Source organism: Pseudopodoces humilis, chromosome 2 (genome assembly GCF_049639895.1).
Source record: "Pseudopodoces humilis isolate 2021_Gansu_Grassland_sample_001 chromosome 2, ASM4963989v1, whole genome shotgun sequence".
NCBI lineage: Eukaryota > Metazoa > Chordata > Aves > Passeriformes > Paridae > Pseudopodoces > Pseudopodoces humilis.
In genome coordinates this window covers 81,249,501-81,320,844 of record NC_142201.1, presented here as the reverse complement: position 1 = coordinate 81,320,844, position 71,344 = coordinate 81,249,501, and the positions used below count along the sequence as shown (strand labels likewise).

The 71,344-nt window shown below is 41.7% G+C and overlaps 2 protein-coding genes across 10 annotated transcripts; one reads left to right on the top strand and one right to left on the bottom strand.

Moving 5' to 3' along the window:
* The first annotated feature begins 43,364 nt into the window (after positions 1-43,364).
* Positions 43,365-54,040, top strand: CCDC90B (coiled-coil domain containing 90B). 3 transcript variants are annotated; one of them, XM_005516167.3, is made up of 9 exons: positions 43,365-43,490; positions 45,352-45,471; positions 48,056-48,159; positions 49,414-49,515; positions 50,150-50,191; positions 50,271-50,342; positions 50,424-50,477; positions 51,404-51,518; positions 52,655-54,040. In XM_005516167.3, exons 1-9 carry the CDS (start codon positions 43,397-43,399, stop codon positions 52,708-52,710), a joined length of 759 nt encoding a protein of 252 aa, XP_005516224.1. In that variant the 5' UTR covers positions 43,365-43,396; the 3' UTR covers positions 52,711-54,040. The 3 variants fall into 3 exon arrangements, with proteins under 3 accessions (XP_005516224.1, XP_014106387.1, XP_014106381.1); XM_014250906.2 differs by lacking the exon at positions 43,365-43,490 and adding an exon at positions 43,546-43,719; XM_014250912.2 differs by lacking the exons at positions 43,365-43,490; positions 48,056-48,159 and adding an exon at positions 43,545-43,719.
* ANKRD42 (ankyrin repeat domain 42) lies at positions 45,692-70,596 on the bottom strand. Of its 7 annotated transcripts, none has more exons than XM_014250853.2 (16): positions 70,469-70,596; positions 70,071-70,153; positions 69,873-69,970; positions 68,846-68,999; positions 68,293-68,456; positions 66,660-66,767; positions 66,212-66,331; positions 65,483-65,618; positions 62,401-62,601; positions 61,944-62,069; positions 60,179-60,284; positions 59,398-59,573; positions 58,867-58,993; positions 56,149-56,293; positions 54,871-54,994; positions 45,692-46,209 (listed from the first exon to the last, which is right to left on the bottom strand). In XM_014250853.2, exons 4-15 carry the CDS (start codon positions 68,862-68,864, stop codon positions 54,908-54,910), a joined length of 1,515 nt encoding a protein of 504 aa, XP_014106328.2. In that variant the 5' UTR covers positions 68,865-68,999; positions 69,873-69,970; positions 70,071-70,153; positions 70,469-70,596; the 3' UTR covers positions 45,692-46,209; positions 54,871-54,907. The 7 variants fall into 7 exon arrangements, 5 of the variants coding, with proteins under 5 accessions (XP_014106328.2, XP_005516788.3, XP_014106320.2 ...); XM_005516731.3 differs by lacking the exon at positions 45,692-46,209 and adding an exon at positions 51,529-52,586; XM_014250845.2 differs by lacking the exon at positions 45,692-46,209 and adding an exon at positions 51,529-52,512.
* Positions 70,597-71,344: the final 748 nt, after the last annotated feature.

Sequence of the window (71,344 nt, the reverse complement as noted above, 5' to 3'; positions counted from 1 at the left end):
CTAAAGTAAGACATCAAGTTAGCAAAGGAAAATTGGTCCTGTGGTTTCATATGAGGATAAAGAATGCTGTTCCTAGTTAACGCTTGCCACTAGCCAGACTCATGCCTCATTCAGGTAGGATTAAAGGCTTGTGCCATGCATTCAAAGACACTATTCCCCATCTCCCCATCATACTCTTTCCTCCTTTTGCACCCTTATCATGCTGCTTGTCACCTCTCATGTCCAGGGAACTGTGTGCAGGAGATGGGCACTAAACTGGTCCCATCATGCTACATTTCCTCAAAACCCTTGGGCCACGAAGTGCCGCAGCCAAGGAGGAAGGACAGAGCAGGCAGTGCTTCTCAGCTCTCCTCACTGCAGGGCAGGACATCACCTCTCACCCACCTCAGCTACACTCACAGCTCTTCCTCTGCAGCCCTGTCCTGGACTGGGATGCTCCAGAGGGCAGCAGGAACTACTGGAGCACAGCACATGCCTGCCAGCCTGCTCCTGCCCACTCAGTGTTACTCTCTCTATGTGAGTCCCAGCAAACTAGACAAAACTTCCCTCAGGAGGTTGTTAGAAAAGCCCTGATTTATGCAGGCCTATCAAACAGGCACTTGGATACCATGGTAATTAGCACTGTGAGAGAAAAAAAAACCCCAAAAACAACAGTTTTTCTTTTTTATCTGATTGGTGAATTCTCTAGGGAATGTGGTTTTCTGCATATGCACATACCATATGGACAGGCAAGGACAGAGGCATGGTCCTTCTGAAACCCTCATGCTCACCTGAATTACGAGCAGTATGGAAATTCAAAATAATTTCAGCCAGTCTCACTTCCACCTTTATTAAGTGTCACAAACACATTTCTTGAGTGACAAGCAGGTTTTCTGCACCAGTTGCATTCAGTTGCCCAGATCTGCAAGAGCAAATACTCTAAGAGTAAATACTCTAATTTGTTAAGCCTTCTATCACTGTCCTTTCCCTTATCCTTTACAATTACATTATCCTCATCACCAACTCATTACCCCCTCTCCCCATTATCACTTCATCTACCTATCCTGCTATATCAGCAGCTTGGAATCACCTCCAGATCTTCTTGTCTATCCTCCATGCCTCTGCTTCTTAAATCCCTCCCAAGGAAGCAGCTTGGCCAACTTCTACCTATTAAACTTATGCTGTTTTCATCCAAACTACAACAGCTGGTATCAACAGAGCTTTCTTCACTGCCTTACTTGGCTCCAGGACCAGCTTTTCCTCTCCTAAGAGTGCTCATGGAGAAAGTAAAAGCTGCTTCAGTGGCCTGACTTTGCCTCTGCACAAAGCCTCTTTCCTGCCCATTTCCTCACATCTTTTCAATAAGGGAGACTGGCTTCTTTATGTTTGGACTGCTTGGACTGTATTGGGTGGGCACAGAGAGCAGATTACAACAGTGTTAGCTGCAAACCATCAGTACAGTGTCTTTCCATCTAGACAAAATATACTTCAAATGTATCCATGCAAAGGCCCTGGATTCTAAAGGATGAAAACCTATGGGCTGGAACTGGATATATGAGAAGGGCTAGCTGAAGAGGCTCTTCAGGGAAGTGGTCACAGCACTAAACCTGCCATAGTCCAAGGAGTTCAGTGCTCTCAGGCACATGGTGTACTTCTTGGAGTTGTTCTGGGCAGGACCAGGAGCTGGACTTTGATGATCCTTGTGGGTTCTTTCCAACTCAAGATATTCTAAAATTCTGTGAACACACCTGACTTTCTGCAATGCTCCGGCTGTTTCCACAACAGAGGGGACAGGAAGCATTAGCATCTTAGGGAGCTGAATGAAGAACCCGTTCCTGACTGACAAACATGAAACTCTAGGGCTAACTAGCACATGAAATAGTCAAGTGATAAATAATCAAAGAAAAACTATGAAGTTTTATGAAGAAAACATTGTTTTGCCTAACATCAAAAGACAAAAACCCTTGCAAGAGTGTTAAAATAGTAAACCTAAAAGCAAATCTTTATTGGAAGTTCCTAGGTGTCCTGGTGGTCTTGGGCATACCTGGCATCAGATTTCTACAATTTTTATAAGTTAAAAAATTACCATATCTAATAAATATTGTCCAACTAGAAGAGTAGTTGGTTATGTAATTTTCCCTGGGTTCTGCCCCACTGGAGTTGTTCCAGGGGCTTCTTTGTACCATTTCTTGTTGTATCTCCTCAGATTTTGGTTGGAAAGCAAAATGTCCTTGTCTGGCTTCTCTTCTTGAAAAGAAGACTAAACAGTATTTCAGGAATGTGTTAGAAGGTTAGCTTATTGTTCTAAAATCTAAGAAAAGGATAGGAAAAATACTAGGAGCTACTTAACTATGCAATAGTAGTCTACAGAGATACAAATATATGAAAAATATATAAAAAGCAAATATTTTTAGGCATCAAATGGGTGCATTTTTTTTTTGAATCTTAGGGATAACTGCTTTGGAAAAGAAGAATGAGCAGGTGAATTTCACCAGATGGGACTGTGAGATGTGAGAAAGGAAAATGAAGATGGAGATTAACAGATATTTTCATGACGACAATATTCTCACTCTTTTTTTTCTGGGACCTACACATCTCAGCCATTGTCCCACCTCTTAATCTCCCCAGGCAACTCTAAATCTTGATCCCTGTTCTAGGCCAAGCTTAGAAACTTCCCACAGCTGATGAACTGTCTTGTAGCTGTTAGCCTCTTCTCCCTGCCATACAATAATGTAACAATAAGTGTTAAATAGAGTCATAGAATCATAGAATTATTGAGTTTGGAAAAGACCACTGGGATCATTGAATCCAACCACTAACACAGCTCTGACAGGCCCACCAATAAACTATGTTTCTAAGCACCACATTTTTTAATAAAAACCAAGACATCTTGCAGGATAGACAAATGCTTTTTCTTTCAACAGATTGTGATTTCTTCATGCCCATTTTCTACATGTAAGTATTCTTACAAGGCATGACTTCAATTTTCACAGAGTTGATAAGTAGTTTCTCAAATCCTATATTATGCACAGTCCATGCACAAATTATTCTGGTAATAGCAAAGGGATTATATAAAAAATGTAGAAGACTGAGGTAACAAGTAGCTCCTATTTAAAAATTGGAACCTCTCTTTGGCTTTAGTGCAAACATTTCCCCTCAAGTGTGCATACAATTGAATCATTAACCTCTCTGAGGAAGTGTTTTTTTTACAGTGAAATAGTGCTCAGAAACACAAAACAAGACAATGATTTTGAGATGCATGTCTGTATCTCTCCAGCCATTGCCTACAAATATTTACTTGTTGGTGACAGAACCAGAACAGTTCCCAAGGTCTTGTCCAGATGTGTTTTTCTGTTAGAAGAGGTCAGTCATGAACAAATATTGGAGGCATTGAGTATCTCCTGCTGCCACTCCAAAACCAGCTTGCTTAGAGATCAAGTCCTCTAAAATCCTGTTCTTTGGGTTTATGCCCCCCATGGGAAGTGCAATGGTTTACATTTAAAAGCCATTTTTAAACAATTTAGTGTTTCTATTTTTTGCTAAGTAGTAGGCTATATGGTTTTAATTTGTGTTAGTAAAAATTTGACTGAAATCAGTGTGAGCTGTTATACTGTACAAAGAGCTCATTACTATTAAAAACATGCCTTTATTAGGTTTATGGATGTTTCTGATATAAACCAGATCTCAGAACCTCTAAAGGGCTCTAAGATGCACAAAGGAAAGATGATGCTTGTCTTTATTTTTACTTTTTACTGCACTAAGCTATCCAAAACCACATTGACCTATCTCACATAGTGCTAATTATTCAGTTTTTGGGCATCTCTCAATACACGTGGGAAGCAGAGAACAATTTTCTTCCCAACTTACCTACAAGAAATCTACTAATCCATGAACTGCTCTTCTCCTTTTACCCAATAACTCTCGCTTCATTTCTACAATGCACCTGGCTTAGGCCTAAAGGTGACACAAAGACTCTGACAAAACCATACATCCAGGACACCCATACATCCCATCTCCGCCCTGAGACTGAGGACAGACCAGAGCATCTCCTACTTCCTCCATCCACCAGGGTTTTCTTCCAATGCAAAGAGATATGGCATCCCTGGGTCTTAGCTGTACTTTCAGTTTGAAGACCACACAAGGACCCTGAAGCAGGGAAGAGCTCTTAGGCACTGACAGCTTAACTGTAAGTTAGAAACACTTGTGAAAAAAACCTATTTTTGGCCAACAGCTTCCCCCCATTTTGTTCAATGTGCTTCATTAAGTCAGACGCAGTTTCAAGAGGCCTGAGTGCAAACACAGTCCGAGCTGCGGGAAGTTTTCCTGGGGCTGCCAAAGAGGTTATGTGAAAAATCATCACAGCAGAAATGCATTGAGTGCAGCAGAGAGCAGGAAAGACAAATGTGTACTTGAAGTGGAGAGAAAACTCTCTTAAAACCTTAAAAACAGATTTTAAACTGCACACCATGGCATTTGCTCTCCTTTGTTAGCAAAACTCAAAACCAGCTCTAGTACTGGTGTTTCAGGAAGCCTGGAAAAGTGACTTGGTGGTATAGGCACTCAGCAATCTGGTCTCCTTTCCTTTTGCTAGGACTGGAGATCTTCCCAAAGAAAATCACACTGGATTTTTTGTGAAGAAAATTGTTATACATGAAAGGAGGTATGACCAACCTAATTTTATAAACCTACAAAGCCACATATATTACTTATATATGCATTGTATGTTAAGGAGACCTCTTGCTGGCAGAAATAAACTTGTTATAATGTGAAGTACTGAAGCTCTCATCTGGAGATGCAATCAGGAGAGAAAATGAAGAGGGGGAATCTGTAGGCAGATTTTTGACAAAAACTGCTGGTTATATCCAGGCGAGGATAGGAGACGAGTGCCAAGATTCCTGCAAGTTTTTTCAAACTTGGTGCCTACATTATGGCTTCCATATCCATCATTTGGCACCTCTTTGGAAGTGCAGAGCACCCTGGCCACTCTCCTCAGGATGTGCAGGGATGCAGCATGTTGACACTGCAGAGTCTGTGCTGGAAACCTCACCAGCCCCACACATGCCTCTGCTATCGTCTAACACAGATGTGTTTTGTTTAGAAGTGGGGGCAGATGGCATGAATTCATTTATTTCTACTGCATAAACACAAAACGAAAACTAAAACAGGAGGTGCAAGAAGAGGCTGTACTCTGCATCCTGATCCCAATATCCTCACAAATACAGCTCAGACCTGCAGGATGCTACCAGATGGAGACTATGGTAATTTTAAAGAAAAAAAAATACAAATACCAGTTTGCAAGGTGGGGGCTGTACACTTAAGTTTGCATTTGGCAGAGCAACAGACCTTATCTATCTGAAATACACCACATAGAGTGGCACTCCACAAAAATAAGCCTTTGCTTCTACCGCCCCCACTGCCCACTCTTTTACTGGAGCTCAGAGCTTGTGTAGGGTTTTGGGCGGTGGAGCCAACCCCTTCCTGAAGCATCCAGAAGAGAAGAGCAATTTTTCTGCCAGAAAGAGGAAATTCAAGGATGTTGACAGGAACACAGGTGCAGAAGTGGACTCCCATCTTCTTATGCAAAAAAACAAAGATCGGTCAGTTGCTGGTGGGTGGGACACTTTCAAGCCACATTTTAAAGCAAGTGCTTGATTTCACCCTGGTCCTGTGCAGGACTTACAATTCTGAGCCACAGTCTCACCCAGCTAGCCCACTGTTTTTTCTTGTTTGTTGCACCCCAATGCTGACCAGCCCTGGAACTATTCAACCACTCCTAACATCTTTGTCCATCTAAAATAGAAAGCAAAGCTCTCCTGTTACCAGCTCTTCCTGACTGAGTTTTCACATGGATTATATCTAAACTCTAAACCCCACAAGAACCAAACAAGGCTGTACTGTCAATCTTACTCATTGTGCCCAGTGTGACAGTCATGTGGCTGGGTCTATCTAACAGGCTGTTCTGCAGTTTTCAATGTATTCAGCATTGAATTCATCCAGACCTCTGACTGCGCCTGGAGATAACAGGAATGACAAAAGGTGTTGCCTGCATGTTTTCCCACAGACAGCTTCTGCAGCTTTCTGAGAAGAGAAATTGCTGCCTTCAAATAGGAAATTGCCCAAGATCTGACCTTGGGTGTCTAGCAGTGTGATTGTACAGAGTTACATTATGAGCTGAAGCGTAAAGATGCCCAATTCAATGATTTTTCTGGTTAGGTGATAAATGCTGAGGTGTCTTCATTCATATGTAATGCTTCCTAGTAAGACAGAGAGGGGGGTTGATATGGCAACAGTGAAAAGCTTTTCTCTATCAGAGAATCCACAAAGCTCACAGCCACTTCTTCCTTCCTCCCCTACATTAGGAAACTTCTATGAGGTAGTAAGGGCATTACACCAATGTTGTGGAAGAGAGATACTTTGAGCTGCAGGGGCATGCAGAAACCAAACTGCCTGAAGAGGGGAGGTTTGCAAAGCTGGGATTGGCAGAAATGATCTGCCTAATAACACCAAAGTTGTGGGTTCAATCCTTGCATGGGCCATTCACTTAAGAGTTGGACTTCATTATATTTGTGTGTCCCTTCCAGCTTAGAATATTCTGTGATTCTGTGATTTATGGAGCACCTCAGAGAATGAGATGGGAAATATGTTATCAGACTGAAACAAAAGCAATCTCACTGTGGGATGTCTCACTTTCTTCACTGGGTTCCCCCATTTCATCTTGTACCCGAGCACTCCAGCAGGTCACTGTTGTGTGCATGGGTCTTCTCCAAAAGCCCTCTGGGCAGGTAATGGGGTCTTACCAAAAAGAGGTGATTTTGTTAAACAAGATCATAAGAACAGTTCTATTTACAATGTGTGTAGAAGAGGTGTTATAATCCCTCACATCAACTGGAAGAGCAAAGAGTTCATTGAGATTTTTCTTTTCTCAAAGTATGACGTTGTTCTTGTATGTGGTTACCAAGGAGAACATTAGCTGCTAAGCTGTGAGTTTATGAGACTATGAGATGATAATGAAGCTGTACTGATTTCAGCACTTCAAAATGCATTTCCTGTTGCTGCTGCTGATCTTTGCTGCTGCTTTCTCATGGGTGTCTTCACCAAATGCTACACTTTTAGACATCTTGTGCCAAAAAACCTTATTTTCTTCCTTTATGTTGGTTTCTTCCATCATATTTCTGTACTCTAAATTAAACTTTCACATTTTAAAAGCAATAAAAAATCTCAAAAAGGGGTAGCTGTCTCTTCCATATCCATCAATTTTCATCTCTGACCTGCTTGCCCTTGCCTCCACTGCTCATACTCACCCTTATTTTCCCCCTCAACTGGAAGAAAAAACTCATTTTATTGCTATCAGTGTCACTCTCCAGGCAGGGCAGAAGAGCTATGTGTGTCCATATTTTCTGCGTTCATCTAAGTGCAGCCAAGTAGCACTTTGTCTTTTGGGTAAGGACTCAGACAGCAAACTGACTCCTTCAGTTAATGGTTTAAAGCTCATAGCAGAGGAGATACCACAAAGCATCTCCTCCTATACTGAATCAGAATCTCTCTGTACTAGAAGAAACTTTTTTAAGAGTCAAAAGTGCTTTTGCCAGTTTTTGAAAAATAGATGTATTTTTCTGCCATTTTTGTCCAGTTGTATTATCTTCTTGTAACCCCTTTTTGGCTCTGCATGAAAACAAATATAGACATGGACAGTTCTAAAGTAGTGTTTCTGTATTAATGCTTTCACCTAGCCATTTTCCACCCCAGAGGAAAATGTTTCTAAGCAAAGATTATTACAGCATGAGACACAAGCTGTGATCTCTGGAATGAAATGTTACATTTTATTAATCTCAAATATAAAGCCTCTCTGTTCTGGCAAAGAAATTGTATTGTTCTAACAAAGATTTTTTTTTAATAATTATTGTCAGAAAGGCAGTAGCTGTGGAAGGTGAAATACCCTCTGAGTAAAAGCCTACTGGTGTTAACAATTCGGAAATTAGATGCTGTGAGCACCTGCCCACTGCTATAAATTTTTTGCTTTTGAATGAGTCCGAATCTTCTTCTGTGTAAAAGGATAATGTGACTTGATTTTATAGTCTCATTACAAGAGAAAACGAGGATCTAATAAAAAACTGCATGTAACTGCAGCTGAATGCCATGGCAATAGCCATGAGGCGAGAACCTGGAAGGTGCTGTCAGGCGGTTATGGGTTACCTTCAGTCTTCTATAAGAAAAGGCCATGTGGTTTGTAGATATGACCCTGTAATGGGATGAAATTAAGCTCTTCCTGATGGAGGGTGGTGGCTGACAGAAAACTGTTCATACAGAAGGGAGGGGAGAGAACAAGGACTCCCACCAGATGTGGGGGACAGGCATGGGGACAGGAACCAGCAGGCCAAGGGGAAAAGAAACATTGAATCACAGAGTTTGGGTTAAAAATTACCTTTAAGTTAATTTAGTTTCAATCCCCCTCCCATGGACAGGAACACCTTGCACTAGACCAGGTTGCTCAGAGCCCCATCCAACCTAGCCTTGAACAATTCCAGGGGTGTGCTCTCTGGGCAAGCTGTGCCACTGGCTCATGACCCTCCTAATCAAGAATTTCTTCCTGCTATCCAATCCAATGTCTTTAAAGTCTCTCAGCTTAAGGCCATTATTCCTTGTCCTATCACTACATGTCCTTGTGAAAAGTCCCTCTCCAGCTCTCTTGTAGCACATTTGGGTACTGGAAGGTGCCCTAAGGTCTCTCTGAAGCCTTCTCTTCTCCAGGCTGAACAGCATCAGGTCTCTCAGCCTGTCTTCATAGCAAAGGTGTTCCAGCCCTCAGATCATAACAACGGCCCTCCTCTGGACTTACTCCAACTCATTGCAAGTCTATGTCTGTCTTGTTCTGAAGGCTCCAGAGGTGGATGCAGTGTTCCAAGTGGGGTCTCATGAGAGCAGAGCAGCAGAATCCCCCCCCTTGCCCTGCTGCCCATGCTGCTTAAGATGCAGCCCAGGGCACAGCTGGCTTTTTGGGCTGCAAGTGGACATTGCAAGGACACAATGAGTTTCCCATAATTTAAAATCCCCAAGTCTTTCACACCCTGCTGAATGGACAGAGAGGGAGTGCTGAGAACAGGCAAAGTGCAGTGCTAACAAACATCAGGGGCTTCACAAGCCAATGAGAGCTGCTGGCTTATTACATTGCCAAGTTTCCAGTTTCACTTGAAAGTACATCATTACTGCAGTTGCTTTCCCTAGTGTCTTGCAGTAGTTAAAAAAAAAAATTCAACAAACATTCAACTTAGGAAAAAAAAAGAGGAGAAAAATATGTAAGTTCCTTTACATTCCTCACCTGAAACACTCTGTTCTTGTCCAGTTCTGCTGTTGCAGAGAATGCAGTGGAAAGCAGAGGAATTTGGGATAAGCAATGCAAATATTTAATAGCACGTAGGAAGAGCTGAGAAGACTGGGATGGTTGGGTTAGGGAGAAGACTGTGTATATACAATATGATGTAGTTGAAATGATGACTCAGACTTCAGCAGGTAAATTTATCTCCAGATTGTCATAAACTGGTACAAGGGAATATCTGATGACATTTGTGGAGCACATCTGAGGAATGGGCTGTTAGTGGCACAAAGCAAAATTAGCTAAAGCTAAAAATCCCAGTAGAAACAGCTCATCAGGATTTTTAGTATGCCATCAGCCACAATACTCACACTTCTATTAAATTACAAATAGGCTAGATGTTGGAAATTATTTAAATAGAATTAAAAGTTAAAATAAATAATATAATTAAAATAGAAGATAAAAAATCTTACCAATTAGGATACAAGTGTCTCTCAGGATGAAAAGATCAGGTAGAAATCAGGGTCTTGAGCAATTATTTTCATGTTTTCTTATAATAGATTTCAGTGATAAACTTAAGAACTTTTCTTCCAGAAGAAAGCAATTACAGTGTGCAGGGCTAGTACTAATTATCTAAACAGACCATCAAACCTGGCTGTGGAAGACAATTCTGGGTAGTCAGCTGTGGTGCCATTTGGTTTGCCATTGCAAATGCAGCTATTGGTATATCAAAGTGCAAGCAGCAATGCTCATTAAAGCAAAAGCTATCAAGATACTGATGTCTAAGGAGCCGCTGCTCATCACTCAGCCATAGGCTGATGGATGTCTCTCAGCCCCTTAAAAAGATATGAAGTTAAAAGTAGCTGTTTCAATCCCTCTAAAAGTGTTTTCTTACATAAAAGCCAGTTTGTGTTAATGGAATTTATTTCATATTCACAATGGCCTGAGAATACAGATTTTGAGAGAATGCAGCTTATCAGATGAGCAAAATCTTCACAAGTCAGGCACCCAGTGTTTTGTGACTGTTCAAGCACACTGTGCAGATCCAGACCTGACTCTGGGTTTTGGACATCACAAAGTCCCTTGAAGGCTCACTCTACTTTTTGACACTACTTCCAACCCAAAATGAAGCAGAACTCAATTCCAATTTGCAGTAACACTCCTCTCTTTCTGCCTTTGGAGATGTTCAGATCCAGGTCTGTTTGGGAGAAAACATAAGAAAGAATTTATCTAGAGCTGCTTATTAGAGGAACTGGAGCAAAACTGGCAGGATCCTTCTACTGTCGCTAGGCTTTGACAAGCTGGTAGGAAGCAAGTGTAGCTGTGATCAAATGACAAAACACAGAAGCTCCTTTATTCTTTTTAATTGCTGAATTTCATTCTGGCTGCCTGAAAGGTACCCAAAAAACAGTTTCCCTCTGAAGCATGATGCTTCACCAGCCCATGCAGCTCTGTGCCAGCTGCTGCAGGTAGAAAAGTCCCATCCTACCAGCCTTGGATCCTTTGCTACAGGGCTTCCAGGAATGAAGGATGCACGAATGTTTGGAGGTCAACCACCTTGGCCATAAACCCCAAACCTGGTCTTTCTGAGATAGAGCAATCAAAGGGTAAGAAAACTACTAACCTGTTTTGTGCTTAAATGAATTTATTGTTCAGCATCAGTTGCAAAATGCAACAAATTTATGAGTTACATAAATTTCTCTATTTCTTCAAAGTCAGTCACTGGCTGTGCAAAAAGGTAGCTCAGAATGCATTATTTTTTCAAATAATACTTATAATTGGATTGCTCCAAATATTAATTACTCACTAAAAGGTTCCCTCCCTTGCATGAGAGCACATTTTCCTTTTGCACACTGCCAATAAATAAGCCTCAGGAAAATATATGAATCTTCAAGGGAGTGAAAGAAAATGTAAAAGAAGCTCTAGCCAGCTAGTTTGGATCCAGACTTGAAACAGCCTGAAATACAAGCATGTTTAAAATCAGGATTTTGTGCTCAGCCACTAAAGGCAGTATTCCTTTATTTTAAAGAGAATAGAAGCAATTTGAACTAGGAAAAAAGCCTTCTTGAAAACTATTTTTTAAATTACCCTTAAGGAAGAGTGAATTCGTGCTGTGCAATTTGCAACCTAAGTGCATTTGGAGCAATTCACTGATAAAACAGCATGATGAAAGGTTGCAGAGAGTGATTGACTTCACACTAGCCTGCAAGGGCAGCAGCAGCTCAGGTAACTTTAAACATACGATTCTAGAAAAATAAATATAAGAGGGAATTAATTTGTAGAGACACCGTTGTTTCTCCAGTTGCACACAGACACACATAGCTGAGAAATACTGGAAACAAAGAGTCAGGAGGAAATAACTCCACTAGGGAGTGTTCCAAAAATCTTGCCCAAGCCATCTTGCCACAGGCAAGGTCAGAGTAGTCAATGAAGAGATGGCAGGAGACCAACAAAAAAAAAAAAAAGGCTGGTGCACGTGGCTTCACATAACCCAGCTCACTACATCGCTACCATGGTTGGGCTCCAGCCACACAGCAGCACATGGGACAGAACAGCCTCACATCTGGAGAGGCAATACTGTTTACAAATGGTGTCAAAAATGGCACAAGATTTACTGACCATGTCGCCTGGGTAAGAAACTGGTGGAGTCCACTTGTGGAAGACTTCTACAAACACAGCCATTACTACTTCCAACAGGGAGGGAGTGCTGCTGCTCTCTGGCTGCTGCAGCTGGGATAACACCAAAACAGGAGGAGACCAGCTCATGACACTCAAAACCAGAAAGCCACTTATCTAAACAGAAATTTCAATGGGGAGTGACTCCACCTATTTGGGGATTTGTTTAGTCCTATACCACTTGCCAGGTAAGTTCCTTTTAAGTGTTAATCATTCCATGATCTGCAGAGGTGTCCCAGCACATTAACTCAGATCTAAAAAGCTGAGACATAGGATTGTCATCTAAGTTGAGGCTACAACTTGTCTGCTATTGTATAAGAAAATCAGGATTTGACATGTTTAACTTTGTTGCCTTACTCACAAGGTCACTGTTTTTTCCACTGTTTCTTCTGACTCAGTGAATTTCTGGAGCAAATTGATTTTTTCTAAAGTGCAGCCTTGCAGTAAGTAGGTTGTTTTGATTTTGTTTATTTGAGACTTCTTTTCCTATTTGGGGGGTTGCATCAATTCAAGCTGTATCCTGGTGAGATTTAAAACCCCACATGCTATGCAGAACAGGATATTTGGTTTTCCCCTCAATGCCTTCTTGAGACAACCCCAGGTCATTTTTTAACTCAGAGTCATTGCAGTTCTAAGCACAGTCTGCCCGACTGCTCATTCATGTCCCCAAGACACCCTTTCATTTGTGGCAATACACCAAGTATGGGCTGTTATGGGAAAACCAGCTAGTGAGCTGAACTTCCACTGCTGAAGTTTTGTGGCCCCACAAATATCTACCAGTATGATCCAGGGGTAAGGCTGAGGGAAGGAGCTCTTCCAGCTTGCATGGCAGCTCAGAAATCTGTAGTAGCAAAAGACCCTGAGAGGTTGAAAACTCTTCCTATGCTTTGCAAGAATACTATCACACACCATACTTTTTATGCCATGCCTAAATGTAACACTACCATCCCATCAAGCAGTTGGACCCCACTGAACAGAAATTATTAATCCACCAAGCAATATGTTGCTGAGTTACCACATTATTAAGTCCAAAGTGTTTGTCAAATTTCAGTCTTGGCAGAGAGATGATCAAATTTCAATTCCTTGTAGCTTCAGCCCAACATAGAAAGTATGAGGGCAACAGACAACCCTGTGCATCAAGTAGAGCTCTGCAGTCTGCCACAGACATGGAAAAAAAGTCCTCCACATCCAAAAAGATAAAAGAAGTTCTTTGCAGACAGTCCCAAAATTGTCATACAACTTAGAGGAACCTTTCTACTTGACTCATTTCAAGAATTAGAAAGAAAGAATCTGATTCCACCCTGAAGGATTTGTTCAAAAGACAAAGAATGTCAAAATCAAACTGATTTACTGGATAAGAGATTAATGGGCAAAGACCACAGATAACAGATAGAGGAGTTCATTGATCAGACAAGGGGAAAGAATACACTGCTGAAGAAATCCTTTCTTGTGCTGAGGACAGGAAGACAGACCTTAGAGCTATTGTTGTTTCCTTTAAGTACAAATCTTTAGTGTCAAGATACGTGAGCAGGGTATTTTTTAGCCATGGGCCTTTCCAGAGAACTGAAAGCAGTCGTTAGGACAACGGCTTTCAGGCTCCTCCTTGAGTTTATCTAATGCAACAGAAGATAGAACAAATAGAGCCATGGAAATTTAAGCAGGAGAGTAACTATATAGAATACCTTATGTGTGCATCAGCAATTTTTCTCTTACAAATTCCTACTTTCAAACTCTTTCCGTGACTATTTAGTATTTTTAAGACCTATGGCTTTGCAGATTTGTGTGTTCTGATTCCCCTTTATGTATATAAACATGTTTATATGCATAAACAAATTCTGTGACAGAATAGTAACAAATGTATCATATTCCTAGAAACAGCTTCCAAACATATATATGAATGAAAATGTGATTATCGGAGTAGTCAGCCTGGATTTAGGAAGAGGAAATCATGCTTTCCAAATCTGACAGCCTTATTTGATGAAATTGCTATCTTGGTGTTTGGGGTGAAGAAGCTGACATTGTTTAATCTTGACTTTAGTTAGATTTTCAACAATGGCCCTCATGACATCTTCACAAGTAAACCAGTGAAGTACAGGCTGGATAAATGGGCAGTGAGGTGGGCTGAAAATTAGCTGAACTGGGCTCAGATGGCTCTGACAAGCACCACAAAGTCCAGCTGGAGAGCAGGCACTAGTGGTGTACCTCAGGGATGGGCATAGGGGATAATGCTACTTAACATGCTCATCAATGACATGGGTGATGGGTCAGGCTGCACCCTCAGCAATTTGCAGATAAAGTGGGAGGAGCTTCTGCTAACACCTGCAGTTGTACTGCCATTCATAGAGGGATCTTGACAGGCTGGTGAAATGGGACAACAGAAACCTCAAAAAGTTTAACAAAAAGAAAGTCCTGTCCCTGTTGTGGGATAGTCCCAGGCACCAGTACATCTTGTGGGATACCTTTCTGGAAAGCACAACAGCCCTGAAAGATGGCTAAATATTATGCCCATAGTAAGGCTAGAAAAGCTGAAGCCGAGCAACAAAAAGAACAGCAAAAAGGGACCTGGAGACTCCAAAACAGGATGAGTACTGCTTTAACACACAGGCAATTTCCCTCCATTTGTTGGATACCAAACAGAATTCTATGACAATGATTACTTAAAAATTCTAAAACAGACTTGTAGGAATGAGAGGGTGACATGACCTGAATTTGTGCTGAATCTATCAGTCTCTCAAAGAGCCTTAATTCAGTATTGCCTCTCTTGCCATTAATTGGACTTGTGCTATCGACTCTGTTCTGACCAGGCCACTTCAATTAGGAAAGAAATCTTTTCTTCTTTCCTTTCCCGCAGACAAAGACCGGGATATATCAGAAAGGGTATTTCACAAGGACATGAAAAGCATTCAGATTAACAATTTTATTTCTGTTAATGAGAATAACTGCTTTGGAACTGGATCAGTGTAATATGCAAAATAAATCTGAAAGCATTTGGGTTTGCTTGTTATGGTATTGAGTTTCTTAGGGGATTGCAATTATGGCTTAGATTAGAGGAACACTAACAGAGCTGAATATGCCCAAACGGTTAATTTCTTTTTGCTATAAAAATTGATATTTCTTGAACTATCAATAATCCATTGTAACCCACGCATTGCTAATATTATTTGCAGCTCAGAGGGAGCTGAAGTAAATCTTTGAGGAGTTTGCTGGGTGGAAGTCTTTCTTAAACCTGAAAAATAAGCACAGAAAACTTTCAGAAAGATAAAATATACACAAATTCAAACACTTGACTGTTACCTGTGGAGAGATGGATATAATGAAGTGGTTTTGAAAATTTCCCAGAAGTTGGTATGTGTGCTGGTATAAACCCAGAATTAATGGGGCATCTTTTATTTGCTGCATATTTGAGAGAACAGCATGACCAAGAGGCAGCATACTAGCCTTCACAGATGGCTTTAATAACTTCCCTGTTGTGGTCCTCTGAGCTTTGTTTATTATGATTCTGCACACTTTCCTATTTTCATTGCTCTCTGAGTTCCGGGAAAATCCACATTCCTCTATGAAAAAGCACAATAGTTAGGCACTAGAGCCAGGGGCAATGCTAGGTTAGCACTTCCATTCTTATCTTTGCCAGAATATGGAATTTACTGGTTTGCATAACTCTTTCCCCTGAAGCCCTTGCAGTCTGATGCTGAACTGAATCACAGAGGGCTCAGCAGGCACAGAAGGAAGGCTCACTGAAGGCTCAGCCCTCAGACCACAGGACTCAAGAGGTCCTTCAAGACATGAGTGAAGCACATACTTAAGAATGGAGGTGATGGAAGAAGCAGTATCTAACCAAGCAAGTCAGAAGTCCTTCCTCTACAAAGGAAGGCATGACCAAGTCAGACTTGGCTGCTAAGGATTACAAACAGAGGCACTGGTTTTCTATGGATCTTCAGATCATCCAACATTTTGGTTCATGGTCTGATTAGGATTCGTTTGATAATAAAATGTTGTAGCTGTTTGCAGTGTAAGAATTAGTATGAGCATGTCACTCCATCTAATGTTATTGTATTCCTATGTCTTTATATTCTGGATGCAACTGAAGTGTGAAAAGGCCTTAAGAGTCCTTTAGTGACTTACCCATGTTGGTTTTGCAGAGAAATACAATGAGGAATTTCATGCAACTCTTTTGAGTGCAGCTTTTTCTCAATAATGTTATATGGTCAATTAATTTCTAAAGCAGCTACTAATAGAGCTTGCCTGTAAGCTAGATATTAGTCGTAGGGGAATAAATAGTGACAGATTTTTTTCAATTAACCCAAGAGCATCACAGCAATTAGTGTATCAGTATTTGCTGTTGTATTATGCATCCTCTGATGTCTGAATCACTCTGCTGTTTTTCAGTTTGGATGTCTGTAAAAGATCTCTAAGCCCTCACTGCTCTAGATAATAAACAGAACGTTAGCTTGGAAGGAAAAATTTTATTTCATTCAAAGTCCCATGTCGGTTCTGTTTTGTTGTTAGGCTGCTCTTTCAAATATATAGCTCACTCAAGGACATTATTATCTGCTGGAATTTCTGAGTAAGAAGAATTTTTCACTATAAAAGGGTGTCTTGGTTCTAGAAGACAGGTGTCTGCTAGGGAGAACAGGAGCCTCCCTTGGGATGAAAGAATGTAGACCCCCTCCCTCCGAATTATTATAAATTTGAAATCAAGGGGCTTTCAGGCAGAGATCTGGGGATAGGAATAACAGTTCTTTACTAGTATAACCAGGCAAACAAACAAACAATAACTACAGCCATAACAAGAACACAGAACCAGGGACCCCGGGACAGCTCTCTCAGCTGAGATGGGATGGAGGAGAGGTTTTGTTTTTCACAAACCCCTCGGGCAGTCAGTCCTGGTGCTTCTGCAGGGCTCCAAGGAACAGTCGGCTGGAAACAGCAGGGATGAGCTGAGATCCTGGGCCGGTGGATGAGGTGTATCAGCAGCTCCGCGGCGGTGGCTGCCACACGTCCCGGCAGGGCAGGGGGTGCGAGGCCACCAGCCAAGAGGGGAGAAGGAGAAGAAGCAACTGCTCTGGGTGATGGCGAAAATCCCTTCTCTCCACCGCAGCAGCTCCGCGCCCCAGCACACGAACGTCCTTCCCCGAAGCCGAAGAAAAGCCAGCTAAACACTGTCCCCACCCTCCTTTTCTGCCCCCTTCCCCTCCCGCCCTGGGCCCGGCTACTCTTTGTCCGTTGTCAATCACCCCTAAGTACCGGTAGTTAGGTTGCCCCAGCACATAATGGGTAAAAATTCCCCGGGCAGGCCAGAACGACAAAACAAACAAAAACAAAAAAAAAAAAAAAAGACACCTAACCCTCAACAAAGGGTTATTACAGTCAGTGCAGGAAAGTATATCAATTAACATTACTTTCAACTGATCCAAGAATGAGGGTGTTGTTAAGAAAGCTACTGAGAAATTTAACCAATCCTCAATACTATTCCCACCAGTATTACTGCAAAATAACTTGCTTAATTAGAGGCCTATCTGTTCAGGAGAAATAAAAAGAGCTGAATTCTGATCTTGAACACACAGGTTTATATTGACATAATTCTTCCAATTCCATTCTTGTTACCCCTTACTTAGTGTATACCAGCACCAAGCAAATTACGACAAGAATGTCATCTGCCATGTCTCATATTGTTTTGTGAATACCTCTGAATTACAGAGAAGATGGAGAAAATATATCTATCAACAGCATTTAACCTCAGTTGCAAGCACTACAATGAATACAGTACATATTATAGGGAATGCATGGTAGAGAGGTTAATTATAAGCCATTATAGCCATTAGTATAGTAGTATTATGCAAACTTCTGTTCTCAAAGTGTTTTAAACTTTTTTGCCTCCCTTTATGAAAAGTTGATGACCACAATTTCAGACCACATAACAAGAAAATAAAAAGAAACGTAGCAATAAATCTCAGTTCCAAAGGTCTTGCTGAAAATTGCCAGAACACATCCAAGGATCTTAACCTAGCCTTAAACATCCATAGTATCAATATCTGTATCTGAAATACTCACCATTGACTCTCTTCCTACTCTACAGGGAGAAACATTCACTTGTAAGTTGTGACACATCTGGCATATTTTCAGTATCTATTTTGGCATGATCTGAAATGCCCATTACTCTCCCATTGACTAGTAAAATAGATGAAATGATGAGATCATATTGTGTAGGTGTTTCCATTTGGTCAGACAAGGCTCACCTTTTAAAAGTATTTTTGAAAGGGGTCTGTGGGAAAATAAAGGTACTAAACTTGTTTGAATCTAAGCACTGAGCAACTCATTAGCATGAGGATCAGTATAAATTGTCCTTCACCCAGGAGTATCCATCAAAACGTTTCTCTGTACAAATAAAATAAGTTTTGAACAGTCTGTTCCAGCAACCCACCATTTGATTTCTCCAGGCATACGTATCTCACTTCTCACCTCTAAAATACAGCTGGCAAAATGCTAATAGGAGATGCAAGGGAGGTTTGCTTCCTCCTCCTCAATTCCGCTCAGGAATTGTCCAAGAATAGTTCAAGGCCATGGAATTACAAATCCTAAAAAATTCAGAAATATAACTAAGTGGCATATATATTCAGGTACTTCCCCTGCATACGAAAAACACTCTCTCATGATTTTGATGGTCACCATATAGAACTCTTGAGTAGCCTCAAATATCCAGCCCAACCACCTCTTCCACTGATCCGGAAATAACGGATGTAGGGAAAAGTCCTGCATCAGTGACAACATAAGGTTTAATATCTTCCGTTTCTACTCAACTAGGAGAATGAGATTTCACCTCTCCAACAAGGAACTTGCTAAAAATTTGACCGAAAAGTCAAAACTTTCTAAAATTTTGAGACTAAGAAAGGAGATGGAATTCTATTTTAAGTCTTTTTTCATGGGTTTCCAAAATGTGGTAGTTATAAATTATCTCTCCCTGAAGGACTTGCACAGCTAGACCAAGAGCAATTAAAGGTAATTGTATCACCAGCAAACAAATTCTTACAAGTATTAGAAATTTTCCGTAGGCTTTCCCTGTTCCAATATATGGCACAATGTGGCATGTTCAGAGTAATCCTAGAGTTTCATCTCTTTTCCCTTCTCTCCAGATAAGAGCTGTAGATAAGAAAGGACAAGGGAAAACTTGGCACAGGGCCACCAATCTACAACCTGGACCTTGCAGTGTTGTTGAAGAGCATCCAGCAGACCCAAAGAATGATAAATTCAACAAACCCAGAGCAGTCCCACTCTTGCTAACAATGTTCACCTCTTGCTGGGAATGGTACTCCCTTATCTTAAATAGGTACCTATGTTTTAGTCCGATAAGATTTAAAGAATGCACCTTATTCTATTAATCAAAAGTTTAAAATTGAATAAAATTGTGGTAATTGGAACAGTTATACAGGAAAAGTCCTGCTTGACCTACATGGAAGGTTCTTATATGTTTTTCTTTTGCTGTCATTTGGATCTCCCTTATCCTGGGGTACTGTGGAGCTAGACACCAAGATTTCCAACTGTTTGCCTTGGCAGAGGTCTTGAACTTCCAATATTTTTTTCTTACTAAAGTATTCTATTGTTTTTCCTCAAAAAATACAACATGGGAGTAAGTATTATGGGAGATTAGTTCTTTACCTCACCTAGAGTTTTTGGTTTGGTTTGTTGGGTGTTTTTGCACTTCATGAGGATAAAGTGGTATAAATTTGCATTTCAATGAATGTATCTGTATATACCTACCCAAAGCTGGGAATAAAATGCTTCTGTTCAGTCCCAGTTCCTACCTTCATCTCCCTCTAGAGCATAATTAACCTAAGGGTGGGAGGGAAGATTGAGAATAATATGGAGCTGATTCACCTTCTACACTCACTAGTAAAAATAGAGATTATTACTGCATGCATCAGTGGAATTGAAGAAGAAATTAGTCTGAGATCACTTGTAAACAGATGCAGTCAGATATGACTGTTGCATGAATGAGAATACATAAATTAAGCTTTGCCAAAGGTTACCAGTAATTTATAGTTTTGGCTTTTAGGAAGCTCCAAGCATGACGCTATTTACTTGCATTGTTTATTGAACAAGTATATTTATCAGGGAAGTCACAGCATCTAAATGCTACCTTGTCTCTTGAGGTTATCTTGCTTGATGAACCAGTCTGTGATGTCATAGGCCAAACACTGCCTTTGAAGTTGGAAAACATCAATTGATTGATGCTTGTCTGAAGAGCTGTCACAGTGAACATGGAAGAAAGAATAATTGTTGTAACACGCCTAATACTGAAAATTGATGTGTCTCTTTTTCATCATTTCCAAACCAGTCAACTGAAAGTTGCTTGATGACAAAGTATTTAAATATGGATGTTTTTCAACACATGTGTGGAAATAACTAATGACTTTGACATAAAGAACATTGTTAGTAATTAAAAGAACTAAAAGAGGTGCAAAATAAATATATTGGATCCCTTTGATCCCCAGCAGTCAATGGGAAATTCCACCATTCTGCCCTGTGTGAGGTGTTGTTCAATAGAGTACCTCAAAATTTTCCTTGGTTATGAAGCCATACCAGGAGCTGGACAGAAGACCTAGCTAGTGGAAGCAGTAGTTTCAATTGAAAAGATGGCCTTCTTCCCTCACACCTATAAATGCCTCAGCCTTGTGCTGAGCATATCTTGTGCTTTCTTAAAGACAGGGAGAAAGAAATTATGATCATGTGTTAACCCCACCAAGTCATCATGATCAGCACTGTTCACCTTCGAGCAATGACACTCATTGCATTTCAGCAAGATGTGAAGCCTGCCTCTGAACATCTCCTCTGATCTCTAGTTCTTGTATTCAGACACCTCCTTCCTGTCCCTCATTTGCCATATTCCCAACTTGATGGTCTCCAAGCCATAAGGTTGGCTGCCTCATTATTTGTTTTGACTTCACTGAGTTGTGAACTCCACTGATAGAGTTGAGTTTGCACTGAACTCTCTCCATCCTTATTTTCTGACTCCTGTAACACCAAATTTAAATACTTTCTCCTTATCTGCAGGATTATCTTAGGATAAACTGGTACTCTACTGCAGTGATCTCATCTCCTATCTGGAACCAAGGGTTTACATTTCAGACACAGCTGAAAAGAGCCATGAGTGAAGTCACTCAACTTGCAGCTATCTGTTGCAGGAGTAAGATGAAGGAGAGCATCAGCAAGCTATTGTGGGACAGCACAAGGAAAAACATGAGGGACATGCTGGCAAAGTACATACTATTGTCAAAGTAAATGAAACTCCTTCACACAAGTGAGAGGAAGGAGATGTGGCAGTAGGCCAACTGTGTGGAAGTCCTTCGTCAATGCAGTCAAATTAAACCCTGTAAGTAAGGTTTTCTAGAGCATAATATTTTGTCTAAAGAGACTGCATAACCATCATCCCACAGCGTTTCTGCAGCATTTGCCAGCACTGGCTGGAGGTTACAGGTCAGGAACCTTCACTGCTCCTGTCACAGCTGCTGCCATATTACAGAACACATCAGCAGCAAATGGAAGACAAAAATCATGTGCTGCTTTATGTAAAGCTTGTTGCCTTTTGCTAGATGAGGGTGTGCCTTTGATGTGCTCATCTTTGTCTTCTCTAACAACAGATGAAACATGCTGATGGAAACACTGTCATAAATCTTACTGCAGCTGTTGAGGAATGAGATCTGATGTCATGTTGAGCTGAATTTTTACAGCCACATAAATAACAGGAGGAAAACTTATCTCAGGGCAATGAGTTGAATTCATCCCTGACAAACGTAGTGGCAACTCAATTAGTTAATCAGTTTTTGACGTATTTAGATAATGTCAGGTAGATAGACACAATTTTTACTATACTCAGTAGCAGTGAGCTGGGTGCTCGAGAACCCTATTTGTCATGAGTCAACAAATGTAGACTGATGGAGAGACAAAATCTGTGGACAGTGGAAGAGCTATAGACACTATGTCTCTGGATTTCTGTAAGGCCTTTGACAACATTCTTCCTCTCTACATTGGAGGGATGTGGATTTGAGGGGAGGACGGTTCAGTGGGTGTGGGTAATGGTCAACAGCTTAGAGTCCCAATGGACATCAGTGATGAGTGGTGTCCCTCAAGGGTCTGTACTGGGACCAGTCCAATATTTTCATCATTGACATTAATAGGGTGATCAAGTGTACCCTTAGCAAGTCTGTAGTCAACACCAAGCTGGGTGGTGAGGCTGACATGCCTGAGAGAAATCATTCAGAGGGACCTGGACAAGTTCAAGACGTGGGCCCATGGGATCTTCATAAGGTTCAACACAGCAAATTGCAAGGTCTAGCATTCACTGGGCTGTGCTGAAATCAGCAGACTGTGATACCATTGTCAAATGGTATCTGAAGCACAGGCTGGCTATCAGCATTCATGACATCAGGTGCACTGTGGCTTGTGCAATGATTAATAGGAATTAGGAGCAGGAGAAATAACGGCTATGCAATGTTATCTGCAAGAGAGCTGGGGAAGCAGATGCAGTGCATTGAACGGCTCTGCAACCCAAATCTTTGCACTTAGACCTTCTTTCTCATTTACCATTGCTTTGCTTTCCCAGCAAAATATTTTTCCATACCTGAAAGCATGAATAACCACAAACCCTGGACAAGAGATAGCTGATTCAGTTCATGTGCTATGTGACACAAGTTTCTAGTGCTGTCATTCTGAGTCTGCTCTACAGGAGGAAGCTCAGGTAAACCACACAAAATCCAAGATCCTGAAAATAAAATTTGAGGTTTCCATGTTGTCCTGGGCTTTGGCACTGAGACAGCTCTTAGTTTTAATAAATTGGCAAGCCTACAAGTCAGGTGGTATTGACTTATTTGCACCATGTATGGACAAGGAGTGCATGTGTGAGGGAAATGGGCAGAAATGGAGGCAGGGAGGCTATGAAGAGTTCAAGGGAAAACAAGTGCCTCTACTCACCTGCAATGTCATCAACCTGGCATCAGCAAAGTTGCTTAGACAGGAGGCATGTCCTGGCCTCTTAAGAAGAATTGAAATGTTGTCTTATCTTTCCTACTTTATTATTTAAAAAGCCAAAAATGCTAATTTCTTCCACCCTGGGGGTGTCTGCAAGCCTTCTCTCAGCTGGTTTCTCAGTGCACAAAAGGATGCAAAATAACAGCTCAGAGAGCAGCTGGGAGGAGCTTCTTTCTCAATGGTTTTTGACTGTTCCAAAAATAGCAGCCACAAGCTGTGTATTCTCCTGGGAGGCATTTCTGCCAGTGCACTGTTCACCTGCACACCACTCACTGTAGTAACACAGGGCACTCAGGAATCTTAAAGTTTATTACTGAAATAAAGCTTTCCTGCAGTTTCCCTAGCACTCTGTGGTGCACACAAGGTGTGTGTGCAAGGTCAGCTCCCACTGCCAGCAACCTCCACTTCTTCCTCCTGTGCAAGAGGCAGGAAGGGCAGAGCCCTGACACCATCTCTGGGAGACTTTGTCTTACATTGGCCTCTTCCTTTTAACCAGACCAGCTGGTTTAACCACAAAAAGCTGATTTTAAGCCTGACCAAGAAGCCTTAGCCCATCTGAAGAGAAAGTAACAGAAAATGTGAAATCAGAGAGCTATTTATCTGTAGCATTTTGATAGTCAATTTTGATCACAGATGACACATTCCTACTGACAGGGATATTTCCCACCATAGTTAAGACTCAGAGGACTCTGTCATAACCTTTAAATTACATGCAGTTTCTTATACTGGAACACAATTATCCCATTAAAGGCATTCAATGAAAGAATAAACCAACTACATGCCATACACATCTGTTTAAACTCATCCATCAGTCACATCCAGGAGGCACAATGAGCTCTTTGCCAACTAATTAGAGACCAAATATCACTCTGGAATTACTCATCTATGGATTTTAAATACTGAATGAACTCTGAAAAAATAGTTAACAACCAGCACCTAAAACCAGTAAAGTCCACTGATAAATCATACCCTATTAATTTCTTGCTCAGCATTATTATAGTGCCAGGGATAAGTAGTTGAAAAATGGAAATAATTAGTAGAAGAACTTTATGATAAAATATATTTTACCAGAAACCCATTTTAGAATTTCTTAACCATAGGTCCATCCAGGGAACAGACCTTGCTAAGTACGCTCTTTGAAAACTTTGGTTTTTATGGGATTCTAATGTGACTTTAAAGCTCATTAAAGCAGCTCCTTCTGTGCTGCCAGCAACAAAAGCCTTGATGTTAAGTGTCCCATGGAGTCCACAGTTCAGATAAGTGCTGTTGTTTTTCACTAAACTCTTAAGCTACCAGCTCATGGAATAAAACAGAAGCTTGCACCCAGCAGTAACCTGGAATCCAGATTTCAAGATAAGTGCTTGCAACAAAGACGTGGCCCTTTTTGAGCAAAAATGCTTTAGAAATTAAGAAGCAGAAAATAAACAGCTGTGTTGCATGCTGCCCAGAGTGCAACACAGAATATGTGCTGGGCATTTCTCAAAATCACTTCTTCCCTCTTTTATTTATCAAGAATTCAGGGGAGAAATATTCAGGTAGTTAAAGTTGCTTGTCTGTTTGCAGTGCAGAGATGACTGCATGTTTAAAAGGCATTATTAAATTTGAAATATAATTCCTCTCTTTAAAAAGCCCAAGTCTTGGAATCTCTGTACTTGATCAATGACTCCACATCAAATCTGCACAATTTGCAAGTAAAATCGATTTAGTCTTATTCCTAACTGACAGCATATTCAGCAGAGGATTGGGAAGTCAAGTTGGTTGGGTTTTATTGACTCGCAAAGCATCCACTAGTAAAAACAATTTTGTGATACAAAAGCTAAAATACATTTCAACGCATTCTCCTGTAGCATATGAATTTTCCATAGATATTAACAGAATTAAACTTCAGGAGCTGCTTTACCAATTTAAAATACATCAATGTAGGTAAGCAGATCAGCCAAGTCAGTAAGGGTGTGGGTTAGGGTTTCTCTATAACTGCACTAAAATGAATAATTGAGACTTTAATTATTGTATAAATTGTTATACAAATAATGATTTTGCATTTTAGTTAAAACATTGTGAATGCCTGAAAAATACATTCAGCTAACATTTAAGGAGAGAATTTTCACAGGTCAAGCTGTAAATCCCTAGAGCTCTCATTCTCAGTGAAAATTAGATATCTGCACTGATTTATCCTGTAATTCTGTAAAACATATCATCTTGCCTTTACTATTAGATCTGGCAGCCAGTACTACTCTTTTAACCTTTGTAGGTGCAAAGGACTGCTTGAATCAGCAAGAACCTTTAATAGGAGCAAAAGCTTCCATTGCACATGCTGCAAAATGGAAAAGGTGTCCTTGTTCCAAAAGTGGGAGTTATTTTCACTTTCACCTCAGGCAAACAGCGGTGGAAGCACCTCTGTGATGTGCAGACAACTTGGCTACCCTGGCAGGGTTACTCAAGGCTGTGTGAGCTCTGGTGTGGTCCCAGTGTGCCCATCTTTAGGTGTTCAGCAGTGGAGAAGACCACATAGACTGTGGGCAATACAATGACACCACCTACACATATTTGCACAGCTCTGGGCTTGCTTTCAACTGTGGCCAGCTGGCCATGTTCCAAGAGCTATTCTCATGCAGTTTTTTGATAATTTCATAGAGGAGAAATCACTTTGGATTTTATCTTAGAAAGAGAGCACATAGGAGACAACACATTCGTCATATTTACAAGATACCCAGCTAAGGCCTGGCCACTGGCGTGAAAAATCCCTTTAGAAGCATTTCCCCTAAAAAGTAAGTGGACCTCTTCAGGAAATTAATAGCTGGGGAAAGCTGTAATGATCTATAGGCTCTGCACAGCAGTGAGAAGATATTTTAGTTTGAAAAATAGTTTTGGAGTGTCCATTCCCATCCATCATACCAGACTCCCTTAATCTATAAGTGACTCTAAAGACCGTAATGCATAATATGATCCTGGACATCTGACTCCAGTCCATGCAAACGTGTCAAAACAACCCTCATATCCTCTGACTGCATGCTATGCTACCAGGCAACCCCCAGGAGCTGGATTTGGGAGCTCCCTATCACCAGAGCCATCCCAAGGAAAACCCATTTGTGTAACACAGTCTTTAACAGGCATCTGGAACACAGTGCAATGGTAGGGATGTTTTCCCTTCACAGGATTGCTCTTGACAACCCTCAAAATGTTCAGAGCAGAAAAAGCCATAACTTTTTCCATCAACTATTGGACAGTAAACCTGCTCTTGCTCCCTGGTTCACCTTTCACATTCATGTTGCTAGAGGCATTTATATGTCTTCCAAGCAAAAAGACATTCCAGTTGGATGTCATAAATACAAATGCCAATGTTCCTGTAGTGAGCAATATGAACAATGACTATCCCCACTGCAAGGTAAAAGTGAGAAACAGTTTACAACCAGCCTTAATTCCCAACAGGACAGTTCTTGTTATGGCTGTATTGGAGAGATGCAGCTCACCTGGTCTGTTTGGATTGTGAAGTTCCCCAGCTGCATGGAATTCTGTATATTCCCCCTCTCATTACATTGGCATCTGTTTCTACTCAAGCCAGATATAAAAATTAAGCAAAGGACCACACAGAACCCTGAGAAGCCTGATCAGATCAGCACATGCTCTCACAGAGAGCCTAACAGGCCAAAAGCCAACTCACAAAGTACAGGTGTAAGTGCTTAAAACACAGATAGAAAGAGAGACCTATCAGTGTATCACATTTTATATAGCAGCCTCGTGTTATTGTATTGGGTGAGAGATTCCAAAATGTCTGCCTTGATTAGACTGTGAAAATCACTTTCTCATAAGGTGTTTTTGGAATCACTTTGCTGACCTGAACACAGATCTCCTGCATCCTCATTAACCCTTTACCTATGCTAAAAGCAATCATCCCTATCTCTTCTATAACAAGACTTGTTCTTTTCCCACTACTGATTATCACATCACGTGCACAAAACTTCAGCAGAACAGAAATAAATGTGAAGACCTTGAACATAAGGGCAGAATGAGAAAACATATATTTTTCTTAATTGAATAATAGGACCATTAACATTAAAACAGCATTACTGTAGACATTAATACATTAAGGTTTAAGATGTCTCTGTAATAAATCACAAGGGTATTTTAGATTAAGATGTGCTAATAGCCAGTAAATCTTACAACTGTGCTTGCTCTTGTGACTAGTACTATGGATTGTAAAAAAGGATGAATGTAAGTGCACTAAAAGCTATTGAAATATATATATATTGCAATACAGGTACAATGTCAGAGAACAGACTACACCATACAATGAAGTATGTAACTATTGCCTGTAATCTGTAAACTTGTATGGGAAAGGTATGGTTCAGCGATAAAAACATTATTCTTAAAAGCTTATAAAGAACATAAGAATCTTACTCTTTAAAAAAAAAAGAATCACAAACTCCAAATCCTACCCCTTGAAGGATGAGCTTGGAGCCTGGCCAAGTGGCAATTCATGCACTGGTGTGGGAAGGAGGGCAGAAGTATGGAGGAGGGGGAGTTGCCAGAGACCTGGGAGGGCATGGTTGCCTAGAGAAGGACTAGAAGGCAGTGGGGTTGGCTTCTGTGGAAGGGGGAAATGCTGAGTTCTTTCTGTCACTGTCTACAACATGTCTCCTTCAAGTACTTCACCTCTCTTGTGATAGGTGGGTAAGCTTCAGGCCTGACTGGAGGAATGTGCTGCTCTCTCCAAAAAAAAAAAAAAAAAACCAGATACACCAGGGAGGAAGGTTTGGATTGGATTTTAGGAAAAAATTCTTTATTGAAAGAGTGGTCAGGCATTGGAACAGGCTGCTTAGGGAAAGTGGTGTCATCACCGTCCCTGCAAATGTTCAAAAGGCATGTGGATGTGGCATTTGAGGACATGATTTCGTGGTGAACGGAAAGTTAATGGTTGGACTCAACTATCTTAGAGGACTTTTCCAACCATAATGATTCTGATTGTTGCTGATTTTGGACTTTATTTTAATTTTTTTTTTTTTTTCCCTCCCATCCCATCTTCCTCCACCCCAGTTTCAAACTGAGAATATAATATCAACCATCTAGTGAAGCAAATTTGTTTCACATTTATAAATTTTACCAGGAGTCAAGGAATAATTTGAATAGAAATACAATGGTTATTTACAAATAAATGCACTATCTGCCATTATACCTATCTCTGTATTTGTATAGGTATTTCAATTATGCAGCAATTATAATTTGAATCTCTTGGGTGTGTATATCAACTCATCAATTTAGTAGTCTTTAGCATAGATGCTTCCAGTTTATGAGCAATATATACAGTTGCAAGAGAATAGTTAGATGCACAATTAAAAGTTATGGATGGTAGATGAACCATAGTTTCTCTTGCATTGAAATTCCCCACATAAACTGTATTAGCAACATCTGCAAGTAGGGGAATGTATAGGAATATATTATATTATATATGCATAGGAATATACCCTTCTCTTCTTTATTTGCATTTAATCTGCATTCCTAAGGCTGATTTAAATCACACTTAGAGCTTCATAATGTGGACAGGAAGAAATCTAGTTTCTATATTGAATGATAACACATTATTTTACCTTCTTCCCTGCAAGGAGGAAGAAACATTCTTGTCAATGGTTACAAAGGCTGCTGAGCTGCTCCTGCTGAAAACCACTGGGTGAGCTAATGAGGAAATCAGCTGATCTAAAGAGGTGCTCCTTGAAAGCCCTCGATGCAATCAGTACATAGGCCTAAGCTGTGCTTCCCTCTGCATTATCCAGCTGTGCTGATGGCCACAAACTGCACCTATATTCAATATGTAGAAAGTACGAGTGTGTTGTCACTTTGCCTCCGCAGGCTCAAAGGAGGCAGAAGAGGGAGCCTCCTGACTCAATCTTCACCTTCATTCTGAGAGCAAACCTTGAAAATGGCATAATTTTTTTTTTTTGTAATCCTACAATTGTGGACCAGATGAGCACCCAGTTAATTTACTGAAGGCTGAAAATGCCTATAAATCACAGCACCCAGTAGCTCCAAAGAAGCTAAACTTTTGGAGGGAGTGCAGGGATGCAGGGAGCACAGCTGTGCAGCAGAAGCCAGGCTGTTGTGCTGAGATGTGAGGATAGCCTGGCTATCCTTTCTGAGCCAGATACACTGCTCCTGTGCTCAAGCCTTTAAGCAGATTAATTGTACATTAAAAGGTATGGTTTACTATGTCCAGCTCTATTCAGAAATAATTCTGTTCTAAGCCACCAAATATCCAAAATACCTGAGCCTGCCTCTCCCTTTTGAATTCTAAGAATTTTCATGTGGTTATTTATCTTGATAAAAGTAGGTCTGAGCTCATGGGAATTGGGAAGAGCTCTTGATTGGTAACGTTTTTTTCCAACGGAAAGAAGTTGACCTTCTCTTCAAGAAGCATGGTATTTTCTCCTCTCATATGCAGTAACACCTGGATTGGAATTCTTTGTGAATGGATATTACTGATTCTTACCAAGTTTGCACTCATTTGTCACAGAGTGATGGCATTGGCAAAAAGATGCAACATGTTCCCTACTGCAAAATGCTGGTCTTTCCCATTTTAGGAACAGAAAACTGTTATGCCATTATTTACCTCATCAAGTGTGACTGGGTTCTATTCGTTCTAGACACTGCTCATTTCACAGCCAGTTTGGAGCAGCAGCTGCCTGAGTTCAGACACCCCAAGAATGAGATGATTAGTAGGCACCAGGATATCTTCACAGAAGAGCAATTACATGCTTATGTTAGGCTGTTAAAATTAGCTAGACTCGTGGATTTTAAAGTGAGAACTCCCTGCCTTTATTTGGTTGAACAGCTCAATATAATTCTGTATCAAAGAGCACAGGAACTGTGCTTATCACACTGGTTTACATTCAATGAAAGCTTTTTTAAATTTTGCATCCTTTTTTTCCCATCCATAGATTTATTGTTACTTACTTACTCAAGTGCTTACTGATCAGTTTTCACCTGAATAACACATTTTTAGTAAATGCTCCTTGATTTTGTCCCCAAAAGAAACCCCTTTGCAGCTCAAGGAACAAAAGGGAGAAGTAGAAACAGAAAAGCAAAGCAGAAACAGAGAAACACAAAATTTCTTTCTTTATTTCTTCATCTGCCTTCTCTTTCCACCACATCAGGGAAAAAATCAAAATTAAGGAGGACTGCTGTTCTGAGGGACTTAGGCTGGAGGAAGGCAACAACAGGAACCTCCTGAAATTCAACAAAGTCTTAGCCATTGGAAGGAAGAGCCCTTGTCAACCACACAGGCAGAGAACTGGCAGACCCCTCCACTGCAGTCACCTGGCTTGTGGTAGGGGTTCATGCACCACCACATGTGCTGAATGTGCAGCAAAGCACAAGCCATATCTCTCCACACCCGGGAGAGCCCCTCCATTCACATCAGCTCACTTTAAACACACAGGCAAAAACCTGACAACCCTGGGACAGACTTGCTCTTCATGACTACCCACACCACGAGGAAAGCACCAGGTTGCCAGAGCTCTTTCATCATTTATAGGCCTGTCTCCTCAGGCCTACAGAATTTCCTCATTTCCACTTCATGGAAATTTTCTTTTTTGTCATGTGAGGTGGAAGGGTTGTTTAGCAGTCCCTGCTCTGACACTGGAACCTGTCCCTGTGCAGCTTGTAGCTCCACAACAGACTTTCTTGAGCAGAGTGGCATGACATGTTCTGATCAGACAGTTTGTCACAAATTACGAATCCAGATGCTCTCAGCAACTAAAAGTGTCAAATCCTGTTTCCACCTTTTTATTTTAATGGAACACTTGGATTTTTCTTTTTTTTTTTACAGAAACAAAGTTCCTTAGCCCATTCCTAAATGTATTTTCTCAAGTGTTAAAAAAAAAAATATTTAACTGATCCAATTCATATGAAAGCTGTTTGGTTTTACTTGTTGGAGTCAGAGGCACAAAGTGTGTGCCCTTATCTCTGATACCTGGCTCTGACATCCAAAAAAGCACTGAATTTCATATAACACCATGGAGACAACTGTTAAAGTTAAATAGAAAAACTGGGAATGTGAGTGTATAAGTCAGAGAGTTTTCTTAAATCACTAGGTGAGAAAGTTAAAGTTTAAGCTCTTTTAAAAAATAAAAAACAAGATGGAGGATTTAGGGTGTTGTCACTTCTTCCTTCTTCATCTTCTTCTAGGGATTTTTGGGTAATAATAAGTAATTGGATAGAAAATTATGCAGTGCAGCACACAGGTGTTGGGTCATTGGGTCACTATGAAAAATAACTTACTTGGTATTTGTTAATTGAGTAAATAGACATATAAAAGACCTTGAAGAAGTTCTTTGTAAGTCATTTTGCACCTTTCTATCTTAGTGTATATAGCTTCTTGTACTTTGTATATCTGTAATATAGGTAAGAGAAAAACAAACAGCCAAGTCTGAACAAGAGAAAACTGCCTCTCTCGTCAATATCAGTCCAAGGGGGAAAAGAACCCAGCTACTAGTGTCTCATCCCAACATTTACTGTTAGGTTGTTGTTTGTCTTTTTACTCTACATTAAACCCAAATAAATTAATTTTAGTGATTTTTCATTTAAGCCATGAATACGAAAAAACAGTTGTTTCCACAATTCTACCCTTCCAGACAATGAGAACAGTTTCCTTCTATAGCAGGAATTGACCACCAAATTTTCACACTCCAATTAACTTCCACCAGAGTTAAATGAAAATTGATTTTTCTCTCACTCCACTGCCTTGCCATGTTACCTTTGTGGATTTGCTTGGCAGCATAAAGAAGCTGTTGAAATTTATTCACTATCAGTGACTTAGGAAATTGTTTTATGATACAACACTAACAGTTCTCCAAGCCAGTTAGCTACCTGGACTTTATATCTGCCAAACCAGAACACTCATAATTGCTCTTTGGTTGATATAAATTCAAATAACATTAGGTCTGTTTCTCAAGCAGACCGGACTCTCCTGATGTACTCTTAGAGACCAGAAGGTACCAGAAACTCCTTGGCTGGGAAAAACTTCCAAATTCTTTTCAGACAGATTCATGGGAAAACAGAAGTTTTTAACCAGTTTTTCCCATGTTACATCTACTCTTCTAACCTATTATCTATGCCTAACAGAGAAGCAAATGAAGAAATGTTTGACTCTACAACAGCAGCAGGAAGTTCATCACATCCTTTTGAATTGCTCGCTGTCTCCCAGAGCTGCCTCCTTGCTGCTGCTGATCCCAATCAGAACTGACCTGTGTGGCTGATCTGCCCAGGGGCCAGGCAGTGGCCATCATGTCCAGCCTCACAAACACATTCCTAGAAACAACCATGTCCACATGCCTGTCCTAGTGTCCCCAGTGTGAAAAGGCTTCCTGAAGAAGGCAGATGATGATTTCAACCTACAAAAGGAGAGACCCTTCATTTTCTCACAAAAAGAGAAAGTGGAGAAGAAGGAAGCTATAGCTGTTTTTACTCTATGCCCCTTTGCATCACCAACCCAATTTCAAGGAAACAAAAAATCATGGCTTTAAGCTAATAAAAACTGTAGTAGCTTCAACTCATACACCTGCCAGTGAATAAAGTGATTCTCAGCCCTGGTGAATGAAATCCCACTTATTCAAAAGGGAAATAGGATCTCTGGTTAAGATACTGGTACAGGTTTTAGGAGTTCAAGCCACCTAACCATCCCATCTGCGCTTTACTGATCACCTCAGCCCATGCTCTTGAATCCAAACTGCTTTCAATATGAAATTCACTCTCAGGTACCAGTTTTGATGACATTCAGAAAAAAAAATAAAAGGCTTAGCCTGCTCTACTTATGCATGAATGCCCATGGTCATCCTCCCTCAACATTTAGGTGCCCCTAAGTGCCCCAGGCTTTATGTGGGATGCAGGCTGCCAACCCATCCATATGCAAAGCACTCAGCGTGGTAAGTAAGTGAGGATATGTTCTGTATTTTATCTTGCTCTCCAGGCATTTCTGAGGACAAAAGGAAGTCTGCAAGCCTAGTCTTTAGCTCCTCTATGGATAAAGTTAGCAGACGGGAGGGAAATATCCCATGTACTGCCAGCTGGGTACAATTCTGGTTTAGGACTCACAATCCTAGACACAGATTAACCTGTTCCTGAGTAAGTATTTTGTCAGCCATAGGAACTTCTGTAATGCAAATAGTAACAAAACACTGTCTCTCAGGAATATGAGAACAGCCAGTTTTAAAGTCTTTAAAAGATTTTTTTTTCAGCTGAATCATCCACACACATCATCCTTTTCTGGTTTTCAAGGAAGCAACGCACAAATAACTAAGGGTATTCCAAAGCCATTTAAAATAAGTAAAGAATATTTTCCTAAGTTGAAAGCAGGTTTTTAGAATAGCCTGAAATATTGAGGAATCTAAGACCTCTTCCTTTGCAAATGTGATTCACATGAACATTTGGACTGTGCTTTGCTCCAACCTCTCTCAATCATTATCATTTTGTTCAGAGTCAACAACAGGAAAGGCCCACCTTTCCTCCAGGGGAGTGATTTATAAAAGTAAACTTGCAAAAGTTTTTGTTCTTTTTAATTGTTTTCTTCATGCTAAATTACATGAGCCTGCAAAGAAGATAGAAATCATTAAAACTCTTGGATGGAGAAGAGGCATTAGATTTAATCCCCTCTCTTATCAAATTTCTGCACTGTATATTTCTTAAGTGATTTGGTGTCAGGTGATAAGCTTTACTTGTCAGGTTGAGTCTCATCATCAGGAAATTTATTGTGGAAGCTTCATTTTCCAATCCTTAACTTAATCTTATTACTCTTTAATTTAATCCTATTACAACCAGGATTGTTACTGCTAGCCATGTCTACATATCAGCACTGAGACAAAGAGTTACTTTAGAATGTGTAAACTCAAATAATTTTATTACAACTCTCAGAGCAGCACAGTTTCTAGATTGGGTCTGTTCCAGGGGGTGATTCATCTCATGCATGGAGAGGTTCGCACACTAATGCTAGTTTACCTATGCCTGTTAATTGGTATTCATCAATTAGGACTGTTTAAGTAATTTTTCTGAGCCTACAGAAGGGACCAGACCTGGCACAGAACATCTACAATCATAACAAAATAAAGCAAAACTGCTTCTTTGCACTCCTTTTGAACATTTCAGAAATTCCCCATGGGCTTGCTTTAGCTCTGAAGTATGATCTTGGGTTAATAGTTTTGATTAAGGCAAAGGAAGAAAAGGAAAGAGAAATCAGAACAGAAATAACATCTCAGATCAAAACAATCCTTTTCACAGCTTTATTTCACTGTTCTGTGTAATTCCCAGTTGCTACTGAAACAGAAGTTGGCTGCTTTTTCACAGCAAAGCTTAAACACATATATTGTGTATATAGACAGATAAATATATATTACACACAGGCTATTAAACCTGCAAATCCAAGCACATGCAAGTACCACAATGCCAGATTTAAGGTTATCCTGCTCATGCTGTTCTTGTGTTACGAGTCAGCTCCAAACAACAAGATCACATGGTATTTTTCTAAAGGCCTGTGATCATTCAGTGCTTAGGTCTGTATCTCTATGGTTCACAGAAGTGTGGGTTAACCACTCCATTTGCAGAACTGCAATGAACTGGTAGATTCTTCTAAATTCCTTATTATAAAATCTGAAGGAGAAAGCAAAGGATTTGACCCAAGTAAATGTCCTTCCAAAATTCCTATGTTGTTTTAATATGTGGGAGTACCAGAGCTGCCTTCTCAGAAAGTTCTAAACCATTCTGCCTTACATTTTCAAATTCAGCCATGAACAGATTTTCCAACTCAGAATACTTCAGCCCAAATGATTAAACTGTAGTAAGGAAAAAGGTATTATGCCATGAAGTGACTAGACTCTGGCACATGACAAAGAATGCCTCTGTGCTACTCTCATCTTTGCCACAGAACAACTACAGACCTCTGGGCAGAGTTGTGTCCTTGTTTCTTCAATTGTTCTCTCTGTGAATGGTACAAGCAGGCAGCGTTTCCATTCCACTCCTGACAAAAGACCTCATCTATTTCACAGAGCCATGCCAAAAATTCTGGTTTTATGCAAAGGAGGCTGAACTTCACCTCAAGCCTGCCCCAAATCAGTTTTCTCTTGTCTTCTCAGTCTTTCTCATCCCCTTAATACAATCTTTTTCACTTTTGATCTTGAGCATCACATTCCCTTTGTACACTAGAACTGCTGACCTACAAAACATTTATTCAGAAGCAATCCTCTTGGCACATCAAACCTGAGAGGTTTATCATTAAAACACAAAATTATTTCAGTTGAAAGAGACCTTTAAAGATCACCTAGTCCAAATCCTCTGCCATTGGCAGGAACACCTTTCATTAGACCAGGTTGCCCAAAGCCCCATCCAGACTCAAATCCATTATTTCCAATGGTGAACACCTTGAACATCTTACATAAGTCTTAATTAGATTTGTCTAATGGGATAGGAGTGATTTCAATTTTGCACATTACCTGTAGATACTGACAATAATTTCATTTTGGGGAAAAGAGGTATCTCAAGAGAGTCTGAAACTCTGATGCAGCTCTGACCTTGAACTGGTGGCTGAGAGGTCATTTCTTCATGGCTGGATGTGTTCCTCATGTCCTTGGCCATACATAAGTGGTGTTGACAGGAATTTGTTGTGCAGCTCTCTCAGAATGACTTCTTCATTTATCCTGTAAATAGAGACAGTAGTTACTAGGTGCTTCATAGCTTCAAGCTCTTCCACAACTCCAAAACATGTAATATTTTTCATTTTAGAAAGAGTATAGATTGCAAACCAGGAAGGGCAGATGACTATACATTTGAATTTCTAATACCCAAACTTTCATTTGGCCTGGACAGGGAAGCTGAAGTAGCCAAAACCTGATTACTAAAAAGACTTGTAACTTGCTATAAATCTTATCCTTTGTTAGGCAAACCTATTGCCCTTAATGTGAGAAACAGCGTAACAACCTCATCAGGAAAATTAATTCCATATTCTGCATATCTGTTACCTAAAGTCAATAAAACTATTGAAAAGGAACATTATAGCCTTAAACTGGATTGATTGCTGAGGACTCAGCATAACATTGGAGTGAGGAATTTCTGCTTCCTTAGTAGAATAAAATCTAAATCTGTAGCATTTGTTTATTCATCCCCATTTACAATCCCCGTAGCAAACCAAGCTGGAGGTCAGCAGTGCCTTTGTTCACCTGGTTTGTGAGCTCGTGGCCAGGAACAAAAGAACTTTCATTCATGTATGGTACCAACAGAGGGGACAAATCTCTTGTTGGGGAAAACAATCAGAACTTGAATGACATCAGCAGAGATTTGATTTCAACTGAATATCAACTAGCATAGAGCGTTTTGGAGGTTGCTGACAAATGAGTCTGATATTTTTGCAGTAAAACCACTCCTAAATTATAGCCATGCTGACGGGAACTGAATTTACCTAAATGTGTATGAGTGCATGTGTGTATGTGTATGGTAAACTCAGAAACTCTGTCATAGCTGAGAAACTTTCTCAGCTATCTACTGAGCAAAGTGTCTCCTGGGGACTGAAGGTCAGGAATGGCTCTCCTACTCTGGCAGTTTAGACACTTCCTGGGTGAGATGGCAGAGCTCCTCAGTGTAAACTGCAGTGCCTGGAACAGGGGAGAAAAATGACCTCATCTAACTCCGTTATGCAACGGCCCATATGACTCTGCAGTCATTTCTGATGGTCTGTGGCATTTAGCAGTTGGCTGTAGCGTGTCTAACCATTACCGAATTGCTGAGAAGACAAATGTCCTTACAGGCAAATGTAGCTAACAGCACGATGGGTTGCAGGGCAGATGGATGAAATAAGCATCTAGAAATGAGCAGCTGCTACAGTGACACGTCTCCCTTGACACAACCTCGCCAAGCCAGGATGACGGTACCCTCTACGTGTGAAGGAGCTCTAAGTGGAGATGTTGCCATGTCTCCACTTGTCTTGAAGCAAACAGTGTACCTTTCTGAAGCTCATCTGTTAAATTTTTTAAGATCCCAGCTGGATTTACATTAACCTGCAAAGAAATATATTTGCTCTGTTTCCTGGCTCAGAAACACTTGATCACTTTGCGAAAAACTCTTAGTTCTTGTATAACGTATTCAAGCAAGAAAACATTGTGGAAACAATGGTCTGCAAGCTGTTCCCATGATACAGAGCACTGGGGTTGGGTGGGTGCTGTTCATGCCTACATTGCAATGCATCAACGTCTGTGTGGTCTCAAAACACTAAAACCCCACTGTGCAATCTAAGGCAAAGCATTTTGGACTCCATCAGAATTTCTGAGCAATATCAGGAGATGTGAAAAACTGTTTCCCTGGGAGCTGTCAGCCATTTCCATAATGACTTGTAAATAAAATCACAGTGACTTTTATGAACTTGTTTATGAAGTTGTGCCAGCTTCTCCATTACAATTGTGTCCTTCAGGATCTTTGCTAGACAAGTGTACGGCGCCTGTCTGGAATGGAGTTACCTTTTTTTCCTAGCAGCCTGTGTGGAGCTATGCTTTGAAGCTGTGGCTGAAATAGTGTTGGTAACACAACAGTGCTTTGGTTGTTCCTGCACAGAGCTTACAAAGCATCTGTGGTTTTCTCTCTTTCCTCCTCTGCCCACCTCACCCAGCAAGTTGGCTGGGGGTTGGCAAAGGGTTGAAAGGGACAGTTGATTCTAGCTGACAGAAGGGATATTCCATATCATATAACATCATGCTTAGCAGAAAAAGCTCAGGGGGAGGAAGAATGGAGCATGTTAAGAAGAAATTCTTCACTGTGAGAGTGGTAAGGTACTGGAACAGGTTGCCTCATCCCTGGCAGAGCTCAAGCCCAGGTTCAATGGGGCTCTGAGCAACCTCGTCTAGTGGAAGGTGTCTGCCCATGGCAGAGGGTTGGAACTAGATGGTCTTTAAGGTCCCTCCCAACCCAAGCTAGTCTGTGGCTCTGTGATTCTGTGAAGCTATGTTTGTGGTTATAGCATTTGTCTTCTCAACTAAAGATGAGGTCCTCCTTACCAAAGAAGTAGCAAAACATTTTCCCGGCAATGGGAAGTAGTGATAAAGTCATTTTTTCCCTCTACTTTGCCTGTGCACAAAGCTTTTGCTCTCCCCATTAAACTATCACTAGATCTAACCACAAATCTCCTCACCTTCTTTCTGTTTTGTCCCCATCCCATGAGGGAAGGGAGTCAGAAAGCAGCTGGGTAGGTGTCTGTTAGCCAGGGTCAACCCACAAGAGTCTGTTCCAAGCACAGCATGGGGACTGAGAGAAGGGGTTTGATTTGAGCATTCTGTCAGCAGTTAAGAGTTGTTAAGTGGCAGGTCGTGTGCTGGTCGTGCAGCTTGGGTTCTTTACTGTATATTACATTCTGAGGCTGTTTCTGCTGTTTGCTGTGGTGCTTACTGCTTTACTTCACTGTGCCTGGACACCTTTTGGAAAAGGCAATGGCTGTGTGCCAGGGCTGGCGTGTGGCCCTAGCACTGATGTTCCTCTTGTGCTGTGTGAGCTCCCTTGCGAGAAGCATTAGGGATTACACCTCCCTCTGCTCCTCTGGGACAGATCCTCTGCTCTTCTGGGATGGGTGTGTCCAGCACTTCAGCAGGGGCTCCCAAGTTCCCTGTATGTCATCATGCATGCTGTTTGATCATGTTCTCTAGCATTGTTGGATTGCTGTTGGGCTTGTGGAACCTGGCTTGGTCCTGGCACAAGAGCAAACAACTTGTCGGTGGGGTGACAAAGAAATGTGCACCAAGGTGGTCAGTCAGTGCTGGCAGGTTTGTGGGAGGATTTGGGAAGGTGCCTAGAACAGTTCTCACCTTCGGTAGCCTGAGATTTTACGCTTGAACAGGCACATAAACCTGTTGAGCTGGCTCACCACTTGAAGGAAGGTGCCTTGCCTAACCCAATGAGACCCAACTTTTGGCAATGTTTTTGGGCTTGGCCTGTGCCTACTGAGCTTCAGCCCAGCACCATCAGAGGAGGCAGGATGAGGGAGTGATAAAGTCACTAAAGAGGTGGAAATCACTCGGGCCATAAACCTCAAGTTTTAAAGGAGCTGCGAGATCTGTGGAAAAATTACAGCCACAATCCAGGCAAGCAGATTGCTGCCTAGTTGCTCCAATGTCAGGATACTGGGGTCTGCCGTCAGGAGTTAGCCAGCAAGCCAGGCAGCTGGGATGCCTAAGTAGTGACACCGGGACTGACAAAGGGAACCCTTTGGACATAATTCCTGTTGACAATGAAGGACAGTTACTCTCTCAAGGATGACTTGGTACAATGCCTGGGTCAGTGAACCACCACTGTAAAAGGCATCCAATGTTTGAGGGAACATAGAAGTGGTGGGGCTGCACCCAGTCCATGTGCAGAAGGTGTACATAACTCATCAATGTTGTATGCCAACACCATGGGGCTGATGCACTGGACAGACCCCAAACCACTAACTGCAGAGTGACTGTTTCAGTGGCTCCCGGGACTCAAAGAGAACTTCACCTCCTCCCCCTGACCAAAGGTCTAGGTCTCCGCTGCCAGAGATGTCCTGCAGAGCTGTCTCTGTCCTGTCAGAGGGAAAGGGGAATCCAGGGCATGCCGTGCCAGCCTGTGGTTCCTCCTACACAATCAGGACAATGAAGAAGGGGAACAATGCGCCCACCTCAAATCTAGAAGCCCACATGCATGGACTGCAAGGAAAACCACTGCTACGAAGTACCCATCCAAGAATGCTGGTTTGATGGCCTGGCATGCGATCCACAGACGTAGAAGGCTTTGTTGGACACTGCTGCACAGTGTACCCTAAAATCATCAGATTACAAGTGAGGAGAATCCACCTGGATTTCTGGAGTGACCTAGACTGGGGATGTCAGGGTCAGTTATCTGTAGCTTAGTGAGCTCATGAAACATCACGATATCTAGGGAAAGATGCAATATGTGGGTGGGCTAATGCTTGATTGGTGCACTTGACCACCAAAGTGTCACACAGGTGGTAGATGGCAGTTCTATGAAGGGCCAGGACAGGGTAATTCAGAAAGATGGGCAAGAGGAGCATCAGGCAATAAGCACCAAAGTCTTTTTTCTCTAACTAATTTCCACACTAGAATTGTATTGACTTGGTCTGCATGCAGAATCTACATAGTGAGATTTCACAATGGTGAGATGCTGATGCAGGGCTTGGGCTTCACAGTACCACAGGATTATTACAAAGAACAAGCAGTAGCCTCTGCTGACACAAGTCAGCTTGGTTCCATGGACTGCAGCCACCTCACTGACTTAGACAAGACTTAATCAAATATATCTGTGATAACTCTTCTATTATTCCTTCCCACTGGGGTCTCAGTGCTATTCAAGACACTGACAAGGATGAAAATCAACATCATATCAACCACAGCTTCAAAGTCTGTCTGTCTACAGCCCATACTCCATCTAAATCTAATTTGGTAAGATTTATCTGAGCCTGATGTAAGTAAATTAGTGATGCAGAGCACTGACCTATCCTACCCCAGGCTCCCATGCCCCACCCTGCATGTTTATTTGGAAGGTAATCTAATTTGCTGCAAATGTGCTTATCTAGAAGAAAAACAAATTGTGATAGGTACCTTAGGAGGAAGAAAGCTTTCCAGGATGCATGCCTCAGTGAATTCTTTTGTATGAGGAATACAGAATCTATTGTACTGTTGTTGTTGTTGATCTGCACTGGAATTATTCACCTGCTCCCCACTCTTTGTCTCCATGTGTTTGTGAAGCACAGTTAAGCTCCTAAGATCCAGCCAGTTCAAAACTAGGTAGAAGCTGCTAGGTAACAAACTCCTGCCTGCAAGGTAGCTTAGGCAAATGAGAGAGAAATCCTGAGAGATGTTTGCTAGCATGATGTTGAAGCACAAAGAGCCCACTGAGTAGCCACAAGTGGCATAGCCCAGCTTTGTAATGCAGAGGAGTCAGAGCACAATACATTGACCTGAGTAAGAGACACTGTGGGGGTCTCATGTTCCTAAATATATACAATCCCAACCAGTGCTGAAAAAATTAGAGGACAAAATCATGACTAATAGCAACTATTTTCTAGATGCAAGCTGGCTTCTGTCCCACTCCAGGCCGTCCAGTCTTGCTCACCTTTGCCTCCCAAGCTGTATCTTGCACTTTGGCTTTGTCTCACCAGTGTGGTAAGAGAAGGATCAGAGCCAGTTCTGCTTCCCAGCAATGCCCCCCTCTTACCCCATGAGGTGAAGCAGAACAGAGTTGGGAAGGAGGTGTGATGCTGGATGCTGAGGAAGGGATGATAGATGGATGGTCCCAACACCAGGTAGAGGATGCGCCTTGTTATTTTCCCTCCTTCCAACCATCTCACTGGTTTCAACACTTTTCTCTTGGCAGTCCACATTCACTCACCTTCCCTATTTTCATCTGTTTCAGAGAAGATCCTTCTACCCTAGAGAATCCTTGCAGAGTATGGCAGCATGAAAGTAATCCCTGCTGCAGACCTTCACCCAGACAAATGGACTGATAATATAGAGATGTGTGAGTTGTGTGAGTGCAAAAGCTGTAGAATAGCCAGCTGAGAGCACATGGCTACACATATCATAGTGGAGGACAGCATAGAGGCTGTCCTCCACCAAACGTGTACAAATGAGAATAAGAGCAGAAGAGGGAATTAATCAGGACAGTCCCGTCGCCAATCCATCCGTCTGTAGGCTGCTGCCCTCCTATGGCAAGCTGGGACAGCAGTCCTGATGCCCGAGAAGCTCTCTGAATTGCTGAAACGTAACGAGCTCAGCTGCTGGTTCCAGCTGACAGAAATCACAGCTTCCAAACACCCAGATTGCCATCTCGCTGTTTGTCTGAAGTAGAAAATCAGCACCCTGGGGCACTCAGCCTCTTTACGCCGCCAGGGAAGTTTTTTTGGATGGAAAGAACTGTGTGCTGCTCAAGGAGCACATTTGCCATCCTGAGCCTGCATGTGACACTGTTAGCGTGGAACAAAAACATCCCTGCAGAGAGGGCGCCGATCTGCGGCTCTTCTCCCTTAGTGACAGCTCTTTGTTGCTATTGTTGGGGTTTGTTTTTAAGGTCTGTATCTCGGCAACACAGAAGCTGTTGATTCGTGGGCCCATGAGAACCTCATGAAGTTCAACAAGTGCAAGGGGCTACATCTGGTAGGGCAATCCCATATATGAGCACAGACTAGAAGAGGAACTTACTAAGAGCAGCTCTGAGGAGAAAGACTTGGGGGCTCTCATTTCTGAAAAACTGAACACAATCTGGCAGTGTTGTGTTCATGCCCAGAGACCCAAATGTGTCCTGAGCTACAGCAAAAGCAGTGTGAGTAGCAGGGTGAGGGAAGGGATTCTGCCATTCTGCTCTGCCCTTGTGAGACCCCACCTGCAGTGCTGTGTCCAGCTCTGGGGAACTCAACACAAGAAGGATGTGTTCCTGTTAGAGCAAGTCCAGGGGAGGCCACAAAGATGATCAAAGGACTGGAGCACTTCTACAAAGGCTGAGGGAGTCAGGCACGTTCAGCCAGGAAGAAGCCTAAAGGGAAACCCCACTGCGGTCTTCCAGCACCTTGGGGGGGCTTATGAAAAGAGAGAGACTTTTTAAACGAGCCAATAGTGATAGGACACGAGGCAAGGATTTTGAACTGGAAGAGGGCGGGTTTAGATTAGATATTAGGAAGAAATTCTTTACCATCATGGGGCCCAGTCATCGGCACAGGCTGCCCAGAGAAGGTATCTCTGAGGTGTTAGATGCAAACATCGTATCCCTTTACTGCCCAGTTACTTTCCTGGTGAACTAATAAATTCATCCATCATGAAAATTAGACTTGCATGTATTTCTAAAATAAAATTATTTTTAAAAATGTACCTTTATGTTCACACAAGCCACTGAAAATGAGAGATTTGGATTAGATATAAGAAATTCTTTAAGGGTGGTGAGGCAGTGGTACAGGTTTCCCAGAGAAGCTGTGAATGCCCCATCCCTGGAAGTGTCAAGGCCAGCCTAGATGGGATTTTGAGCAACCTGGTGAAGTGAAAGGGTCCCTGCCCACACGTAAAGACTTAAAGACCACAGCTGCCCGTCCCAAACAGTGTGAAGGCCACAGAAGAACTTTGCCATGAGATAAGTACAGAAGGGGGCTTTGAACAAGCTGGTCTAGCGGAAGGTGTCTCTGCCCATGTCAGGGGTTTGGAACGACTTGATCTTCAAGGAGGTTTCCCCGCGCGTCACAGAGCGGAGCAGCTCCCATTGTGCGGGCGGACATGGCGGCGAGAGCACTGGGCTCCTCCCATCCGCACGGGGGCGCTGTGCCGCCGCCTCTGGCCGAGCCCTGCTGTGCGGTAGCAGACTACAGTACCCAGTATGCCCCGCGGAACGGCCGGAAGCGGCAGTGAGCGGGCGGAAGCGGAGGGCTGGGGCAGTATGAGGGGCACCGGGAGCAGCGTTGCCATCCGCGCCTGGGCCGGCCCGCTCCTGCTCCCGATCCCGGCCCGGCTGCCCCCGGCTCCTCGCAGAGGTGAGAGGCGCCGCAGCGCCGTGCTCGGTCCCCCGGCCGGCTGGCAGTCCCCTCGCGCGGACGGGCAGGCGGCTGCCGGGGTCGGGTGAGCCCTGGCCGGGTCTGTGAGCGGCGCTGGGGCTGCGCAGGGCGCTGGCCGGACTCGGTGTGAGGGAGCGGCCGCGGGGCTCGTCCCTGAGGCGCTGTGTGAGGGAGCGCTGAGGGCCTTCCCTCGGGGCTGGAACAAGGGGTGAGTTCCACGGGCGGGAGCAGCCGGGTGAGCGGCGTATGGGGCTGTCAGGTGGTGTTCGGGACGGGAGGAGTTACCAGGGGGTGCAGGAGGGCGTCACCAAAAGGTATCTCAGGTAGGGGTTTGTGGAGTGGTTTTCTCCGCTCCGGGCTGGGAGAGGAGTATCCTGTCGAGACTGCAGGAGTGGAGCAGTGGGGCCAAGAGCAGCGTGGCGAGCAACCACACCTGTAATATCACCTTTCTTAGGACAGCGTCTATGCAATGCAGCTGTTCAACCCAGTGAAGAAAATCCACCAATGTGTTTAGAAGACAAGAGCTGTGCGTTTAAATGCTGGGACAGCTCCGTAAAAATGATGTTTTGAGTTGGTTTTAATTATCTGTAGCATTCGGTGCATCTTAACTCTACTAGAGTCATTAATAATGCAGTGCTGTAGCTGGTTAAGTTCTAGCCAGATCTTTATAGTATTTGTAAGATAGCACATAACTTGATTTATCTACTAGTAGTACAAGATTCCCTTTTTTTTTTTAATTATATAAAGCTTTTGAGTAAAGATCTGGATAAGACACAGAACAATCTGGTTAAGGCAGAGAGAGAGCCAGCAGTGCATATAGTTTCAAATAAACAGATTAAGAAGTAACAGGGCTGCTTAGATAACAAATAATTAATCAGAACAGAATCTGTAATATGCAGAACTGCACAAACATTTTTGGTGAAGAGAAGGTGAAGAGAAACATATGCTTGAAGTAAAAGTAGGAGAAGCAGTGAAACCTGTTTGTGGGAAGGCATGTCGTAAATAGAGTGGATCTTTAACTAATACCCGAGGTTAGCTAATCCCTCTTTAGAGATTAGGTATACCTAATCACTGAGGTATTAGAAACAAACATTGTATCCCTTTACTGCCCAGTTACTTTCCTGGTGAACCAATAAATTCATTCATCATGAAAATTAGACTTGCATATATTTTTTTTTTTTTAAATGTACCTTTATGTTCACACAAGCCACTGAAAAGGAGAGATTTGGATTAGATATAAGGAAGAAATTCTTTACTGCAAGAGTGGTGAGGCAGTGGTACAGGTTGCCCAGAGAAGCTGTAGATTCCCCATCCCTGGAAGTGTTCAAGGCCAGGCTGGAAGGGGCTCTGAGCAACCTGGTCTGGTGGAAGGTGTCCCTGCCCATGGCAGGGTGTTGGAGCTGGTTGATCTTTGAGGTCCCTTCCAAACCAGACCATTCTGTGATAAAATAAAAAGCTGTTGGAATTAAGGCTCAGCAACTTAAATAAAATAGCAATGAAGGCTTAGTTGCATAAAGTCATTCTATGTTTTACAAGTACAAAAATTATTTAAATTATGTTTCCCGAGTATTTATAAAGCAATTGGCTGTGGGGGTTTATTTGTGGTGTGTCAGGATGCTTGTCTGTGGCACAGTTACATGAATGCACTTCAGACAGACCTGTAAGTCCTGTTTAGTGTAAATTTCCTGTGGAAGAGGGATTGATGGTTTCTGGTGTGTGCTGTAACCCAGCTTTTTGTTGCAATATCCATGCAGCTTTTATGTGATGGAAGAAATTAAAATTAATGTATTGCATGATAAGCCAATCAAGGTAAGATTAAGGCATGTTTCATTATTTCCAGGTTTTGCTGCCACATTTGTGAGGAAGTCATACGATGTCAGAAGAGTTGATATCACTTCCCTGGAGCAGAGGAAGGTGACTTTTGATACCCATGCTTTAGTGCAGGATCTGGAAGCCCATGGTAAGTGATATGAGATAAATTATTCGAAGGAAAACTTCTAATATTAAGTAGTGTAACTTTGAGTGCTGTCAGTTTCTCCAGAGTACCAGTTCTTGGTGGTGCAAAATGTTTTGGCAGCGTCTTGAGGAGGCTGGTGAAGGAGACATTAGGTTTACCTTATTTGTAGCTGTAGGCAGGTTTATGTGTATCTTCCAGATGAAGGAACATAACACAGGTAATGTCCTGTGAAGTAACAGTAACAGTTGAAGACTTTCATAGCAAAAATGAAGCTCTTCAAGAAATTGCTTCGACTTGCCTACTAAGAGGAACTGAAGGGTTTTTTCCTAGTAAGAAATATTTTCAGCAGCATGGTGCTGTGATACATTCTCAATGCCCACACTTCTGTTGTGGGTGAGACTGGCTGAAGTCAGATAAAGGGTCCATCCAGCCCTGGGTTCTGTCTCCTGGCAGCAGCTGTGAGTCAGAGCCTGCAGAGTGTTATAACACAGCAGGTGTATGTCGCACATCCCCTTGTGTTTTCCAAGTTTCCAGTTTCTGTCACCTTGGAGGTATTTTAAGTCAGTTGAGAGTTTTAGTAGCATTCAATGGAAAGCTTTTCACAAGTTTATGCAGTCCCTGAGCCACTATAAACTGATTACTATCCAAAATATCCTTTCTTATGGAACCTCAGACATCCATGTGCTTTGTTTATGCAGAATCTGGCATCTGTGAGGTGAATTTGATGCCCATTTAGCTCATCTGTGGGAAGAAGGAATGAACATTTAATCTTTCATGTCATTCATGATTATGCAAACTTCTGTCATATTACTCCATCATTTTCCAAACAGAAGTTTCCTAGCTTGTTTCATTTTTTCCTGAAGCAGTAGATTTTCCATATTTTTGATTATTCATGATGCCCGTCTGTTAATATTTTGTGCTTCTATCACATACCGTTTCATGTTTCCAGGGAACAGTGCTGGCATTACTTGACAACTGAATGTCCTGTGGATTTGCAGAGTAAAGTAATGTTGTGTCTGTTTTGTTCTCTGTTCTTTTTCCTAGTCATTTAAAGGGTTTGGTTTGCTTGATTGATCCCTTCTGAGCTTTGAGCTGATGTCTTTATCAGGACTAGCAGCTATCTTTTAAAATCCCAAGTGACAAAAGAAACTTTGTACAGTCAGAGGTTAGGATTGTTTCCACTATTTGGGTCTAATAATAATAATACGTGTTAGCAGTTAAAAGACTTACAGTAGTCTCCTATGTTTATTCTTTTCATGCTTGTCAGACTTGACAGCCCGTACTTCCCTACATCTCTCTAGAACTGTTTTTAAGAACTGGCACTGTTATTTTCCAGTCCATGGGTAACCATGGGAGGCTGTGAAATGTTACTCATCCCAGGGACTGATTCAGCTATTTCTTATTTGAGTTCCTTTAGAGCTTGTGAGGTGAAGTCTGTTTGGTGCTGGTTGTTATTCAGTTTAATTTGTTCTGAAACTTCTACAAATACTTCAGTACCACAGTGACAGGTCTTTATAGGTAAAACTACAAAAGTAAGGGAGCCATTTTTGTTTTTCCCAAGCTTTAAGAAGTTTTCAGGCTCCCATCTCTTGCTTATATAAATTTTTCCTCATTTTCTAAACTTCTGCAAAACACAGTCATTTCTTGCTGTGAAGGAAGAGCAACATAAGGAATTGGCAAGAGCTTAAGTCACCCTGAAAATTCAGAGAAACTGAAGCAATACTATCACACTTTGTAGTGGAAAGAAGCTGTCATAAAGCACATGTAGCTTTTCTAGACATGTAAACCAGTAGTGCACCTGGACAGTACTAGTATTCTAGAAGGGAGAAGTGTCATAGTTCTCTAAATAATGTGCCTTGAAAGCATTTTTCAATGTTAATTTAGCCCACTTTATAAAATGGGGTAGTTGAAACACAACGTATCAGTCAGATTGCTGGAAATAAATCTCTAGGGCAAAAGCTTTCAGCACTTGACTAGATCTGGCTAAAATGTGAGCAATTTTTTTTCCCCATTATTTATCACACATCATCTTTAACACTTCAAATTTACACCAAGCTACAGACAAAGTGTACTTGTTTATCATCAGAAGACAAAAATCCCAGTTTGAGTTCATTCTGCAGGGAATGAATGCAGCAGTTTAAAAATCAGTTTTGTATATGTTCCTATCTGTGCAGGACTGTTCCAATATATGCAGAATTATTTGTTGTTATTCTATAGATTGCATGCTTTGTAGCTCAAGGTAAGTTTGGTTTTACACAATTTGTGAAAGTTCATTATGAAGTAAAATTTTGCTAAATTATTTTTATAATGCATGAATGGCTGAATCTTGTGTGAAGAAATTTGGTCTCTCTATCAGCTGCATGTCTGGACTTTCAGTATATTAAAAGGTACTGTGCTTCAGATTTTTGCAGCATTAAGTTTGTTTTTTCTAGCTGAAGTCAAAGTGATTGGCTCCTGGCTGTCAGTTTCCAGTCATTGTGTGAATTCCCATGTGCCACTGTGGTTAGGTGCAGCATTTGAGTGTCTCCTGCTCCTCATCCAGATCTTTAGTATCACCTTAACCTATCATCCTTCAATTGTCCCCTAGGCTTTGGGAAGGAGCAGGCACAGACCATCGTGTCAGCGTTGATAACCCTGTCCAATGTCAGCTTAGACACCGTCTATAAGGACATGGTTACACAGGCCCAGCAGGTAAAAACTCATCTGTGCTGTGCAGCTGTAAAAGCTCATGTTTGCATCTTTAAAACACAAGTGAGCAGCTCTCTCTAGTACTACAAACACCTCACTGTGCCAGGTATTGCTAGTTTCACTTGGGATTTTAACAGATAGTTACAGGCCCTGAGCAGCTTCCACTGGAATTTAACTTTTACAACTTTTTACAATTCTTGCAAAAACTTTGGTTGCATTTACACTGAGGAGCTCACATGCCTCATGCCATCTTAAAATATTTATTATCAATACTGACTACACTATAAAAACCGTTGTTTCTGCCTAATACAATTCCATGCAAATTCTATTTGGGATGCTGACTTTCTTTGCATATAATACGATTTCTGAAAAGAAATATTTACGTTTTGATGAAAAAACACCACAGAGACAGAAGTTCTTGTCTTCTTCTGAGATTTAAAAGAAAAAAAAAAGAAGTTAGACAACTTTTATTACAAGTAAATGCCAGTAAAATAAAAATCTTTTTGAAGAAAGGCAGCAGTTCAAATAAAAAATGAAAGTTTAATTACATTAAGTAATGGAAGAAGAATGGTACATATTTCCAGTTTGCACAGCCTTCAGGAGCAATGATCAAAACCATCACTGTGCATCAGAAAATCCCACAGCAATGTGTCATTTTCCATGCTAAATAGTAGGGTAACTTCCATATGCTGGGTGAAGGAGTATTGCTTTCAGCATTTTAAAATACTGAGTTTCTTCCTTTATTTTCCTCTTTGTGTTTTTTCCTGTGTTTATACGTAGTGGCTGAATTCTGAACTTGTTAGTTCAAACCCTAGGAAGGCTTTCCTCAGTGCTTTTTAGCAGTGTTTTACTTGTCCATCAGACTTAGGAAGGCAAGAAATGAAAATGCTTATTAAGAGCTGCATTCAGATCAACAATTAATGCTTCTGAGGCTACTGAATGTTAATTGAAAGTGGAGGAGACTGCAGGACTGACCTGTAGTTTCAGGTCTATTTCATTTCATCGCTACTTGGACTAAGTAGCCTTTTTGCCTAAGTTCAGAGTTGGTGTATTAGAGCAACAGAAAAGCACAAACCTCTTGAATGTTTCAAACAAATTGCTGGTATGAAATTGTCTGTTTCTGTCACATTCTTGTTAGAGAGACTCCCCACTTTTGTGGTTTGCAGTAGCTAATTTCATCATTTCAGACCTAAACATTTTTTCTTTACTTGCCAGAAAGAGTGCACCTTAATCAATGGAATGCTTTATTTTTCAAAGGAAATAACTTTACAGCAGATAATGGCACATTTGGACTCCATTCGGAAAGATATGGTCATCCTGGAGAAAAGTGAATTTGCAAACTTGAGAGCAGAGAACGAGGTACTAATACATACTTTCATTAAACAGTTTAATTGCAGTATTTGTTGTGTTTTACCTGATGTACAGTTTTGTGTAATAGAATATAAATGTAAAAGTAATTCCAGATACTTTTATTGGAATTGAAGAGTCTGTATGTTACAACTTCAGAGATCACATTAAAATATATTTCACATGCTACGACCTGCTCAGATCTTCTGTAAAGGATTCTAAGATGTGTACTTTTTTTTCATCTTCTGTAATTTTATTTAAGGGTAACTGCTAGTTTCTGGGCATTAACAATATAGCACAGGGGGAGGAGTCAGCCATTCCTTTGCAACAATTTAATTAATTTGGTGATTGAGACATGTTTTGCTTATATTTTATGGTATTTTGATATCTCTGTCTTTAGACTCAGAATTACAAGACCATCATTGTTACAAAAGAATTCCTTCATTTTGAACTAAATTCCCATCAGATTATATATGCCTGTATATCCGAACACATTGGTTAGGATATTTAATCAAGAACAGATTGCCCCATTGGGAGGAAAAATGGGGAAGATTAATTGCATGGATGCAGAGATAACACTTACATCACTGATTAGTTTGTTTAAGTTCCCTGAATTTGTAAAAATTTTTTTCTCCTTTGCACTTAGAAAATGAAAATTGAATTAGATCAAGTTAAACAGCAGCTAATGGTAAGTAAACACCAAATATCCACACACTCCCATTAGAGAAAATGAATAGCTATTTTCATAATCTTAATTTGTTTTAAAGACTGAAACAGGAAAAATCCGAGCTGACAGCAAGCTAGACATAAACCTGGAGAGGAGCAGGGTGACAGATATGGTAAGTGGTCTGTGAAGATGCCCTTATTAGCTCTGTGTCGTGTTTCTGTTGCCAGAGTTGTGATTTATCTTTTATCCACAGTTTACAGATCAGGAGAGGAAACTGATGGAAGCAACTACAGAGTTTCATAAAAAAGTAAGTATTGAACAAAGCAGAATATAGTTATGCATTGCATGTTATGTAAACCCCAAACTTTGGTGAAAGCTAATACATTTTGGGTATGGTAAAGCAAAAGGCCAGGCTCTGTCACATAGGGCTGTTGTGTTTCTTGCCTGTGGGATTCACGCTAAAGTCCAGTCAGCAGAGGGAGGTGCTCCAGCCTTGTCCCTCACTTCCCAAGTACCTTGTCACAGGCTGGCACAGGTGGGATGTGAGATATCATGCTGCCCTTTTCCCAGTATTAACTGATGAGCTGTGCCACAGGGATGGTGCAGGTGCCTACAGCCAAGCAATTCAAGAGCTGGAAGTCCTCAAAGCTGCTGGAGGACAGCAAAGTCTAAGAGGCTGAAGAGGGACAATGTCCCATCTTGAGCATATCTTCCATTTTTGCAATATGCCTTGTGAATGCTTAAACCTTTGTTTTTCAAAAATGCAGGAATACTGTTCTGTGTGCTGTAGATTATCTATTTTAGGAGCCACTGGCACATCAGAGACAAAGTCTGTGTCTTGAGGTTGGTGAGACACTGGCACAGGTTGCCCAGAGAGGTTGTGGACTCCCCATCCATGGCAGTGTTCAAGGCCAGACTGGAAGGGGCTCTGACAAACCTAGTTAGGTCTAGTGAAAGGTGTCCCTGCCCATGGCAGGGGGGCTGGTCTTAAGGTCCCTTCCAACCCAAGCCAGTCTGTGATTCTATGATCATTGGAGTTTTCTTTTTTTCTGTCTCTATCCCTTCAGCAATCTTCCTGGATTGTATAAAGCAATGTTCTCTGTCTTCTAATGTCTCTTAGCAGAGATAGGTTGGAAACTGCTTCTTGTTTCTGATACCATAGTATTTTAGTTGAGCTTTGGAAAGTTGAAGGGGTTAGAGACCATTGTCAAATATATGCTTTTAATATTTCAGGATGCACATACCAACGGCATTATCTCAGAAATCAGTAATAAAATTGACACTGAAATAGCTTCCTTAAAAACGCTCATGGAATCAAATAAACTTGATACCATTCGCTATTTGGCAGGTATGTGATAGGCAAGGAGGTGAGTACTGGTACTGGATTGTGGATGTATAAAATTCTTTCCAGGAGTATATGCTAAAAGAGACAGCATGTCTGTAGCATCAGACAGCCTGGATTGGGTGGAGGAGATTTCCCTCCCCCCTCTAGCTGGAAGAAATGTGATAGAGAACACAGAGGAGGTGGGAGCATGCCACAGCAGGACTAGGATTGTGCCCAGAAGTGGGATTAGGACAAATACGGACATGGTTTTAAAAAAATTGAAAGCAAAAATACCTTATCCAGTTTAACAGTACCTCTGCTTGCTGCAGCAGCCATTGATTGATGTGATGGAGTTGCTACAGATGTTTTGCTGGGGTCCTTTACATTAGCCTGAAAGTTTGCTATCATTCAGGACTGGTCTGAGAGTGACCAGTTCAGCCTCTGATTGAGTCTCCACACACAATTTCAGTATGGCAGCGCTTGTACTTTCCCCTGCCAAGCAGAACAAATTTCAGTCTGATTTGAGATTAGTCTTCTCAATATATACGTAACCAGTGAAGGTTTTATTGTGTAGGAGCCAGATAAAAAGAGAGTAATGCATTATATTTGGAAGTGAGAATAAGTTCAAAAGAAAATGTGATTAGTTTTATTCTAACACTAATTGAAACAGCAATGTAACAAATCCAAAGGACAGCTTGTCAGGCTTCAGGAGTGCTGCTGCTGTTTGACAGCTTGTTTTCAAATTTGCTGTCATTTTGGTTCCATGTGAAACCTGTGCTATCTAATGTGAGCTCTGGTGCAGCCAGCTCTCCTGTAGTGCAGTTTCCAGTGACAGTAGTAAAAGCCCTTGTAGCCTGTGTTGCTCTGAGGCTTCCAGCATAGTTGTTGGGATGTGTCCCTGAAAACACAGCTCCTCAGGCTGCTGTGCAGGACGTCCCATCTCAGCACTGCGGCTGTGCTGCTGTGCAGGCTACGGCATCTGAGACAGCCATTGGCTTCTGGAATTGTTCTGTCGCACCTGCAGCAATCCGGGAGGTTTAGGAGGCTCTGCTCTAGAGCGGGTACATTCTTCCATCTGTTTGCAGCTAATTTCTTGTATGGATAATGTGGTAAAACAGCATTCAGCTAATTATTTCCTTTCTTTGTTGGTTTTTTAACAGCTTCGGTGTTCACTTGCTTAGCAATAGCACTGGGATTTTACAGATTCTGGAAATAGATCTACGTGGAATGACTGCACTAAATGCAGACAGAAAAGGCCACCCAGGCAATACCACTTTGACAAACACATCTGTGCTGTAGTTAACTTCGGCACCTTTTTGTTTTGATATTCTTCCCATATAATAAAAATGTTTTCTGAATATGTAACACTGAAGATCAAAATAATTGGGGGGAAGTAGCCAAATAGTAATATTTCATTGCTTCCTATTCAATACTGTATTTATTTCAAAGTATTTATTACGCTATACCAGAAAGTTTCCTAATATCTTTTAGAATTAAATTTGTTTTCTTTCTGGAAAATTCTCACTCTCGGCTCCTTTCAAAATGGAAATATTAAATATTTTATATACCCTTGTAATGGGAATACAAGTCCCAAATTAGAGTTCCCAGTATGGGGATGCTGATACCAGACTTCAACATACCTAATCTGATCCAAGTAAATTAATCTTGAACATAGCTTCAGGATTTTGCCTTCAGTCTGTTCCTCACTTTTTTGGTTAATTGAAGCTTGGCCCTTTGTTTGTTTTTTTAACTACATGTGTAAAAACACGCTCCTGGACCTTAACTAAAGAACCTTTTTTTTTTTTTTTCCTTCCTTCAAAACGTGAAAAATCTCATCATGAAAACATCAAAACCTCATGTACAAAACGTCTCTATAGAATTATTTTCTTTAGTATCTCCTGCAATTTCTCTAAGCCCAGAGGTCAAAAGAATGGGAGAACTTCTCTGTCTTTGCCTTTCCAAGGGGAAATGCTTCTACTACCTGTACCTGTGTACAGCCCTGGGACAGATAAGTGCTCTTAACTTCCCCCTCAAGTAGTGCAGAGTATTTCCAAGAACCTGTACATATTTTCTGGGCATAGTATCTGGCTTTTAATATAGAAATACTCAGAATCTCAGTGGTGCCAGGGTGGTGGTGGTGCTGATCCTCCTCCCCACTCCTCCTGACTGTTCTGTAATCCTGTGGGACACACTGACCCTCCTGACCACTGCCTTCTGCAGGGACTTGACAACTCTTGTTGCAGAGTTGCAACACAGATGGATGCCTTCCAAAACTGAAGCAGTTCCATCTTGTTGAGTACAAATGCATATGCTTGGTTTGATTCTTACAGTAAAATAATATTTTTTTTAAGTTTTATGGATTAACTTTGAAGTAAGAATAGACCTTTTATGGGCTAAGGACTATGTAGTACTGGCTAGTGGCAATTATTTTTATTGCTGTTTTATTCTGTTTACAGTTGAACTTGCTGGTATTCTGCCTGTTCTTATATCCTCTGCATTAAATTATTTATCATCTTCATTCAAGAAAATAAAATTAATTTCTTTTATTTGCTGTCTGGATATCTTAGAGTTTCTGCATGAAAGTTTAGCACCAATAGTGACAGGAAATAGCTCGTCTGGCACAGCTTCTCACAGCCATCATTTCACACACCCTGAACTAGGCTCTTGATGCAAGGCTTATGCTGTTAAGTCAGCGTCCCTCTCCTTCATGGTGCACACAAAAACATGGATTTTTATTTTTCAGTATCTTTGAAATTCTCAGATATTAAGTTTTCTTCAGTACTAAGGAGAGGACAGATCAGGACTGACACACTAAAAGAATTACCTTTTAAGTCTCAAAATGAGGGTTCCAGAGGGAAAATAAGTTCACAATAGCACACAGCTGACAGAAAAACTTTTACATGTGTAGTCATTAATTGATTGTTAGGTGTGAAGGAGAGGTCAGGGTTGCCATTTCTAACCATAAGCTGCCCCATAAATTAGTAAATCCTTCAGCCCTGACTTAGACTGCTGCAGATCACCTGGCACCTCAGAGTGGAGTCACTTCCTGCTGCCTTTAGGAATGACTAAAGATGAAAAGCAAGGGGTCTGGCAGTTCTGCAGCTGAGAAGTAATTCTCCTACCCACTATTCAGCTTCCACACTGAACATGCTAGGAGGGTAATGTGCACTTTCTCCACCCTAAGGTAGCAGTACAAAATAGACCAGAGGATGGAGATACTTTCCTCTAGAACTGTGAAGGCCTGTGACTTTCCTCTTGTTAGGCCAGAGAACTAAAGAACTAAAAACATAGTTCAGTGAAAGGCAGAGACCCACAGCTCATCTGTAGAGCTGGGCTGTGCAAACACTTCACATTATCTGAAATACTGCTTTTATACCTCCACAGTCTGCTGCCCCTCCTTTGAGGTTCGTTCCTCAGCGTCTTGCTCCTCCTGGGCTGCAGGCTGGCTGCTTCTTTATTTTCTTCTTGTCTTTGCAAGACTTGGCCATTGTCTCAGCTTTCTGAAACAAAGAATACTGCAGCCATTAAACAGCAACCACTGAAAGAATGTAAAAATCTACATCTGGGAGTAACCAGGGAATACTGTGTTCAGACTGAAGCTGAGAATACAGTCCTAGGGCGTGGGCTTCCTTGGCTATAGCAGTCACTCAGCCACAAAAGCAGCTTGGTTAGAAGGGGAAAATTACCAAAAAAAAACCTGCCTAATGAAAAATACTGACAAAGAAAATGTTTGCCAGCCTGGCTATCACAAGGCTGAGAAGCAGAAATATCCTTGAAGAAGTGCAGTTGGCCTCTCTGAAATACAGCTGTGGCACCTAGCATTCAGAGCCTGAGATTCCACCAACAAGCACAAAAACAAGGGACTGCAGAGGCAATTGACTGAAAAGGTGGAAAACAGTCTGGGAAATAAAAAACACTCTGAAAGAATAGATGCACCATCATCTATTGTCTGTACAGGTGAGAACTAAAAAATTAGAAACATCATCAGCTAGTGGCTGCTTGCAGTGTTGGTGTCCTCGTCCTTCTTATGTCCCTATCATATAAAAAGAGCTTAATTTTTAATTAAAAATAGAGCCTCTGTCTGAGAACTTCTAGTGCTGCATGTACCATTCCTTTCCCAAACAAACTGAATTCTCTCCATGAATTTTCTATGAGATCTTGGGTTCTCATTCAGTATGCCTGACTGACTCCAGACACTGTGACATGGATCAAGTCCCTATTATTGAATTTGTCCCCCTCTGGGGACTCACGGTAGCGATCTCTACACCCCTGCAGGCTGAGTAGTTCTATAGGTGGTGCACCTCTCCTGAAGCACCATTCGAGTCTCAGACACCAGGTGCCAGCCAAGGGGAGCTGCCAGTCACTGGCTATGCAGTATGCAAGTACTCTGGATCAGTCCACTCCTGCGGTGAACATCAAGATGAAGAACAGCAGTGCTTCTCTGCCAGGTTACAGAAAGAAACTGATATCCTTTCACAGCAGAGACACTGTCAGGGACAGACAAGGGCTCCTGCTCCCTTCAGTGCCCCTGGCTGAAAGCTGTAGCACATTTTCTCTAGTATTTCCTAGCACTGTGTCCTCTAATAGAGGGAATACACACAGGCAACAGGCAGTGGCTCTGTGCCACGGCCAGGGGAGCTGGTGCGGCGCTCACCGCGGAGGCAGCAGAGGCGGTGCGGGTGTTCCCCCTGCCCTCTCGGAGCTGGTTTATCTCAGCACGATAATCGTCCAGCTGGCTCTCCAGCTTCTCCCGCCTGACTCGCTCATATTCCAGCTGGGCCTCCAGCTCCCTCACAGCCCTGCCAAAAGCAAAGGAGACAAGCAGAGCATGAAGTACATCCAAACCTGCCCCGGCTCCTCCACGCGGTGCTGTGCCTCTGCCAGGGAACAGGTCAGTCACGCAGAAAGCAGCGCAGCACGCTCACGCCAGCTGTGCTCAGGCTCCGGACGCTTGGTGACAGCGCTGAGCAGCAGCTCTCCCTGCTCGGCTGCCAGCGGTGCTCGGCGCGATGGGACCACGAGATGGAGCCGTCTGCCCACACACCGAGCCCGGGCCGCTCCTGTGACCGAGCCACGCTCCAGCTGCGGGGGAGGGAGAAGCGCCCGAGCCCCAGCGAAGTTGTTACGAAACAGAGAAAAAGCACAAAGCCAGCAGCATTCTGGAAAGGTCAGGGGCAGATTTCTCATTCACATCTGGTGCTTCTACATCCTTCCTATTGATTGGCTTAGGCACGGATGAGGAACACTCAGATGGCAGCTTGCATGACTGGCTTATATACAGTTGCACAAGATCTCCCTGGTCACACCTTCAACGGCTCCTAAATTATTTGAGATTCCTGGAACTGTTTAACTGACACATAAACAGAGTTTGGAGTTGAGCTGGCTCTCTCCTGTACCAGGATAAATTATCACAGCTACAAAGATGGAAGATCAGTAAAAGGAAATGGAAGCTATCTGCCCTGTGCATTCAAACAGCACAGCAGGAAAGCTCTCAGCAAGATCTACCGTGTTTCCCTGTTTCCCAGAGTGAAGAACTCCTGACCCTTTGAGCCACCAATCAACCTTACTGACACTGTAAGAATGGTCTGTGTGCAGTGCTCAGGGGACAGCTGACTTCTTCCATGCTTCCAATTAAAGAGCCACAACTCCCAAACTGTGTGGCACACTCATGGTGACAAATTCCTGCAATGAACCCTGGTTAAAGCACTGTGAAGTGGCCAGGCCTCTTACAGCCAAAAAATCTGGACTAAAGCAGAAATCTTCAAAATCTGCTACAGTGGCCATTCCAAGTGACAACTCCTGCTTTTCATCTAGCAAAATGGCGTTGTCGTAAGTATTTTGTCAATAATGAGGTTTTCTGGCCTATGATACAAGCATCTTGGGGTTTATCCACAGGTAGGTACCCTGCGAAGGGTAGACAGGTATGCTGAGAAGCCCCCCATTTCCTTTTCAAAAGGATAGTTTGGGGCTAGGGATGCTTTCTAGCCTTCACAGGAGGGAGAGAGAGCCTCACAATTTTTCTAGTTTAGCTACACATGCCACAGAAAGCAACATCCCTTAAAGAGCCCCACCAGAGCCTTCTAATAGACACTGCTAGCTTTTGAGCAGCTGCTTTATCCAAAATAAACTTTCATGTCTGTCATTAATCAACAGTGACTTTTCCATCATTTAAACCAGATTGCTCTGACCTTTCAATGTAGGCATCAACACCTGAGCTGGTCACCTTCCTCCTTTAAAACCAAGAAAGACACTTCTAGAAGTGATGAATCTCATCCTGAAGTACATGTCTAATAATGCCCTGAAAGTGCCTACACCTCTCCAAGATGTTGAAAAAGGAGCTCACAACAACTAACTCAGGTGCAAGTAGAAATGTTACCTATGGATTATGTATCAAGTTAAGGAAGGTGGACTTTCAGCATAAGCCAAGTCAAAGGGTGACCTGAAACCAAAAGAACTCCTGGCTCAGATATGGCTGTAAAACAAACACCACTGCATTCCGTGACGCTTGTTACCTGCTCCAAATCCACACAGACTGCTAAGTCTGCTGCCTTCTTGATGGCATACATCTTGATGGCTCAGGATATTCTCTCTCAGTGACCAATCAAAGACAGTGGTTTGAATTGGCCCAAACACATTATGGAAGTGGTTATCTACAGAGACTGAGAACAGAGGGTAGCCAAATGTTTGACAGGCAGAGGTGGAGACAGGCTTGTCTTTGGAGACTGAAGTATTGTTAATTCTCTAAATCTTTGATAGACTTTTCTTTGAAATGTAGACAATCTGTCCATGAAATCACCTGACCAACCTAACAGAACCATTTGATTTAATGGGGACACTGAGAATTAGATATCATGAACAATGCTTCACATGCAAGGGCAGGTTTGCTGATAGGTTTTTATCTGTGGTCTGGAAACAAGCTAATGCTTGTTTTATATTGCCAATATATCGCAATATATTGCCAATGAACAGAAATGTTAGCAGGTCACTGAATAATCTCTGCTGTATATGCACTTCCATCCAAACCATGCCAAGACTATTGCTTATTTTCAGATTTCCTGAAGGGCATACAAGTCTTTGGCATCCTCAGTGGAAATAAAACAGCCAGAACCTATAAGAAAAACCTGAAGACCAAACAGATGGTCTTGCACAAGAATCATGAACCTATCAAGCACTTGTGTTGTGGGGCTGATCATGGTGGTAGAAGTTTAGAAATGGCCAGACAAATTGCTGCAATTCATTTATTTTGGCCTGGTTGAAGTTGGTAAGTGGAACAGACAGAATGGCCAAAGCAAATTTGAGGAAAATCAGCTTTACAGGAGGATTTAAAATGGGCCCCTCAGAGTTAACCATTAGCAGAGCAGAATGACCTTACTTCTCAGCTTTCCTTTCTTCTGTTTTCATCTTCCTCTCCTCTTCAGTTATTCCCCCCAGCTGTCTGTAGTTGCTGTAGGCAATTTCTAGAAGTCGCTGAAGTTCTTTAATCTTGTTATAGGCCCTTACTGTAAGAAAGAGTCACAGGTAGGTCAAATGCAAGGAGAAGACAGTCATGCTGGAATCCAATAGTCTGGAAAATAGTCTCACAAACACAAGAGCAGAAATCACACTGCTCAGCAAACACTGAGCTACACCTGACACCCACACAGCAAGCAGATGTCAAAAACAATTAGCAATCCAACACTGTTGCTCCAATACAGATTAAAATGGTGTAAAAATTATGATCTGATTGCCTTCTGCTTGCTTTCTAAACAATTTGTTTCAATGCTTAGTATTACAGATATCCTGACAACCATCTCATCTTACAACTGAAAAATCAGAGCAGTTGGCAGGAACTGTCATAGTTAGGGCTATAATATTAGTCTTGATAACTTTTGCAAACAAGAAATGATGGAAATACAGTGCTTACTGCGTGCATTCCTTTTCTCTGCTTTATCCAGGGTTAAATCTTCTTTGCTATCTGTACTCCCTTCCACACCATGTGTTTCAAAAAACTTTATGTTGTTTGCATCTAGTTCTTCATCGCTAGAGTTATTGTTTGCAGTTCTTGGTGCCAAAAGTTCCACAGCTGCCAGATGGCCAAATCTACACAGAGAACAGTTAAAATCTGGAAAAACATGTGTGGTAGAAACTCTCTGAAACTGTCCATTTATCAGAGGGGTTTCAGGACTAAAGGAAGCACTATATACACACTACAACTATCTATCTACTTTTTGTAGTATTCTTATGGCATGAGCTCTGCCTTGATGGAATCTTATGGCAATGGCTCCTACATTAGAGGCATCTTTTTCCTTTGCAGGATTTCTTAATTGAATCTCATCAGAATCTGCATTATTTTTACTAATGCAAAAATCGGCTGGCCTCTGCTACTTCTCATTAACTCTATACAGCAAACTATGAGCATACGGGCTCACAACTGTCCTCTTGAAAATGACCTAGTTTTCCTCTTTTGTGTCTGACCTCACTGAAAAGAAAATTAAATTAAGTGAAAATTAAAACCTTTTATAGCTACAATATTATAGCTACAATACAGCCTTGCTTATCAATCAGAGCTGGAATTCTTGGGCCTGCTCTGTCCTTTCTCCATCACTGAAAATCAGGATTAATGCCAACAAAGCTGACATACACAAATTTTTGATACACAAATAGCAAGTAAATAAGTGTCAGAGCTACTGGATATGTACTGCTACCTCTTGGCTACATCCTTTGGAGTCTCTCCAGCATCATTTGTAATGTCACAGTCAGCTTCCATTTCAACCAACCACTGTAAGCAATGGATATGTCCCTGTTCAGCAGCTAAGGGAAGGAAGGTGCACACAAGTCAGTTATACACAACTGAAGTGTTTGAAACCTCAAATGTCCTCCTCTTGCCATTGTTTGACATGTCAAAGGTTGGGTTCACTAGGACACCACAAGGGAGATACTATTTCAAGAGGAGCCTGTGTGTCAAGATGCTGACATCACTTGGGTACACAGAGTTTTGGGGAAGAGCATGCCGTGTGGTTTGGTGACTCTTTCTAGTTCTCAAAATGTATTGGCAGCTCTTGCTGGACAAGCTAAACTAAACTTTCCCAGTCTCAAGTACGAAGCACAAGACACACAAATAACTGCTGCCCTAGTAAGAGAGGCCTGTATATCACAGTTTGGCAGCCAAGCGCTGCCACCTCTCCCAGGCTTTGGGCTCCCAGGTTCAGACACAGCTGGCTGCCCCAGTCTGTGGCGTGTGCTGCTGTCTCAGAAAAGAAAAGCTTTGTGCTGGAGCTAAAGCTACAGCATTTCTTGGGGCAGACACTCAAGGCAGCACCGCTCAGCAGCATCCTAACAACCCTACTCATATGATGTGCCATGGCAACTGCTCCCACCATGTGGTGCCAAGAACAATGACTCACTTAAGGAAGATAGTATTTGGCAAGTCTAGATGAAACTGTACACTGATTTTCTCAAGTAAGAATAAATCCATTTCTTGACAGCACTTCCTTTTGGTTATTTTTTATATTTGTTTTCTTACTGAGATAAGAAAATGAAACTACAACATCAGCATGTAAACACTGGGGATGAAACAACTGTAGGTCAGCATCATTCCAAGAAAAGAAAGTGGGATTTTAAAATCACTACATATCAGTTATTTTAATAAGAATTTCAATTGTGTTTTTAAAAATTCTACTATATAGTAAAAAAGAAATGTAGGAAATGTGTTAAAAGCATTTTACAGAAATGCTTCCCTCTTTCTTACATCTTTTGTTTCTTCTTTCAGACAATACTATGAAACCCCTAAACACAAAAGGACTATTTTTTCTGTAATACTAGCAGTGCACTACATGTCAAAGTGTCAACCAGAAGTTTACCTTTCTTCACAGCATCCTACCAAATGGCTTTGTTGTGGTTTTTACAACATATCCCCGCAGTACTGATGTAAATAAAGGCCCAGGCCGCAATACAGATGATTCTTATACTTAGCCAGCCAGATGTTTCTAAAAGCCACATCTTGCCTGATTTAAAAAAACCCAAAAACTCAAAACTATTTAGTTACATTAAATTAAGTTATCATTAAAAGCTTTTATTGTTAGGATACAGCCTTGTTTATCACTCAAAGCTGGAATTCATGTGCTTGATCCATTCTTTCTCCATCACTGAAAAGCAAGATTAATTCCAACAAAGCTGATATTGATATACAACTAGTAAGTAAATAAATGTCAGTGCTACTTAGTTTTCAGTTTAGATGCTGATTTCTCTTTGTTATAAGCTCTTTTTTTCTTGACTTGAGCTTGGTTATATTGTTTTCAGAGTGGTCCATGCACACATACATTAAAAAATAAGGAGTTTAGGGTTGCCTTTCCAAGCCCTCAAGAAATGAGATGCTGGTTTTCATTATCTGATTAGCAGCCACTTGAAAAACAAAGTAAATAAATCAGCAACAAGGAGTAACAAGCTGAAACACAGATCATATTTACTGACCTTTGTGCAGGAGAGTGGATCCCTTATCGTCCCGCTCATTAATATTGATTACTCCACTTCTCACTAGTCTTCTAACCACTAACATGTCCCCTTTGAAAGCAGCATCATGAGCTGGGAAAGCTAAAACTGAAAATGAAATGCACGTTTCCAAGCATATGCCAGCAGTTCTACTAAACATGCTGGTATTTGTCTCACAGCTCACCTCTCTCACAGCAACTTTTGTATGGACACTTCAGAGGTAGCAAGGGTAAATGCTCCTTAATCAGCTAAAATGCGGCAGTGTAACCAGCAGTGCTCACCAGACACTTGACTAAACATGTCTTGGTTATGGCTACAGGTATCTCATACAGTTAAGAGATTAATTTCACAGACCCAAAATAACAATAAGTATGCCTTTGTGTACTTCTAAAGAATTACACATAATGCCTTTTTCAAGTGTATCTAGATTGATACTCACCTTCCTGCATCTCTGGATGTTCCTCCTCTTTTTCCACACCATCAATATATTGCAGAATATTATCTTTATAAAACCGTTCAGCCAAGTCTCTTGGAGTCTCTCCATGGTCATTCCTGGCTTTCAGAGTCTGCATAACACTGGACATTTTCCCGACCAAGAACTTAAAGCAATGCAAGTGTCCTTCCACTGCTGCCAGATGTGCTACAGCACAAATAAAACAAAGGGTGTTAGAGCTGAGCCCTGCTGCCCACTGAGAAAGCAATGCTCTCACCACTGGTTAGAGCTGGCTCCTCTACCAGCACATGAGCCATCCAACACTGCACAAGGGGAAGAGCAGTCTCAGCTGAACTGCAGATGTTCAGCTCCCACCTGGGACAGAGTTCAGCTCTAGGCAAAGGAAATTAAGCTGCCAAGGATGGGATCTGCAAAGGTGATTCCCTGGCAGAGCTGACTGCAGTAGACTGTAAAACAGACTCCCAGCAGAGCACTGAGGCCTAGCTTGGAGAGTGCACTGTTGGGGCCTCACCTCCCCCAGGAACACAGATCTCTGCCTTCAGCAGCTGCTGTTCCAGGGATACTCCTTACAGGGGGACAGCAAGCAGTGTCCTTGATTAGGAGCCAAGGCCATTTCTGCTTTAGGCTCTACTGTGCCACCACAAACAAGTTGCATCACACTCTTGGTTACCCCACCTATAAAATGAGGACAGTGATTTACTGTCCTTGCTTTACTGGACGAAATATTTGAAGGTACATTCCTCACCTGACCTTTAGGCTATGCAGAGGTTTACTTATTTAATATTACTACAGTGCTGGGCCTACAACAAAAAAAGAGGAACCAAACACATGCTGACTATTTTGACATAAGTAATATCCTCTAGTCCCATTAATGAGAAGAACTTGCCGAATAAATGCTAATTATGTTCTATTGCTCCATGAAAAAGCTCTGTTAACAGCTGGCTGATGTTCTAGAGGCAAAAGGATTTGTTTGTCTTCAGGAAAGAATCTCACTGTCTTCATAATCAACAAACAATGTACCCAGGACCCAAAAAACCCATCTCACTCCATTTTTGGCACATGCAAGTTCTCTATAGCAAACCAAACCATCCACAGCTTTCCAGAGCATAATTGCTCTAAAAGGTTGTGGATATTGGTTTTATAGCATGATGAGAATACCTCTGTACAGATGATCGTTTAAAATCTGAGCATCACTGAAATAAGGGCAGTTTTTGCCACTGTCTGAATTTTAGTTAGTGAGTTAGTTCTCAGGAAGAAGGGAAAAGAAGGCTACCATGCTAAAGGTAAGTCAGCTAGTGAAAAACTGACTCAACCCTTATGAATCCATTTTCAGATACCTAAAATCTTCTGGTATCCCAACTTCTCTCTGTTTTACCTTGTCTTTTATTAAATCAGACTAACAATATTCACTCTTCTCAAAGCTGCAAGTCAAAAAATTGTGTCTGTGAAAGATTTTTAGAATAGATTTTTAGAATTTTTGACTAGTGAGCAATAAAAGAAGCATGGATGTGGCCCAAAAATTAATACAGAGAGAAAGCAAATTGAAATGTTTGGTTAATAAGCACAGCCCATTCTCTACATTGAATGAGCCACAGAATTTTTTTCTTCCAAAAGATTACCAAGCAAATTAGCAAAGCTAATGAGACCCTTTGCTATAACACACATATGCAAAAGATACAGCCAGTTTTTAAGTTTCAGGTGCCTGGCACTGCAACCTCAAAAAATTTCTCCCAGTAGTCTCTTAGGAAAAATTACAGCACAGTTCAGCTAATCTTGAAGCTGAAGTGTGTTATGATAAATTAAGTTCACTTCTCCTACACAAGCAGACAACAAGCTGGTTTGCACAGTACTACTACTGATCTGTTACTAGCCATGTTCCAAAATATTCTCTTTCCTTTGCAAGATAATATGATCAAATGAAAGAGAACAAAGGTCGGAAGATCAAGCTTCTGTAGATTTCAAAATACAACAAAACCAGTTTTCTACTAATCATTTTACACAGAGCATTTAAGTAGAACTGTGCTGGCATTTGTTTTCTCTCCACAGAAGTCTTCTATCAGGGAAGTGTTCCCAAATGGAAATAAAGCTGCCTTCCATGCTGCCCCCAGGGTGCCTAACATTGTGACCCCTGATTGCTAATGCACCAGATTTCCTGCTGGGATGCAGGAGCCTCAAATCCTATAACAAGACCCGGGTTTCCAAAACAGAGCATGGCTGTTTCCTAAGTAAATAGTACTTAGTAGAAGGTAAAAGATTTTAAGAAGGGATTTATGAAGATAGCTCTGTACAAGTTATAGAGAAAAACATATGCTCTTTGGAAAAAATAATGTGACAAACCATAAGAAGTAAAATGTTAAAAGGGAAAGGATGCAAGGAGAATCCAAGACAGGAACAATACCATTGATCTTACAGAGGATATTGAGGCAGAGCTATGGTAGGGAGAGGAATACTGGAGAAAATAAAAAAAGTAAGGCAAAATCACTGGCCAATTTTTATGCTAAAATGAATACATTGATAATTATGAAAGGAAATTACAGATAATCCCAAAAATGCAGTATTCCAGAAATCAAGATGAAGAAATCTCAGGAAAATGAAAACAACTGTTTTACAAAATCAGTTAAGAAACAGTGGGATATCAAAACTTGCATACAAACACACCAGGACTTCATTACACTGGCACCAATTCAAAAAGTAGCACATAGCAGCTGAAACTGCCTCCCCCTCCACCTGTCTTTCTCCTGTGACCTCCACTGGCACACCAGCTCCATCACACACACAGGAGATGCTGCTCACCTGCTCCAGTCAGGCTCAGCCTTCTCCCCATACTAGCATTTTCAAGCTCTCATCCTTGCTAACAGCAGCAGTGAATGGGATACTGTCACCAACAGAGCAACACTTTGGATTTTATAAATCCTCCCATCATTAGAAAAATGGGCAATCTATGTGGATTGCATGGAATCAAATAGCAAACGGTGCTGCTGTGCATTAGTTATAATTCACCCAATTATCCCAGTTCACAACAACTGTAAACCAAAGGTTTAAAAACATATGATTTATCCTGATATACCTGGAAGGTTTCCATTGTTATCCACATCATCTACACATGCTCCCCATCGAACAAGAAGCTGCAAACACCCCAAGCGACCGTGAAAAGCAGCATAATGAACAGGTTTCCAGTCATTCCCATCCGAAACATTTACCTCCTAAAATGAAAGCAGGTTAATTCATTCTCTTCTGAATCTTAGACACAAGACAAATTTTATATGGGAATCAGCTGTTCATTGTGTTAAATTATTTAAATCAAACCAAATAACATTTTTCAGAGTTCATACATTAGATACAGTTCCAGTTGCAAGACAGGTACTTTTCACAGGATCTTGCTTTTACTTAATACACTTAGACATTTTTAGACATATTTTTATCATCACAATGACCTGAATTGGTCATTACTCCTTAAATATGCATCTGGACTAATTTTCTTTATTTTAAGTTTATGTCTCCTTTACTATAGAATATTTCTAGAACTGCAAAAATTACCATCACCCCAGTACCTGATGTTCATTTAATGACATCTTCAGTGGAAGGTGATTAACTCACATTATTGATTCTCTACAAATTTTGATTCTTTCCCTGAATGTATGCCACAATCTAAGAAAATGGAAATTTACCCACTAAATGAATTGCCCCACAGTAATTAGTCTACAGCCCTAAATCTCAGTTTAATTGAGGGAGAGTTTTGTTTGGGAAAAGCTGCTGGGCTGTGGCTGTGCAGCAGAACGGCAGGCAGGAGTCTCACCGCCCCGGTGCGCAGTAGGGTCTGCAGGGTGTACGAGTGCCCGTGGGCTGCAGCCAGGTGCGAGGCCGTGCACCCGCGCTCGTCCCGAGCTGCTGCGTCTGCTCCGTTCAGTAACAGGGCCTGAAAGAAAGACAAAGCACAAGTTCATTTCACAAGCTGAAAAAGCAAACATTTCCTAGAAGGATGGCTTCTGATGACCAACAGGATTAGAGTTATCCCTGAGGCTGACCTCAGGGGCCTGGTATTGCACAAAGTAGCTCTGTTTGCACAGACAGCACAAATGAGTGCTCTGGTTTGAAAATTATTAACTTAATTTGGCATGTCAAGACATCAAGATGAGCTGCTCATAGTTCCCTAAGGGGCTCCCTCAGCTGATATTCATAATGAATTTGTCCAGTATTAAGGTCTGCCCTACTAACTTTTGCTTGAGAGTGAGTATTTACAGTACCTGCATGCAGGCATCCTGCCCTCGGATGGCTGCCAGGTGAGCCGCTGTCCAGCCTCTCACAGTCACACGTGTGGTGTCAGCTCCATGCCACAGCAACCACTGAAGGCACTGCTCAACAAACAAAAGGGCTTTTTATTTAACTAGGCACATTGTGTCTCTGAGGCACATTTCAACTAGAATTTATCCATCAAAGGTACACTTCAAACCAGTGTTGGAATACTTCCTTATGGAAATAACGAGACCCCAGAGCATGCCTTAAACAGGTATTTGTGCATGAGAAAGTTATGGGTAAGTTATACTTTCCAGGTTTCACCCAAGGGTACAAAATGTCCGAATAACATACTGATTCAGATCCTAGCATCGATGTTACAGTATGACATTTTTATTTTACCCTTCCAGATTTAAAATGTAATCTGTGAGAGTGTTCACATGGCAGGAGGCAAAAGCATTGGGAAAAAAAATGTAAACATGCTCACATGAATTCCAGCTAAAATTACTAGCAGGAAAAGTATCATGTACTATATTTAAAGCCTCATTTAATTTATTAAGCTTCTTAGACATATGTAATCCCATCTCTCTTCTCATCCTTCCATGACTCAGTTTTGTTTTATTTACTTTTTTTTTAGATATCATTGCTTGCAATGGAAAGCTTTATGAACTATCCAAAGACAGCTAGTGGAACAGTTAGAACTTTTTATTACATATTATTAAGATTTATTATCTTCTTTCAGGCAATCTTACAGCTCTGCTTCCTCCACTATTTCTGCCAATGAGCTTAGTGACAAACAGATGACAGATAATTCAATAAAGTCTAATAGACTGATTGCAAAGTAGGAGAGTCAAATGAAAAATGGCAGAACTTATAGAGACAAAAAGAGTGGGTAAGCAATCTGGTTTTGGGGCTGATGTGATGATTAGCATTTTCTTGACAGTGTCTCTAAATTCCAGAAGCAGCACTGCACTTAGCAATTCTTGAGTTTAACAAGAACTTAATGTTTTTTTCTTTTGGGATGTGAATGGCCTTGCTGCTTCAAGGTTAGACTGCCATGAACAGTGAACAAGGAGGCTGCAAGAAGAAAGGGAATGTTGTGCTGAGCACAGCAGTTCAGTCCTTCTAGAAGTTTAAAATATTGATACAATCACCTGCTGATTTCTCTACCATTATTCAACATTTTCATTTATTAAAATAAAATGTATTAGGACTACTTCTATGGAGAATGAGGCATGGGATATTGGTAAGCAGAATGAACACATTTTCATGTCGTTCCTCATCTGTTTCAGTCAGCTTCAGAACATTTTACACATCCTATAGGATTTTCCAGATGTCTCAAGAGAAGAAGAAAATGCAATAGAGACAAAAGAAGGTAATGAGTCTGAAATGTCATAAGGCACATTTTGCTCAGAGTAAGAAAATCAACAATTTTGTAAAATATGGCAAAGTTGATTAGGTAAATTGCCTGGGCCTTCAGAAAGAAAAAAAAATCCAAAATCCTGTACTCCTGCTCATGAGAAAAACAGGCAGAGATTATTGATTCAGTCTGATCAAAGCAATGTTGTGTTCAGCCTCTCCCAAAGAAGGAAATATGGACTTATAAAAGCCCAGCTATGCCTATACACTAAGGTAATGTTTTACCTCCAGACTTCCCATGTGAGCAGCACACTGCAAGGGTGTGAATTTGTGAACTACATCCACCTCATTAATACTGGCTCCACTTTTTATCATCAATGCAAGCTGTTCTACATCCCCAGCTTTCACTGCTTCATGCACACTAGTATAATTTTGCTTCTTCTTGACAACTAGTGAGGAATAATAAAAAGGGCATTAGTCCATTGCTTAAATCAGTGACATTTAAGAGATGGAAAATGTGTGATGAATCAAAGAAATATCACAGTTGACATTCATGGCACAGAATCAAACTCTAAACATAGAAGCAGTAGGGTAAAAGAAAAAAAAAATCTGTTACCAGACCATGGGATCAAATAACCTGTGTCCTCCCTTCAGGCCTTTCCACTGATTAACTACATGAGGGGAAACACGGAGAATTACATGTCCAAACCCCTTGCAACATCTTGATACTTTGACAAAACTTGTAAACAGAAATATGAGAGGTAAGTGGATCTAATGGTTGAGGGGGCTAACTTCAGATAGCCAAGGATGAAAAGAACTTAAAGTAATTAGTATTCACCTTCTACAGTGGTCATCATTCTGGTACACAAATGCACTAACACTCTGATTACATTTCACACTGCTGGAAGTCCTGAAGAATTGGGCTACTGTTTAGCAAGTCAAGAAAGAATAAAACTGAAGGTTTCAAGGTGTTAGTGCCTCAGCTCCTCTGCCTGCGGAGAAGAAATGGTACTAGCAGTTAACACTGTTACACAATTTGAGGTAAAAAAATATTAAAGAATACAAAACAGCTATTGCCCTAACATATTTGTCATATTTGTAAAAAAAGCACTAGATACAATTAAAAGCAGTCTCTGCAGTTTACCAGTGCCTATTTTCATGTAATCTGTAGTGTGGTTGTAGAGCTCAGGCAGATTTAGGGTTACACAGAGAGGAGCAGGGAGCTGTATTCCAGTACTGTAGGCTGACAGTAATACACCCCGTGTGTGCTGTAACACACTGCTGGGTCCTGTGCCTGTGTCTCATCCCACCTCCACCTCCCCAGCTCAGCAGGCTGCATGACTGCCCTGCACAAAGCCTAAAAAAACCTTAAAAACCAGGACTCCATCCTGCAAAACACTGTGAGGACAAACAGCAGCAGCACAGAAACACAGAATAATTCAGGTTGGAAGGGGCCTCAGGAGGTCGTCTAGCTCCTTTTTTTATATTTTTTTTTTTATTTTTTATTATTTATTTTTATTTATGTTTCCAAATATATTTCCAAAATATCTAAATATATTTTGAGGTCTGGGTTGGTTAGGTTATTTTAAAAAACAGCTTCACCAGGACATAATATTTCGCCAAGGAAGTAATTGCTCATTATACCAAGTGAGGGTTAGAGACTTCGGCCCAGTTACACAACATCACAGGCAGGCCTGGCCGATTACACTACAGCAAAGTTCTAACGTGTTTAACACAATGTTTCGGTACAGCAAGTTCAAGGCAACCTGTTTTTTTAATTTTTATTCCTTAACCCAGAGGACAAGCAAACAACAAGGGCCACCAGCAGAAATAAGTTTGTCTCCCCTCTCCGTCTGGATACCTACTGCTGCATGGAGATGAACGCCAAGGGTGGGTGGCTGCAGTGGCTTCTTAGTACAAGCAGCCTGGGACTGAAGTTCAGAAACAGCTGTTAACATCAGTTCTGTAAAAAAATACACTTCAAAAAGCAGAAGGCAGGCTCCATAATTCTAGTACTTTTTAATTTTTTTTTTTTTATTTTTTTTTTTTATTTTTTTTCTTACCGAAAACTGTTATCAGACACTTATTCGATGTTCTGGGAGGAAACTTGGCAGAAAGAATTCAGTAAGCACTTTGAGACCGGTACCTGCCCATAAGCCAATTAAAGAGATTAAGTGAAGAAGGATATGGCTCGGAATAGAGAAATGCACAATTTAGGTGTTGCGATGTTTCCGTAACACACAAACCAAATCCCTCGCAGCTCGGTTTCGGCAGCAGCCCCAGGGCTGCGGGAGTCCCCGGCCCTCCCCGGCCCCTCTCAGCCCGTCCCTGCGGAGCTCCGTGCCACAAACCCGAGGGGTTCGGGAGAGCCCGTCCCGCCCCGCGCCACAGGGCCGGGGAGTCACCGGGGAGGGGACGGGGGAAGGAGCGGGCGGTGGAGGGGCGGGCGGAGCGGTCTCACCGACCGGAGCGGGGCACAGCGGCCCCTCGCAGCACCGGGGGCCGGCAGCTCGCCGCTGTCGCATGGAGCAGCTCCGTGCTGCTGCTGCTGCTCCCCGCCCCGGCGTTGCCATGGGCCCGGGCTCGCCCTTCCCGCGGGAGGAAAATGGCGGGCGGGGCGGGGGAGGCGCGGGCCTGGCCCGGCAGCCCGGGCTGCGCTGCAGCTGCCCGGGGCTTCCTGCGCCTTCGGACGGCCCTGGGCTGCAGCCTTCGCGGCGTTCCCCAGGAGAAACGTCACCAGTTCTGACCTCGGAACCCCCCAGTGGTGCTCTGACCACGAGATATACAGCTCGTGCTCTGGATGATCGGACTCCAGTCACGCTGTGGGAATCTTTAACCCTCTTTTCTGCAGTGACGTGATCCTGCTCCTCTGTTCCCTTAGTCAAAACCAGCCGGTACCTTGGGGCTAAACCGGATTCCTTTGATGGGGGGAAAAAAAGGACCCTGTATTTCCAGAATCCTGCTTCCAGGCAGGATGAACCCTTCCCACTCAGATTTACAGGTGTACAAAGATAATTACATGGACCAAGTGAACTTAATGGACAATTTAGAGCTTAATTATCTCTGTCATCAGAGAGCCGTTATAAAGGCTATTTCTGGAACTTACAGGTCTTCGTTCTATCTCCAGCAGACAAGAGTAATTTGTTTCCTTTACTGAACAGCCTCCTACAAATTTAAAGACATCACATCTCTGCTCAGTCTCCTCTGAGTATCAGTTGGTATGATCTGTAAGTTTACAGTAATCCAGGACACAAAGCATTGTATTTGGGCCAGGGGACCAGGCTACATCCCTGCTCCAGGAAGGGGTTTCAACAACTAACACAGCCAGCAGCCACAC

What these genes read in the sequence shown, in the direction of transcription:
- CCDC90B (XM_005516167.3), top strand. Translation starts at nt 43,397, where the DNA reads ATGAGGGGCACCGGGAGCAGCGTTGCCATCCGCGCCTGGGCCGGCCCG. An exon ending in GCAGGATCTGGAAGCCCATG is followed by an intron (nt 45,472 to 48,055) that starts GTAAGTGATATG and finishes ATTGTCCCCTAG; the next exon opens with GCTTTGGGAAGGAGCAGGCA. An exon ending in TACCATTCGCTATTTGGCAG is followed by an intron (nt 51,519 to 52,654) that starts GTATGTGATAGG and finishes GTTTTTTAACAG; the next exon opens with CTTCGGTGTTCACTTGCTTA.
- ANKRD42 (XM_014250853.2), bottom strand. An exon ending in CTCACATGGGAAGTCTGGAG is followed by an intron (nt 66,768 to 68,292) that starts GTAAAACATTAC and finishes TTTGTTGAGCAG; the next exon opens with TGCCTTCAGTGGTTGCTGTG. An exon ending in GGCAGGATGCCTGCATGCAG is followed by an intron (nt 66,332 to 66,659) that starts GTACTGTAAATA and finishes TCTTTCTTTCAG; the next exon opens with GCCCTGTTACTGAACGGAGC.